We start from the raw sequence: 72,089 nt of genomic DNA, 5'->3' as shown, positions 1-72,089 counted from the left end.
CCACGTACAACTTTTTTCTCCAAGGCTTGATGGTCATTTAACTTGCTTCAATTATATGTTTAGATGGTGGATACTTGATTTTCTAACCCTTAACTCTTTCAATGTTTTTGTCAGGATAATGGAATTCAACAAGTGTGTGTATATATACCTTCTTTATTTTCATTCAAAATCATTCTTTAGGGTCAAAATTTTTGCTCTGACAAGAATTAGTAGGATCAAAATCGAAGCTTTGTGATCACTATTATATATTTTTTTTTATAGTTTACAGGTCGTAGATGAATGTCGGTTGACTTTAAAGAACTTCTTGTGGAAAAATTAGAATTAATTGTATTATTTTGATATCTTTATGATCTAATTGTTTTATTTTAATTTACAGATGCTAGATAAATGTGGGTCGGCTATAAATTTTTTTTAAGGTAAAGGTTAGCTTTAATTGTATTAACGTAATATCTCTATTAGTTTGTTATTTTGTGCTAATTTATAATTCGTAGATGAATCTTGATCGACTTTGAGAAATTTGTGTGTAAAATTTAAATTTAATTGTATTGTATTGTTTTGATATCACTTTTATCGTGTTATTTTGTTGCAGTTCATAGGTGATAGATAAATATTGGTTTGCTTTGAGGAATTTTTCTTATGTAAAGGTTAGGTTTAGTTGTATTATTTTGATATCTCTATCATCGTGGTAGATGAGTGTCGAATAACTTTGAAAAATTTTTTGTGTGTAAAGATTAGATTGAATTGTATTATTTTGATGTCACTATCATTGTATTATTTTGTTGCAATTTACAGATGGTAGATGAATGTCGGCCGACTTTTAAAAATATTTTTGGTAAAGATTAGGTTTAATAAATAAACTAGTATACTTACCCGCGCGATGCGCGAATTATTGTAAAGAGAAAAAAAGTAGAAAGATAATTGTAACAATCTTGAAATAACTGAATATTCCATCTACCATTTGTATGATCTTCTTAAATTATTTGACTAATTGGAATATATATCTGAAATTTGGAATACAGATTGTGGAATTAGTCCTATAGTTTGATTGGAATATATATTTGGAATACAAATTGTGCAATTACTCCTAATGATAGTGAAATTAGGAGTAATTGACAGATGATCTTCTTAAATCACTTGATTGATGGAATATATATTTGAAAATTGGAATACGATTGTGGATTTACTTCTATTGCTTGATTGTAAAATATATTTAGAAATTTGATTAAAATTAAAAAATAAAAATAAAAATAGAAAGGTTTCAATTGAGGGACACAATAAAGGAAGAGAATGCCACAGGGGTAGTGAGAATCTACTTTTTATAATATTGGGTGCTTTTTTCCACGTTAAAGGACGATGACGACAGGATATGATAATTGTTGTTGGGGCTATGCAGATAACGTTCTATATTTCTTTTTATTTTTTGTCCATATATAAAAAAAAATTTATAATTTTTTTTCGAGTTACTCCTATAGCTTGATTGGAAAATATATTTAGAATACAAATTGTGAATTTACTCCTAATGATAGTGGAATTAGGAATAATTGACGAAATTTTTATGTCGAATATGTTAAAGTTCTACATATCTATGAAATAATTCATATACTAATTAAATAGAAGTGAAACTTAATTATTTTTTACCACAATGAGAAATATATAAATAATTATATAGTGTTCATTAATAAGAGTCAATTCAATTTTTTTTATCACAATATGAAATATGAAATAATAGATAAAAATAAATAATAGTGTTCATTCAGTATTTTTTTACCACAATATGAAAATTTTAAAATATATATATAAAATAAATAATTAATCAGTAAAATAAATTTTCTTGCCAACAAAATAGATTTTTGTTGCCAAAGTACTCATTGGCTAGTTCTTAGTATGACACTTGGCATAATTTTATGCAAACTTCTTTGCTTTATTATATATATAGATATGAAAATTTAAAATTATATATATATAAAATAAATAATTAATTAGTAAAATAAATTTTGTTGCCAACAAGATAGATTTTTGTTGCCAAAGTACACATTGGTTAGTTCTTAATATGACACTTGACATAATTTTATGCAAACTTCTTTGCTTTATTATATATATAGATGTGAAATATATAAATAATTATATAGTGTTCATTAATAGGAGTCAATTCAAATTATTTTTTATCACAATATGAAATATGAAATGTGAAATAATAGAATAAAAATAAATAATAGTGTTCATTCAATATTTTTTACCACAATATGAAAATTTAAAAATAGATATATAAAATAAATGATTAATCAGTAAAATAAATTTTGTTGTCAACAAAATAGATTTTTGTTGCCAAAGTACTTATTGGCTAGTTCTTAATATGACACTTGGCATAATTTTATGCAAGCTTCTTTGCTTTATTATATATATAGATATGAAAATTTAAAAATATATGTATAAAATAAATAATTAATTAGTAAAATAAATTTTGTTGCCAACAAAATAGATTTTTGTTGCCAAAGTACTCATTTGCTAGTTCTTAATATGACACTTGAAATAATTTTATGCAAACTTCTTTGCTTTATTATATATATAGATTCTCCATCTTTATATACTCAAAAGATATTAAATTTAATTATTATATTTATTTTTATTATTTAAACAAATATCCTATTTAATTTAATGTGTGAACTCATTAAAGTGAGGTACACGTGCAAGACACGTACTCCTAAACTAGTAAAGTATAAATATTTCATAATTAAACTATTATAAAAGCGCCATATGTCGTATGTCGATTTGATGATTTGATGTTGGAAGGAAGCAACAAAACTAAGATTGGGGCAGCTAAATGAGATGGATGAATTTTTGTCTCGGTGCATATTAGAGAGCGAATCTGTATAAAGAAATAATGAAGAAGTACCACGATCGAAGAATCGAAAAGCGTGACTTTCAAGTAGGCAATTGAGTATTACTCTTCAACTCTATAATCAAGCTCTTCCCAAGAAAAGTCAAATCTAAGTGATCTGGCACGTTTAAGGTCACCCAAATCCACTCATCTGGAGTAGTTGAACTTGAAAATAGTGATGGAAGTGTCTTTAAAGTAAACGGGCAGCGAGTCAAGCAATACAACGATCCTATGGACTCAGTGAAATATTTACGTACAGTTAATCTTGATGAAGTCTGAGTAATCAAGAAAATTGAGTCGTTCCATGAAAATAAATCAGGCGCTAGTGGGAGGCTACCCACAAATTGTTGTTGTAACCATAGTTAGAGTTTATTTGTTATTTTCGTGCAATTTGATATGTTTGTGAAGTATGCAGGATTGAGAATGCAGAAAGAAAGGATTTTCTCCATTTGAAAAAGGGTGATCGGACATCTGACGGACCGTCAATAGAACCGTCAAGACCATAGGCAAGAAGTTGACATTTTGGATAAAGCTTGACGGTTAAGTTTACAGACCATCACTTGACTGACGGACTGTCAGGGACTCCAACCTGAAGCTAAAATTTGAGGGTTCTGGAATGGACTGACAGATAACTCGATAGACCGTTGCATTATTATTGGACCATCAGATAAACCGTCATAACAATGCATGCTTGAGATCATTCTGGCAAGTTATGACGGTTATCCTGACGGACCGTCGGAGTCTTGACAAACCGTCAGGTCAACCGTCATGCTAACCCTAGCTAACGAGGTTGATTTAAGTTTAAGGCCTATTAAATTATCCCTATCTAAGGAATATCTTCTCTCGCTTTGGGGTACCACACACCATAATAAGCGAAGGTGGATCATATTTTTACAACCGAGTGTTCTAGGCTACTTTGGAAAAATATGGCGTCAAGCCACATAAGGTAGCTACTCCATACCGGCCATAAACTAGTAGGCAAGTGGAGGTTTTAAAATGGGAGATTACAGCAATTTTATCCACGACAGTGAAGCGATCAAGAGTGATTGGTCTCGAAAGCTCGATGATGCCTTGTGGGCATATCGAACAACTATCAAGACACCTACTGGGATGTCGCTGTATCAGTTGGTTTACAGCAAAGAATGTCACCATTCGATTGAGCTGGAACACAAAGATTTATGGGCGCTCAAACGTTGAATCTTGATTGGAAAGAAGCAGCAGAACTAAGATTGGGGCAACTGAATGAGATAGATTAATTCAATCTTGGTGCATATAAGAGAGCAGATCTGTATAAAGAAAGAATGAAGAAGTACCACGATCGAAGAATCAAAAATCATGATTTTCAAGTAGGCGATAGAGTATTACTCTTCAACTCCAAAATCAAGCTCTTCCCAAGTAAACTCAAATCTAAGTGGTCTGGCCCATTTAAAGTCACCCAAATCTACTCATCTAGAGTAGTCAAAATTGAAAATAATGATGGAAGTGTCCTTAAAGTAAATGGGTAGCGAGTCAAGAAATACATCAATCCTATGGACTCGATAAAATATATAAGTACAGTTTATCTTGATGATGTCTGAGTAATCAATAAAACTGAGTCAAGCTGTGATAATAAATCAGGCTCTAGTGGGAGGCCACCCATAAAGTGTTGTTGTAACCATAGTTAGAGTTTATTTGTTGTTTTTGTGCAATTTGATATGTTTTTGAAGTGTGTAGGACTGAGAATACTGATAGAAAGGATTTTCACCAGTTTAAAAAGGGTGACAGAAAGTCTGACGGACTGTCAAGATCTTGACAAACCATCAGTAGAACCGTCAAGGCCTTAGGAAAAAAGTTGACATTTTAGTTAAGGATTGACGGTCAAGTTGATGGACCATTACCTCACCGACGGACCGTCAGGGACTCCATCAACCTGAATCTAAAATTCGGGGGTTCTGGAATAGACTAACAGATAACTCGATGGACCATCACATTATTGATGGACCATTAGATCAACCATCATAACAAGGCAGGCTTGAGATCATTCTGGTAAGTCGCGATAGTTATCCTGATGGACCATTGGAGTCCTGATGAACCGTCAGGTCAACCATCATGCTAACCCTAGCTGAAGTTTTGGGTCAGTTTAAGTTTAAGGCCTATTTAACATCCCTATCTGAGGAATATCTTCTCTCACTTTGGGGTTCCACGTACCATAATAAGCGACGGTGGATCACATTTTTGCAATTGAGTGTACTAAGTTGCTTTGGCAAAATATGGTGTGAAACAACATAAGGTGGCTACTCCATACCGTCCACAAACTAGTGGGCAAGTGGAGGTTTTGAAATATGAGATTAAAGCAATTTTAACCACGATAGTGAAGCGAGAAAAAGTGATTGGTGTCGAAAGCTCGATGATGCCTAGTGGGCATATCAAACAGCTTTCAAGACACCTATTAGGATGTCTCCATATCAGTTGGTTTATGAAAAAGCATGTCACCTTTTGATTGAGATGGAACATAAAGCTTTTTGGGTGCTCAAGCGGTTGAATCTAAATTGGAAGGAAGCAACAGAACTAAGATTGGGGCAGCTAAATGAGAAGGATAAATTTAGTTTTGGTGCATATGAGAGAGCGAATCTGTATAAAGAAAGAATGAGGAAGTACCACGATCGAAGAATTGAAAAGCGTGATTTTCAAGTAAGCAATTGAGTATTGCTCTTCAATTCTATAATCAAGCTCTTCCCAAGTAAACTCTAATCTAAGTGATCTGGCCCATTTAAGGTCACCCAAATCCACTCATCTAGAGTAGTTGAACTTGAAAATAATGATGGAAGTGTCTTTAAAGTAAACGGTCAGCGATTCAAGAAATACAATGGTCCAATGGACTCGGTGAAATATTTAAGTACAGTTTATCTTGATGAAGTCTGAGTAATCAAGAAAACTGAGTTATTTCATGAAAATAAATCAGGCGCTAGTAGGAGGCTACCCACAAAGTGTTGTTGTAACCATAGTTAGAGTTTATTTGTCTTTTTCGTGCAATTTGATATGTTTGTGAAGTATGTAGGACTGAGAATACAGAAAGAAAGGATTTTCTCCAGTTGAAATAGGGTGACGGGAAGTCTAACGAAACGTCAAGGTCTCGATGAACCATCAATAGAACCTTTAAGGCCATAGGCAAAAAGTTGACATTCTGGATAAGGCTTGACAGTCAAGTTGACGGACCGTCACCTGACCGATGGACCGTTAGAGACTTCATAACCTGAAGGTAAAATTTGAGGGTTCTGGAATGAATTAATGGATAAATCGATGGACTGTTGCATTATTGACGGACCATCAGATCAACGATCGCAGCAAGGCAGGCTTGAGATCTTTCTGGTAAGTTGTGACGGTTAGCCTGACAAACCGTCGGAGTCCTGATGGACCGTTAGGTCAACCATAATGCTAACTTTAGCTAACGAGTCGGGTCGGTTTAAGTTTAGGGCCTATTTAATTATCCCTATTTGAGGAAATTACCATGTACCATAATAAGTAATGGTGGATCACATTTTTACAATCGAGTATTCTGAGGTACTTTGGCAAAATATGGTGTGAAGCAACATAAGGTGGCTACTCCATACCGCCCACAAACTAGTCGGCAAGTGGAGGTTTTGAAATGGAAGATTAAAGTAATTTTAGCCAAGACAATGAAGAGAGCAGGAGTAATTGGTCTTGAAAACTTGATGATGCCTTGTGGGCATATTGAATAGCTTTCAAGACACCTATTGGGATGTCATCGTATCATCTGGTTTGTGGTAAAACATGTCACCTTTTGATTGGGATGGAATATAAAGCTTTGTGGCTGCTTAAGTGGTTGAATCTAGATTAGAAGGAAGTAACAAAACTAAGATTGGGGCAGCTGAATAGGATGGATGAATTTCATCTCGGTGCATCTGAGGGAGCGGATCTGTATGAAGAAAGAATGAAGAAGTACCAAGATCGAAGAATTGAAAAGCGTGATTTTCAAGTAGGCAATTAGGTATTACTCTTCAAATCCAGAATCAAGCGCTCCCCAGGTAAACTCAAATCTAAGTTGTTTGACCTATTTAAGGTCACCCAAATCTACTTATCTAGAGTAGTCGAACTTGAAAATAATAACAGAAGTGTCCTTAAAGTAAACGGGCAGTGAGTTAAGCAATACATTAGTCCTATGGAATTGGTGAAATATTTAAGTGCAATTTATCTTGATGAAATCTGAGTAATCAATAAAACTGAGTCGTGCCACGATAATAAATCAGGCGCTCGTGGGAAATAACCTAAAAAGTATTGTTGTGACCATAGTTAGAGTTTATTTGTTGTTTTTGTACAATTTGATATATTGTGAAGCGTGCAGGACTGAGAATGCAGAAAGAAAGAATTTTCTCCAGTTGAAAAAGGGTGACGAAAAGTCTGAAGGACCATCAAGATCTCGATGAATCATTAAGGCCATAGGAAAAAAGTTGACATTCTGGATAAGGCTTGACGGTCAAGTTGATGGATTGTCACTTGATCGATGGACCGTCACCTGACCGACGGACCGTTAGGGACTTCATCAATCTGAAGGTCAAATTTGAGGGTTCTGGAATGGATTGATGGATAACTTGATGGACCATTGCATTATCAATAGATCGTTGGATCAACCATCACAACAAGGCAGGCTTGAGATCATTCTGGTAAGTTACGACGGTTAGCCTGACGGACCATCGAGTCCTGTCGGACCGTAAGGTCAACCATCATGCTAACCCTAGCTGACAAATCAGTTCGATTTAAGTTTAAGGGCTGTTTAATTGTCGATATCTGATCTAAATAGTTTTAAAGATATAAAAACAAACGGTTTCATACGTTGCCACCTTTACAAATCCTAAAACTATTTAACTTCTTCTACATTTAAAGTACCTAGTATCATTTATCTCCACTTAGGACACTCCCTCCTCCTTTTCTCTCTTATTTAAATGACACCAACGCTCTTTTAATCACTTCAGAAAATAAGTTAAAAATCTCTGATAAAGGCTTTGGATTTTTTTTATTCCAAATTTGCAAGTCAGAATAATCCAGTTTGCTGCAACATCGAGGTATGATCACAACCTTACTCTTCTTTTTGAATTACTAAAATTGTCTTATGGAAGTTGTTGGTTACTTGAAGGAACTTCCATCTTATCTTTATTTTGTGTCAATTTGATTCGAAGTCGAACCCTGGTGTGCATTATTTTGGGTTAAGTCTAAGTAACCCTGTGATGCCCCAGAAATATTTTCCGGTAAGATCTCGGACAAAAATGTGTTGAATTTTGTTCTTTATCCTGATTAATAATTTTTCTATGTGGAATTTCTGGATATGCAACTTGTCATCGTGTAGAACATCAAATAAACTTTTCAACGATATATGGATCATCCAAAACGGACACTTGAACGATGAGTTATGATCATTCCGATCTAACCGTGAATACTGGTGAACAGTAAATGTGCGGGAAAAAAATACTGAGGCCAAGCACATTTTAAGGTCCACTTTAAATGATCATAACTCCTTGTACATAATAATATGGGTGAGATACTATATATCAACAGAAAGCTATGAAAGTCCTCTTTCCAATGAAATTGGTTTCATCCAATTTGGCCATCGGAACAAAAAGTTATGGTCGATCTACTTCAGCCTATCAAAACAGTCCACCAAAAGATAGATTTGACATTATTTGATTTTTTAAGGGTATTTTGGTCATTCCCACTCCAATCCTTCCAGGTAAACCATGGATTTAAGTCCATGAAGATCATTCAATAGCTCATTTTTCTCCAAAACTTCCTAAGGCTCAAACCCCAACTCTACTACTCCAAATTTCATCCTTCTATGTCTCTTGATTGAACCGTAGAAATTTCAAATTGATTTGGGATTCGAGTTGATCATGTTAAGGGCTTCGAGAAGCACCCTTTATTTTCGTGAATAAAGTTTCGGAGTCAGAAGTTCATATTCATCTTCCATTTTTAGGTATGTAAGGCTTTGAACAAGATTATCCTTTCGATTTTGTGCCCGGTACTTTTGTTGAATTACATTGACATGAGATTTTACATGTTTTACCATGAATTGGAAATATAGTTTTATATCTTATATTATTGTCCATGAGCTATGGGATTATGTCATCCGATATGTGTATGATGTTGAGATGGAATTATGTCCAAAAAGTATTTGATTATGAGAGTATGATGATTTAATTTGTTAAGCCTTGATTAGTACTATCATTCCACTATTTCCTTATTATAAATTTATAATTAATATTGGAAATTCTATATCCCTACTATGGGTTGATGTCTTAAGTACCTTTAAATGAGAGTTGGATGGCAAATTGAGAAATGTTGATATTGAAGTTGCAATGAGTCTTGATATTTTCCAGATGGTTTTGATGAGTTAAATTGTTGAAAATATTATGTATTGAGTCTTCATATCCTTGTCCAAATGCCGAGTCGATTATGGTTCAACGCATTGATACCTTGTTGATGTTGAGGAAGATTAAAATGTTTTGAGCTAAAATGTGTTGAGTTAGGAATCCACAAATTGATATGATTTGATAAATGAGAAAGATATTTGATTTGGTCTTTATGATAGACCCTTGTGATGTTGTGGTGGATTTCCTAAAGCGTTCTAAGCTTGTTGGGGAGTAGTACTTAGCACTGAGAGGGAAATTTGGTATTTCCCCAAACCTATGTGCCACCGTAGGGTTATTTGATGATGATATTATTGGCCAGAGAGCCCGATTATGATTATTGCAGTTTTAAGGTCGTACTCCCTGGCAAAGAGTATGACGCTCCCGCCAACGGGGGTTTCAAACGTGATGCTTCCGCCAATGGGCGTTTCAAATGTTGGTATTCCACGTAGCTCACGTGGGGTTGTCGGTTATAGGAAACTCCGCTATCCATAAGAGTCATGTTTATTAAAATATCGAGTCACTCCGAGTTTTGATGTGGTAAGTCGAGTTGCCTATGATGATCTATAATGATTTATGAGGTTTTCTCCTACATTTCCTATCTAAGATGATATGAGTTACATGATTCAATGTCACTCAAGCCAGGTGTGTCATTATGGTTCGTATGTACGTTTTTATGAAATTTATGATATTATTTATATTTTGCATGCGCGCCCCCACATACTCAGTACGTATCTTGTGCTGACCCACATATTTCTATATGGGCTACATTCTTACCATGATGTAGGTTCAGGTACTCAGCCGCGACAGTGATATTTGAGTGCCGCATCTACGTTCCTTCAGTGGTGAGTCCTCATGGTTCAAGGACCAAGTTGCGAGTTTTAGTGATGTTGTTTTGTGATCCCTTTGGTCTGTTGAGTCAGTTTGGGGTTTGTCCCAATAGCTCGTTGATTTTGCTGTATAGAGGCTATGTCAGACTAGTGTATTGTTTGGTTGGTTTGTGTATAGACATTCCATATATGTACAGTCTAATGATATTCCGTGCCATGTCCGATGTGATATGATATATACTTATATATATATCCTTAGCGTAGCGTGTATGTTGTTGTGTTGGAACCCTAGGGTAGTGTTTTGGCTTAAAGGGTTAGCTTGAGTCTACGTGTAGCCTTGGGCACCGTGTGGTGTCTCGGGATGATAGGGCATTAAAAACCCATGAATCAAAAGTGGAAAAATTGTTGCTTAAACTCTAAATTAAGGCCAAAATTATATGCATAATGAGTGACATCACACTAGGTGTTCGACAAAATGGCTAAGTGAAGTTTGAAAGTGAAAAGTAATGCTGACGGCCACTTTGACAGACTGTCGGGTCCCCGATGGACTACCGGGGAGACCATCGCAAAGTTGCTAAGATTAATGTTTACTTGGTAAGCCATGAAGGATAACTTGGTAAATCGTCAGCCTCCTAACGGACCGTCAGGTCGACCGTCGCAAGGTTACTTTATAAGGGAGTCACTGGATAAGGCTTAATGGACAGGGTCACAGACTTTCACAACCTCGATGGACTGTCAAACCAAAATTACAGTGGTTTCTTCTCTGATTTTGATCTAACTATTTCTTGATGTGTCACTCAAGAAATATGGAAAGAAAACTTTTGTTAACTAGAGGTGGTGGTAGAGCACAACGAGGAAGAGGTGAGCCAGTGCAGAGTGAGGAGGCACCTACTTTCTACACTTGGCAACACGATAGGGTACCCCATACACTCTTCCAGTCTGAAGAGGAAAGTGAGAGCAATACTAGTAGCACTAATTTGAGCCTCAACGAGAAAGGGGTCCATATATCTAACCCCGACCCAGCTGAGTCAGAAACTAATGAGGCCAGTGTGGTTAAGAGCAAATCAGATGAAAAATTGTGGGAGCAAAGGATAAGTTTCTTGATGGACTGGAACCGATGGCGAGTAGGCAAATAAAGAGGCCAATCTCCAAAAAATATCAAATAGTGATAACCGAGCTGCATGAATATCTAGATCTGGAGCGGCAATTCAATTAGTATGAGTTAGCCTGGATGATCAAGTCTCTCAGTTCATACCAACCGAATCTTATGAGGAAGTTTTTCACCAATTATTTGGCACTGGCAGAGAAAGATTATCCCAAGGGCTCAAGGATTTCAGATTTTTCCAATAGGGAATCAGTTCTGGTCAGAGAAGTTAAATCACCGACTGTGATTCCAGATCTGGAGTATCATCTGAGATTTGAATATACTCAAAGTCCTTGGTTGGGAGGGCTACTTACTAATGATGGCAACCCCTACTGGGCACTTAAACCACAAGTGCGCATTGCTAAATCCTTCCTTAGCTTCTGGGCCAAATTCTGGTGAGCTGTTGTTCGATTAAGGTTAATGCCGATAGGGGGTGATGCCAATTTGGACAGTCATAGGGTTAAGCTTGTGGCTAGTCTAATTACAGGGTTGAAGATTAATTTTGGCTAAATTATTGATGATAAAATATTTGTGAGGGCACACAAAGTATGGCACACAAAGTGGCAAGCGCTGTACCATTCATGTGTTTGATCATGAAGTTATACAGGCAGGACAATGTGCCTTTAATTCAAGAAGTTCACAATGAAGTTTGGGCTACTCATAGACAATACATTGAGACATTAAAAGATGACTCAAAGTTTGAGATGCGAGTGAACAAACCTCTGGCCTACCAGACACAAACAGTGCTAGCCCCCAATACTACTGAAATTCCCATAGGTATGCCATTGCCTATCACTACTTATGTGCCACCTAACTATGTGTCGCCTAGTACATTTGCAGGATCAGAATCTATACCACCAATGGGTGGGACTAAAGACTCTGCATCTGTCCCACCCTAGTATTTAGAGTATTGGTTAACATAGGAAAATTTTTCCAAGTCTGTTACGCTACAAAAAAGTTCAAGAAGCAGCTAGACACATGGGCTTCGCAATTTAAGCCTTTTATTGACCGTATTGTACTGAAGCAATTCGACTCTTTCAAAATATTCAAACCAGGATAGAGTATAAGGAGGAGCATATAAAAAATAGGCTGTATAAGATATCTATTCTAGATTTTGCTAAGTTCATGGTAGAATTCAAACAAACCCAGGCGGATATAGCAGAGCTAAAAAGCCAACAGATACATCAACCTTCATTTGATCCATATCTGGTTATCAATGATGAAAATGAAGGCATTATTGACTTAATGAGAAATCTGTTGCAAGACAAAAGCAAACAGGTAGATGAAATTATAGATAAAATTACGGTTAGAAAAGCTGCCAAAAAAAGAAGGTGAGAAACAATGACACCGAAAGAGAGAGAAGGGCGAGATATAAAGAAAGCTATAAAAAGATCGAGGAGAGATGAAGAGAAGAGACAGAAGAAGCTTGCATATAAAGCTGTAGGAGTTTTTACCAGTTCTGCCCCTGCTAGGGGGCCCATTTCAGACCTAACTCGAGTTGACTTCCCTTTGATTTTAGAGAAAGATATTATGAGTACCCCTACCACTATAGGGGTTAACGTTGCTGCAGGTGATGCCACAGGAGCCTCACCATATTTTACTGATGCCTCATCTGAGTAAGAGGCTTTACAAATATTCCCTTCCTCTGTACTTTACTTATATGCATTGAATACAATGCATTCCATTTCTCGTAGGGGTAGGTATGGTTGTACCATGGGGTTTTTTTGTTGCCTGTGTTCTTTTCCTCTCGTGTGCTATCTAGTAGAACTGGTATGTCTTGGCTTGTATTTTTTTCCCTAAGTTGTGATGTAAATATCTATTTATTGATGATTATTTATGAAGTGTCTTTTATTTTAGCATCTTTTTGTATATATGGATGATGAATGACTGTGGCATAAGACTATCAACATAATTATATGACTATTTCCTCTTATCATTTAGCATTTGTTGAAAAACCATTAGTGATTCTATAATTGGCATTAGGATGTAAAGTATGCATGACTAGGTGATGTAAATCCCAAGAGTTAGAAGAATAAGTGTAACTCATGTGCCTATATGTGCCAGTATTTGTTTTAGTTCTTGCATATTTATACACCTAGAACTTGCCCCATTCATTGATGTTGTTTTGTGGTTGATTTAATAAGAGATGATTGCAGGCTTCCTTGCACTTTCAGTCCACTTAGCTAAAATAACTGACCTACCAATTTTTTTTCCATGTTTGAAACCCTTTTTTTTTTAGCTTATGTTAGTTTTTCTTCATTCCCAATAACTCTAATTAACTCTCTTTAGGTTGATAATACCTAGCTTTAGCCTTGGTCTAATATTGGGCATTGTGCACCTTAACTTAGGAAAAACACCTAAGTTGAGGGTGGCTACTGTCAGGACGTTAGTAGTTTAACAAAAAATTAGTATAGAGCTAAAATGAAGCATTTGGCCCTGATCTATCTAAGATATTATGCACCTCAATTGACTGCATCAGCATAAGTTAAGGGTGACTGATGCTTATTCTAAAAAAAGAGAGAGGGTTATGGCAAAGTGTGAATGAATGATAGAGATTGTAAGTGAGCAAGAAAAATAGTAGCCTTGGTGAGTAGAATTCAAGGACAAAGAGAGTTAAGTCTTAATGTTTGGTCACTTCTCCCAAAAAATTGTCCTCACCTAGCCTCAAAACCTTATTACAAACCTGAAAGAGGCCTGTTTGATCTTTGCAAATCAACCATAAGGGAGCATTAGATGATAAGGGCAAGTCTATGGGTGTATATGTTTTTTTTTTACTTCATTGATGAGTGTGAGAGTCTTAATTTTTGTCCACAAGATATAATGAGTGGTGGACTTCATTGACTGTGAGGGAAACTTGAGTTACACCTAGTTTTACTGATCTCTGTAGGATATTATCTCCATGTTTTTGTGTGTGTGCTGAATTATAAACAGTGCCTATTGTAGATCCTGATATATTGAGCTCTTATAAGTAGAGATGAAAAGTGAATAGTTCTGTGAAATCTAGCGCAGTAGTTGATTACCTGTCATTGTATTGTTCATGTATGCAATTTGGTGCTGAGTTACTTGAGGATAAGCAATTGTCTTAAGTTGAGGGTGTTGATGTTCTGGATTTTGATGAAATATTTTACATCTTTTTCAAGAGATATTTATTCATTTTCAAGCTACTGATATTGTATTTAATAGTGGATTTTAGTGTTTTCAGGTCAAGGAGTTAGCTGAAGAAGAAACTTGGAAAAATAGTAGAAAAAGGCCATTTACGGTCGAACTGGTGGACTGTCAGCTATGTGATGGACCGCCAGGGTGACCTTCAGAGTTGAACAGAAAGGACCAAGTAAGTGATACCTATGACGGTCCAAGTGATGGATCATCATATCTCTGACTGACTGCCAACTAGGTCATCAGGCTTAAATAAAGAATGGCCTTTGAGAGGATCAAGTGATGGCTCATGAGATGAACCACCCGGCCAGCGATGGTCCACCAACCTTACCGTTACCACTAAAGCAGAAAGTAACCAATTGAGACCTTCAGTGATGGTCCACGTGATGGACTGTCAGCCTACCAACGGGCCATCAACATGATTATCAACCTTGATGCGACTTTAATGAGTTCAAATTTCAAATCCGCAGGACCTGGGAACATATAAACACCTATTTTAAGTTTTATTTAGGTATCTTTTATCTTATTTCCATCTAGAAAACCTTATTGTAACATAGTATTCTCTAAGACTCAAACTACGATTATGGATCTAGCTCTCTTTATTCATATTTTTCATTGAAGCTTCAAGAACAATTCTAGTAATTTTTGTAAGGAATTCTTTGAATTGATTTATGAAAAACACAATTATTTCTTTTTTTTCTTCTTCTTCTTCTTCTTCTTCTTTTTCTTCTTATCTTGAGATGTGTGGATAAACTCCCATAACAAGGGTTATGGGATCCTTGATGTGAATAGCTGATTGGGGTAGTGAAAATTCTTAATTCCCATATATAATTGAGGTTGTATAAACCCTTCTTCACATTAATGACCTTTCTTGGTTGCAAACTTTAAAGGTGAGCCCAAGAACATTATTTGTCTGAGAAAAAAAGTATATGTTGGGAAAAGAAGGAGTTTACATGAAATCTAAAGACTTTAACCTTTGGGTTATAGGTTGATGCCTCTACAAGGATTGACTCACATGAGGGACTAATTGAATAAATCAATGCACTCTTTAAGTTCAAAAGAATTAAAGGGTAAACAATCCATTTAGGTTGAGAAACAAATGGGTGAACTTTAAAATTCAATAACTCTTGCAATTGAAGTAGAAAATTTGGAATTTAAGATAATTCACAACCCCATCTATTTGAACATTTTGGTGAACTTAACTCTATTTTGTTTATTCTCATTGAATTAGTACTTGCATTAAAACTCGCTAGCTGGAATGCTATTTATTACAACTATTTAAATACTATTAATAATTCAAAACCTCCCATTTACCAGGAACCTTTGATTAACAGTCTGTTAACAAGCATAACACTTAGTTATCACAGTATGCCCTGTGGGATTTGACCCCAACCTAGTTGGGTTCTATATTTGACAGTGACCACTTACACTTTCTAATGAGAGTTGTAATTTGGGTGTATCAATGCCTAGTTCCAAGAAACTACACTTAAAATATGATACCAACTTATTATATGTCACATCTAAGCCCAAATTGACACTCTCTATGTAAACTCGTGACTATTATTAGTCCCTAAAATGAGAGGCAATAGCTTCAAGCAATGTTCATAGTCATATTCCTTGGAATTCTGAATTCCAGCCTTATGTTATACAACTCTTTTTATATGTACTTACGTTTCTTTGAATGCCAAATCCTGAGAATTCATGTTATGTTAGGATTGTTTTTATTTTGTTATGACTCTTTATTCGTGATTTATATGCTCGATATATGAAGTACTTCATGCCAATTGTATTTTTCTTGTGTCATATGTCCCATCATGAGTAGTGCAACACACATGAGTAATAATTGTGTAGTATTGCACCTATTCTTAAAGCTCGTACTCTAGTCCCTTAGTTACATTTCTTATATTTAGGATGTGGTAATGTCAATATACTAATATTTTAAGATAAGAAAGTAGATGTTCTTTATAGTGGAAATTATGGTTTTATAACTCGAGCTAAGGTTATAAGTGAGGGGAATTAGGATATGAGCTTTTGTTATATGAATTGGTTAGAAAGGGGATTTATAGTTGAAATCCTTACGAAATGACTAAAGACATTGGTTTTAGGTGTGGAAGACCATACAAGGGTGAGTAGTAATGATAGGCTTGAATGTTGTGATTGATAGATATGCAGAACTTTGTGCTATGGGGTTAGTACTCCTTAATTAATATTTGATGTTGTTTGATTATAGTGATAAGATATAGTAGTGTTCTTGGATGGATGTAAGAAATAGAGCTACGCATCTTAGGCTAGCATCTTTTAACTTCTAGTTAGGCTTTAACATGGAAGAACTATATAGTTAGACTTAGACTCTTGTAATTATGTGTTATGTGAGGGAATTATAAGTTTGAAGTGATGAGGTGTGGTATTCTTAATTGAAAGCATAGTTGAGAATTGTCACTAGATTTAAGGGCTATTCGGCGTATCGTTTAAGGTGGAGAATGGTTCCATCCTTATGCCTAGATAAATCTTATTTCATGTCACGTATTATAATAAATAGGACTATGATCACAAAGATTCATTCCTTACGTTGCTCTGGTCATGTTCCATAAAACTCAGGTCCAAGATAATGTCTATGTCAAGTCGCATTATCTTATGATTCGTCCTTACACGATTTTCTTGATGTTGTCACAAAGCTTATTTTGATGCTTATATATGTTTTGTTGAGATAAGTGTAACAATCAATTCTTTAGTATGGGAACATCCTTGGAGATTAACTGAGGTCATAGAAATCTTATAGCTCAAAGTTGAGTTGAGAACTATCCTACCAGACTTTCTTACTTGGGTCAACTTCCAATGGCCATTTATCCTATAATATAATGTGTTAGGTGGGCTACTACCTACCAAATTAATGGTCTTTGAGTCTATTCAACACCCATCGATCGTTTTCCAATCAAAATCCTTAGTAAAAGGTTGTGGTTATTTTAGTGAGAAATGATCCCAGGTGCGCATTGGGCATGCGGGGCAAAGTTGGTGAGTGGGAAATCATTGGAAGTACCCTACGTTGAGCTTCGTGGCATGGAGTCCCCCCCCCCCACAACATAAAAATACATGTTTTTCTTATTAATTAAAGGGAAAACTAGTCCTCTCAACCTATGTAACTTCTCCAATCTATTTTTAATCCCCAAAAATTATCCTAAACTATAAGAATCATTCTCAAATCCCTAATTAATTTTCTTCCCCAAAACTTCAAACTCCCAATTCTTAAGTTTTAAGAAGGGTCAAAGATTAAAGTCCCTCTCCATGTTTTCTAACCAAATTTGTCATCAAGGGTATGTGGGATGAATCTAAGTCAAGAAAATCTTCATATCAATTTCAACTAGGGTTCAAGATTCAAAGCTAAAGGTTCAAGCTTATCTCAACCTCCTTCCCTCAAAAAGGCATATTAAACACTCCCTATTTTAATTATTATCATAAAGCATAAATTTAACTATATATCTATGTATGTATGTATGTATATATATGTATATAGGGTTGAGGATTATATGATTAAAGCTTGATATATATAATTTTCCTTTCTTTAAAAATGGATGATAAAACTTTTATTTGGGGGTTTTGATACTAAATTGGCTATTAAAAAATAATAACTCTTTATGGTTTGAATTTTGAATGTTAAATGGATGAGTATTTAAGCCATGATTTTAAGTCTCGTGAAAGCTTTGAGTTTCATAAAAAAATAAATGTTTTTTCCGTTCTTTGTATCATTGAACGTATAGTATTTTGACAATATTTTGAAAGGGTTATGGAAATATCAAACATGATTATGTTATGATTTTAAAGGCGTGATTTAGTAGTCTTAAATATTTAATGATAATAAGGTTGGCATGATATAGGTGACTTACAAGTCTTGGTATGATGATACCAAAAATGTGAATGCCTTATCCGAAGACTCCATGATGAATGTTTATGAAGAATATTTTAATTTGATCATAAAGTGGATTATGTAGTTCACCAAGAACGTTTAAGTCCTGTGACCAATGCTAAAAACCTATGTTTTACAGACATAGGGGTGGTTCTATCCCTAAAGGGGATATCCTCATTCACATTTCCTCAATGAGGTTGGCATGATATGATTGTCAAATGATGTTCATCTCAATTCATGCAAAAAAACATGGATTGGAGCTCCACCGGTTGGGAAAAGATTGGGCCCATATAGCCCATGGGTTGCATAAGGTTGGTGAAACTACTTTGTCCATGGATAAATTTTAAGAATGATTATATTTTTATAGCTTAAGATCTCCATTTCATGATTTCTTCTTTTGATATTTTTATTAAGTATTGTATGACTCACTTTATAAACAAATTTTGTTCCCTCTTCTCTGGTTGCATGCCAGCACTTATCATACTGACCTTACCTAGATGCTATATTAATTCATAATGTAGGTACGAAAGCATTTTTCCTTTGTTCTATGTAACTCTAAGATTGTTACTCCCTCTCTCTCGGTATAACTTGTAACAAATGTTGAGCCCTCCATCTTTCATATAAAATTTGGTCTTTTCATCCATATTTTTATTTTTCTCTTACTTTATGCTTTTAGTTGGAGCCATGTTCTTTCTTAGAAGTTTTCATTCTTGATGTTAGAGGCTTTATAAACTAAGTTAGACATATATTTTATGTCCTATTTCAAGACTTGGATATTCTTATTATTTTGTACGCTGAACTTCATATTTTATGGGCTAAATTCCGCTCTTTATTTATGACAATTCTTATGATTTTATGCTAAGGGGTATTCTCGGGCCTTCATTGGTCAAGGATGCCCGTCACAGCCAGGCCTTAGGATTGGATCATGGCGGGATAGTTTTATTTTGGATTTGAGATAAAAATGTTACTTAAGATCAGTTCAGCTTCGTGTCACTTATGCTGTACTTCCTTTTTGTCTGCACCCGCTGACTTTTGGGAGCTTGTTAAGTTTAATTTCTTTCTTTGGTTTGTCTTTTGGGCTTATGGGGAACCAACTAGGTTGTAGTTAGTGCATTTCTTTCATTTTTGAGATGTTTATTTCCTACTTTGCCTTTATTTATTTCCTTTATCACACTTGCATTATATTTATGATTTTACTATATTAAGAACAGTTTGTCGATGATGCCTACTGAGTAATCATTACTTTGGTACTCAAACTTCACTTCTAAATCTCTTTCCTGATGCATATTTGAGTACGAGCCATCGATATTAATGTTGTCATCGAGCCTTGCTATTGATTCATAGATGGGGTGAGCTTTCTAGAGTCTGAGGTTGATTCTCCTCCAGCTATTCTACTTATAGTCTTTTACAGTTTGAGACTACTGTATATATATGTATATTTTGGATTCTATCTAGTACTCTAGTTTTTGGTTGTATTGACTTTAGTACAAACCTTACCAAGTCATTAGAGGGATTTATTTTGTTTATTTTATTCTCTTCCCCTCATGTACAGTATTCTATGTTAATATTTATATTTCTCTATTTCTTCTTACTTTGTTATAGTATCGATTTCATTCTTGGCCTTCCTTATTTTCCGCCCATTAGCCTATTACTTGTCGTTCTAGGCTATAACTTGGATTAAATACAACTGGGATAAAGTAGGTGCCATCATGACCTAAAAAATTGGGTCATTATAGCTGGTATTAGAGCCTAGGGTTCACTAGTACTATTGGTACAAGGGCTAATGTTTAGTATAGTCCGTAGATCGGCACAGAGACGTCTATATCCTTTCTTCGGGAGGCTACAAATCATTTTTAGGAAGATCTCATTCTTTTGATACACTTTTGTGTGTTGTGTCTATATTGGTTTTTATATTTTGTTTTGTTTCCCTCTTTTGCAGATGATTAGGAAACAGGGTATGATAATCAGGAGTCAAGACCCTCAGCCAATTACTAGAGCTTTAGTTAGAGGTAGAGTTTGACTCTAAGTTTGAGGGAAGGCTAAATCTACAATGTCATCTCAATATTAGGCTAGAGAGCCATCACTAAATCTATTATTGCTTCTAGTATTGAGATAGCTCAAGAGATTTTTCCACCTCAGAAACAGGTAGGCTAGGGGCTAATGCAGGCCCTATTCGGGTTTATATAATCTTTGATTATTTAAGATGAATTAGTTCAGTTATTAGGGTTAGTTGATGCTCTTCCGACAGATGGAGCTCAGCCAGTAACATGGGCTGGTGCTGAGAATAGGGGTGTTGCCTGCAGTTTCAACCTTAGAGTAGACGTTCCACAAGCACCGATAGTCCTACAACTTATAGAAGCCGAACCAATTATGTTTGTAGAGGGGTAGAAGATGTTGGGCTGATTTTTATTTTGTCTCCACGCATATTTGTTGGGATCCTAGGAGAGGATACGTATGAGTTCCTTATCTATTACGAGGACAAGTTATGTAATTTGGGGTTGGTTGAGTCGTGTGGAGTGGATTTTGTTACTTATCAGCTTGACACAACAACAAGGAGGTTGTGGGGAGGTTTTCTGGATTCCAGGCTAGCTGGATATTCATCTGTGACTTATACTCATTTCTCCAAGTCTTTTGTAGGAATGTATATGACTCACAGTATGTGCAAGTGCCTGAGAGATGAGTTTTATGCTTTGAGATAGGGTTCTATGTATGTATTTGATTATGAGGCTTGATTTCATGAGTTATCCAGATACACCACTATTATTTGCCGACAAAGTTTGAGTGGATTTGATATTTTGTTAAGGGTTTGAGACTATTATTTCACAGGGCTACTAAGAGTTTGGTGACTTCAAGGAAGTTCTTTCTAATATTGTTGAGCATGTTTATTATATTTAGGAAATAAATTGCAAGGCCCAAAGGGTAGTGATAAGAGATCCCATTATCATAGCAGTTAGAGTGGGTTCTACATCACCTTAGTTTAGAGACCAAGGATTTTAGGGTAGGTACTCCTAATATTATCCCTATCGACGCTAAGGTAAACCTAGTATGCTATTTAGGAAACACTTCATATATCTGATAAGGATGAGCTGGGTTCTTGTAGTTCTGGTGGTCAGAGCAGTGGTCAGCCATAGAGAGGTGCTATTTAGGGCTATCGAGATGAGGTGGTCATTTTGGATCAGCCAAACCTTTTATATAGAGTAGAGTGTCAGGGGAATATTATGATTGTTTGGTCAATTTGCTTGAGAGTGACCCAACATGCGATGATTGAGTTATTACTTCAAACTGCACAATCGATCAAATCAGTGTTGCCAATAGTTAGGAGTGGTGCTCAGGGTTGAAGGGGTGGACTCTAGAGTTTGAAGGGTGGTCCTCAAGAAGGTAGGGCAGGTAGTTGGGCAGGCACCCTGTACGATAGTGGATAACGTCATTTTATGATGTACCATGTAGTACAGAGGCCGAGGTTTTGAATGTTGTGATTATAGGTTCAACTTCCATACGCCATCAACCAACTTCTGCTTTATTTATTACCGGATCCATATTTTTATATGTTTTTTCTTACTATGCACTAAGGTTGGGTTTTTTTTTGGAGTCTTTATTTGTGCCATTGCACGTAGCTAGACCCATGGGTGATTCCTTACTAGGGGATAGGGTATATAGATCATATATGCTGACTATTTTGGAGTATAATACTCAGGTTGGTCTCATTGTGCTAGAAATGGTGGATTTTGACGTGATTCTGGGAATGGACTGGTTTCCCCTCTACCATGCAATCTTGAATTGCTTTGCAAAGACCGTTACCTTAGCCATACCTTACATACCTCCAATTGTGTGGTAGGGTTCTATTAGCTACATGTCTATGGGGATTATTTCTTATATGCAGGCTAAGATACCGATATCGAGGGATTGTAAGTCATTACTTCCTTGTGTTTGGGAGGATAGTGCAATGAGGTTTGGTTGAATTCGTCCCCATTATTCATGATTTTCTGTAACTCCCCACAATTGGGTCCCAGAACGTCACACGGTGCTTAAGGCTACTAGTATCCCTAAGCTAACCCTTTGAGCCTTCTACTTCATATATTATCTTACTTAGTGATAAAATGCATGAACTCAACACTGTGACATCATAAAATGAGAAATATGAATGAAATACTTGGTCTGGAAAGACTGCAACTCAAAGAAAATCTCAAAGTGCGGATAATCTGATTACTGGTCTGACAAATCTCTACTACTCCAAACTAGAGACCCATTGGGACAGGTCCCCAACTAACTCATACTAAACTGACAAAAATTAAACAACAACTAAATAAAACTGGAAGTCTGAGAATAACCGGTCCCCGAAATATGAGGACTCACCACAGCTGATATATAGATAGGAGTGCTCGAAATGATCACTCGTAAGGTTGAGACTGAGCAACTGAACCTACATTATGAGAATATATGGCACACAGACAAAATATGTAGGTCAGTACTTTGGGAATGTACTGAGCATATTGGGGAGTGTGCAATTAAAATAATCAATATCATAAGCTTTTATAGAAAACCTGCATGGTGTAAAACATATTCACATAGCTTGAAATAATTATATGCCACAAGACTCATAAATCATCATGCTTTTACTTAAAACTTCAAATTATCATGACACCTGAAATTATTAGGACCATAGCTTTCAAAACACTTATACTTTCAAAACTTTGTAACTTTAAGACTAAAACTCTTTGAAACTTCAAAGACTTTAGGACGTAGAGAACTTTAGGAACTTAGGGAGTTTCTCTTAACCGATATAAACTATGTGAGCCACATGGAGTACAACGTCTTACCCACGTTGGGGAGAGCTATTCTATCCTAGCCATCAGATAAAACCTTAACTTTGGTGATCACTATCTTAACCTACTTGGGGTATATCAAGAACCTATGGGGGCACATAGTTATGGGACATGAGACCTTGGAATCAAGCCCAACTCGGTGCTAAATACTACTCCCTTAATTAGCTCAAAACTTTAGAAAATCTACCTTAAAACAATTCAACAATATATATATATATATATATATATATATATATATATATATATATCAAAATGCATCCCCTTTACTTCAAACTCAAGAATATGGATTTCTATCTTAACTTACAATCAAAACTCACTTCTTGATATTCTTTAAAAAATTGCTAACATCTCATTCTCAAACTCATGATTTAACCATAAGGTTCAATTCACAACAATAGGACTTGAAATTCTCAAAACATGATATAGACGTTGAATTATGCAACTTAAACCATAAATTGACAATTTAAAACATTAATATGCATAATGATATTACAACTCAAAGCTTGGGTAAGACATAGTTTCATAAAACTCATAATATAATAACATGATGGGAATTCTCCATGAATTTATGAAATACTTTACGAAAATATGTAACTTTTGGACACAAGAATAAAAGGGTGTTCTTGTTCAAAACCACATACCTTAAACTTGGAGCTTTTAGATGACTTCAAAAATTTTGGAAGGCTATTCATGAACTATTGGGTGTCCCTCGTAGCTCTCTTAATGGGGAATTCAAATATGCAAGAATTATTGAATTCTCATGGTTGAATCTCTAGATAATTGGGCTTTTATGTTGAAACACTAACCTTGTGATTGAAGGTGTGCAGAGAATTTTGAGATGTTTAACTAAAGAGAAATAGAAGAAAATACGTTCTATGAGGGTTATAAGTCATGGGAAGTGCAGGAAAAAGATCAAAATACCCTTGCAAAAACGTCATTAAATTGCTGGAAAAAGAATATCTGACGACATTCGTGACAAGTTGTCAGACTTGTGACAAGTCGTCACAAAATGTCGTCACAAAAGGGTGGATTTTATGATTTTCGTCTTAAGGTTGATGACATTTTGTGACAAGCCGTCAAACTTGTGACAAGTCGTCACAAAATGTTAGATTTTGTGACCTTCTGCTTATGGTAACGACATTTGTGACAAGCCGTCAGGCTTGTTACAAGTCGTCACAAAAATGTCGACATGAAATTTCCAGGATGATACGCTGGAGTAAAACTGGCATAACTCGTTGCTCCGATAACGAATTTTGGCAAAATTTGTATCGTTGGAAAGCTAATTCAATTATTTGTATCGTTGGAAAGCTGATTCAATTATCTATCTTTTTGTGGGTCTTGAGCTTATAAATTCATAGTATAATAAGAGATATTCTCGTTTGAAGTTGATCATACCAATATCCATCTTAAGAATTCAATCGGCAAGGAATTTTTTGATTCATCTAATAGCTAGGACACTTTTGAGGCCTTAATACTCATCAAGCTAGATCATGTAGCTACCAAATCACTAACTTTATTTATAATGAGCTAGAAACAGGGTTCTAATATTAGTTGAAATTCTCGGGGTATTACAATATCTACCACTTGGAAACATTCATCCTCGAATATCATTAATTAAGCTAGGAATGCAAAGAAACTAAGGATGCACAGTTGGAATAGTTCTCTGAATTGAATATATGTCATTCTAAACTTTTAAGTATTTCTGAGAGTGCACAAATTTGCAACAAAATAGCTATATAGCTGAATCTTTGGTTAGATAGGGGCTGAATTAAGAAAAAGTAATACCTTTGGCTTGCTCTGAACTTGTGAAGAAGAGGTGTGGGTACTTGGATCGCGTATCTACTTCGGCTTCCCAAGTAGCACCCTCGACTGATTGGTTTCACCATAAAACTTTAACCAATGGAACTTTTTTGTTGACTTCGTAATCTAGGATCTCAACTAGAACCTCATTAAACGAAAGGTTATTCTGAACATCTAAGCTATTTGAAGAATCAACAACGATAGAATCACGAATATGCTTCCTAAGCATGGAAATATGGAAACTAGGATGAATAGATGATAAATCTGTAGGCAGCTCAACTTTATAGGTTTCGTTCCCAACACAGCTGAGAATTTTGTAAGGGCCAACATAACAGGGTCTAAGTTTCCCTTTCTTCCCAAATCTTTTCACCCCTTTCATAGGTGAAATTTTCAAATACACCAAATCATTAACTTCGAACTCAAGGTCTTTTCATCTCACATCCGCATATGACTTTTGACGACTCTGAGCTGTCTTTAACCTTTCTCTAATCAACTTCACCTTCTCCATCTTCTCAAATACAACATCAGTTCCAACCAAAGTAGCTTCACCCACTTTGAACCATTCTATGGGTGATCTACATCGCCTACTATATAATGCCTCGAATGGTGCCATCTTGATACTAGCATGGTAACTATTATTGTAAGAAAACTCTATCAACGATAAATTCTCATCCCAACTACCTTTGAAATAAAGGGCACACGCCCTCTACATGTCCTCCAAAGTTTGATAGTCCTCTCAGCCTGACCATCTGTCTGTGGATGAAAATCAGAACTCATATGAACTTGGGTACCAAGACCCTTCTGAAACGCTCTCCAGAACTAATAAGTGAACTGAGTACCTCTATCCAAAATGATAGACAAGGGAACTCCATGCAACCTGACCAACTCCCGAATATACAATCTAGCCTAGTCCTCAGCTGTATAAGATGTGTGCACATGAAAGAAATTCACTGACTTAGTCAACCTATCAACAACAACCCAAATGGAATCATGATGGCATTGGGAAAGAGGTAAGCCAACCACTAAATCTATATTTATCTCTTCCCACTTCCAAGTTAGGATACTAAACTCTTGCATTACACCACCAGGTCTTTGGTGCTCAACCTTAACCTGTTGATATGTTGCACACTTTGTCATAAAATCAGCTAATCCTTCTTCATACCACACCACCAATAGATTTCCACAAGTTGCGATACATCTTGGTAGTGCCGACATGAATAGAATACCGCGCACTATGTGCTTTTGCCATAATTCTCTACCTCAGATCATCAACATCAGGAACACATAATCTACCCTATAACCTCAACACCCCATCTCCCCCTTGAGAGAAAACCTCTACCTTTTGGTCCTTAACTGACTCCTTCAGTCTGACCAAGCTAGCATCCAAGTCTTGCTTCTCCTTCACTTCCATAACCAAAGAGGATTCGGAACTACTTTGCACCAAAATATTTCCTTCATTGGAATCAAGCAACTTAACACCCAGTCTAGCCAGACGATGCACATCATGAGCCAACTCTTTTTTACCTTCCTCTATATGAAAAATACTATCCATTGACATCCTATTAAGGGCATCTGTCACAACATTAGCCTTGCCCAGATGATATAAAATTCTCTTATCATAGTCTTTTAATAATTCTAACCACCTCCACTACCTAAGATTCAACTCCTTCTGAGTCAACACATACTGCAGGCTTTTGTGATCAGTAAAAACATCAACATGCACACCATATAAATAATGTCTCCAGATTTTCAGAGCAAACACTGCAGCAACCAACTCTAAGTCATAGGTTGGGTAATTCTTCTCATGAGGTTTCAACTATCTAGAAGCATAGGCTATAACTTTACCCCTCTGCATCAACACATAACGTAAACCAACTCTCAAAGCATCACAGTATACCACAAAACCATCTACACCATCAGGCAAAGTCAACACAGGGGCAGAAGTGAGTCGAGTCTTCAACTCCTGAAAACTCTTCTCATAGGAATCTGATCAGAGGAACATAACTTTTTTTTGGGTCAACCGAGTCATGTGAGATACAATGGAAGAGAACCCTTCAAAAAATAGCGGTAATAGCCAGCTAAACCTAAGAAACTTATAATATCAGACGAAGAGATAGGCCTAGACCTATTTCTTACAACCTCTATTTTTTGGGGATCAACTCTAATACCTTCAGCTGAAATAATATGACCTAGAAATGCTACGGACCTTATCCAAAACTCACAGTTACTAAATTTGGTGAACAACTTATGATCTCTAAGAGTTTGCAAGACGATTCTAAAATGGTTTGCATGATCACCCTCACTTCGGGAATACACAAGGATATCATCGATAAACACAATGACGAACATATCGAGATATAGCTTAAAAAATCAATTCATGAGGTCCATGAAAGCTACTGGGGCGTTAGTTAGCTAGAAAGACATGACAAGAAACTCAAAATGACCATAGCAGGTTCGAAAAGCTGTCTTTGGGATATCACACCCCCTTACTTTAAGTTGGTGATAGCCAGATCTAAGGTCTATATTGGAAAAATAACTCGCACCTTGCAACTGATCAAACAAATCATCTATTCTCAGAAGAGGGTACTGGTTCTTGACTATGACCTTATTAAGTTAATGATAGTCAATGAACATATGCAAAGAACCATCTTTCTTTTGCACAAAAAGGATAGGTGCATCCTAAGGAGATACACTAGGCCTTATAAAACCTTTGTCTGAGAGATCTTTAAGTTGTTCTTTCAAATCTTTAAGCTCTGCAGGTGCCATACAGTAAGGAGGAATAGAAATAGGCTGAGTGTCGGGAAGAAGATCGATCCCAAATTCTATGTCTCTATCGGGAGGTAACCCTAGGAGATCTTTCAAAAAAACATCATGAAACTCATTAACAATGTTGACTGAATGGATACTTGGGGTTTCAGACTTAGTGTCCTTAACTCTAACCAAGTGATAAAAGTAACCCTTATATATAAGCTTCTTGGCTTTGAGATTAGAAATAAACTGACTCTTGGGAGGTACTGAACTCCCTGACCACTCGAAAACTGGTTCATCATGAAACTAAAATTTAACTACACAAGTACGACAATCTATAGACGCATAGCAGGAGTAAAGCCAGTCCATACCCAAGATAACATCAAAATCAACCATCTCTAACTCTATCAAATCAGCAAGTGTGACTCTATAAAAGAATATAATAGGACAATTCTTGTATACTTGCTTATCAATAATAGACTCCCCTATTGGGGTAGAAACTAGAATATGCTCAGAAATACTTTTTGGACTCTTCTCAAACTTCATAGCAACAAGTGGGGTCACATAAGAAAAACTTGACCTGTGGTCCAATAACACATATACCTCAAAATGAAATACACGGAGCATACCAGTAACAACATCGGGAGAATCCTCCTACTCATGATGAATAAGTAGGGCATAGAACCTATTTTGGCGCTAACCTCCAGCAATACTAGAAGAAGCGCCCTGAGGAGGAGCTGGATGGGCTGCAGAAGCTAATGCACTAGTGGCATAGGTCTGGGCTCGGATATCTCTGCTTTCCTGCCTATCATGTGGGCACTCTCTAAGACTATAGCCTATATTTCCATACCCAAAACAACCATGCTATTTAGCCAAACAATCACCCAAATGGGTTCTACCACACTTGGCACAAGGAGGGAAGTTGGGCTTGTTGCTCACACTCTGCTGAGGCATGGACATAGAAGACCTGTTTCCCTGCTCTGGCCCACCTCTAAGTGCTGGGGCACTATTGGATGTGGGTGCTGGCATAGAAAAACAACTATAGAACTAAGGGCGGGTCCCTCCCTAGGATCTCGCCTAACCGTACTCGTGTTGTTCAGACCTGGCTCTCTTGTTACCTCTTGCTCTATCTCTTTCCCTTATCTTATCCTCCTCTATTTGCTATGCATAGATCATCAGCCTAGATAAATCCATGTCCTTGTTCAACATTGTAGTGCATCATTCTTTCAGTACTAAGCCCGACATATCTGTCACAAACTTTCTCATATTAGTTGGGGCATCAGAGATTAAGTCAGGAGCATATTTTGCTAGCTGATTGAACTTTAAGCAGTACTCCTTAACAGTCATGGAGCCCTATCTCAAGTTCATAAACTCTTCAATATTTTCCTTTTTTAACTCTAAAGTAAAGAACCTATCCAAGAATGCATCTTGGAACATCTTTAAAGTAATAGGAACGTTATCCTCCCCTCTATCCTTTCTCCAAAAAACAACCCATTCATACACAATGTCCTTCAACCTGTAAGATGCTAACTCCGTACACTCTTCTTTAGATATACGTATTACCTATGTGATCTTTCTTATATCCTCAAGATATAACTGTGGGTCTTCCCCTACCTTTGACCTATACAACTCTGGCGGACTCATCTACATAAAGTCACGAATTCTGACAGCAGCTAAGTCACCTCCCTGCTACTGAGGAGCTGTGGCCTGATTGGCCTGGATAGTGATAGCATCGGCCAGTGCCTGGAAGGCTGCCCTGAATTCGATGTGAGACATATTTCCATTCAGAGAATTAGTGGGCTGAGGTTGCTGATCGTTGTTATTTCTTCGCGCTCGGCTGGGAGGCATATTTTGAAATAAAAGAGCATGAATTAATAGAAGAGAGAGACAACTTGAGCACGATGGACTTGAGAGGAAGCAACAACTTGTTCCTAAAATATTTTGTAGCCTCTTGCTCATAGATGTGGCACGTTACCCACCGATAATCAAGACTCTACTTAACGCGGCTTGTCAGACTCCCTAGGAATCTCTAAACCTTAGGCTCTGATACCAAGTTTGAAATGCCCCGCAATCGGGTCTCGAAATGTCACACGATACTTAAGGCTACAAGTAGCCCCAAGCTAACCTTTTGAGACTTCTACTTTATATATTAGCTTACTTAGAGATAAAATGCATGAACTGAACACTGTGACATTATGAAATAAGAAATATGAATAAAATACTTGGTCTGAACAAACTACAACTCAAAGAAAATATCGAATTGCTGATAATCTGATGACTAGTCTGACAAACCTCTACTACTCCAAACTAGAGAGACATTGGGATAGGTCCCCAACTGACTCATACTTAACTGACAAGAATTAAACAGCTACTAAATAAAACTGGAAGTCCGAGAATAATCAGTCCCCGAAACATGAGGACTCACCACGGTTGATATGTAGATAGGAGTGCTTGAATGTATCACTGGTAAGGCTGAGACTAAGCAACTGAACCTACATTATGAGAATATATGTCACACAAACAAAATATGTGGGTTAGTACTTTGGGAATATACTGAGCATATAGGGGAGTGTGCAATTAAAATAATTAATATCATAAGCTTTTATAGAAAACCTGCATGGTGTAAAACATACTTACATAGATTGAAATAATTATATGCCACAAGACTCATAAATCATCATACTTTTACTTAAAACCTCAAATTATCATGAAACCTAAAATTATTAGGACCATAGCTTTCAAAAACACATACTTTCAAAACTTTGTAGCTTTAGGACTAAAACTCTTTGAAACTTGGAAGACTTTAGGACTTAGAGAACTTTAGGAACTTAGGGATTTTTTCTTAACCGACATAAACCATGTGAGCTACATGGAGTCCAATGTCTTACCCATATTGGGGTGAGTTGTTCTATCCTTGCCATCGGATAAAACCTTAACTGTAGTTATCACTATCTTAACCAACTTGGGATATAACAAAACTCACTTCTTGATATTCTTTAAAAAAATTGCGAACATCTTATTCTCAAACTCATGCTTTAACCATAAGGTTCAATTCACAACAATATGAATTGAAATTCTTAAAACATGATATAGACGTTGAATTATGCAACTTAAACCATAAGCTGACGACATTCGTGATAAGTCATCACAAAATATCATCACAAAAGGGTGGATTTTATGATTTTCGGCTTAAGGTTGATGACATTTATTGACAAGCCATCAGACTTGTGATAAGTCGTCACAAAATGTTGGATTTTGTAACCTTCTGCTTATGGTGACGACATTTGTGATAAGCCATCAAGCTTGTGACAAGTCATCACAAAATGTCATCATAAAATGTTGGATTTTGTGAATTTATTATTATGGTGTTGACATTTGTGACAAGCCATCAGGCTTGTGAAAATTCGTCATAAAAATCTCTACACAAAATTTCCAGGCTGATACACTGGAATAAAATAAGCATAACTCTTTGCTCCGATAACGGATTTTGGCGAAATTGGTATCGTTGGAAAGATAATTCAATTATCTATATTTTGGTGGGTCATGATCTCAGAAATTAATAGTATATCAAGATATATACTTGTTTGAAGTTGATCATACCAATATCCCTCTCAAGAATTCAATCAGCAAGGAATGTTTTGATTCGTCTAATAGCTAGGACACTTTAGAGGCACTAATACTCGTCAAGCTAGATAATGTAGCTGCCAAATCACTAAATTTATTTATAACGAGCTTAAAATAAGGTTCTACTATTGGTAGAAATTCTCGGGGTATTATATTTTCCTTATGTTTTTCCTAGTGACTTACTTGACCTTCCTCTCCAGCGAGACGTTGAGTTTGCCACTGACCTCAAGCTAGGAACCCAATTTATATCTATGGCCCCTTATTATACGGCTCCTATCAAGCTAAATGAGCTAAATCTTCAAATTTAGGATCTTTTGGGTAAGGGTTTTATAAGACAAAGCGTATCACTTTGGGGTGATCCAATTTTGTTAGTGAAGGAAAAAGATGTATTTATACGTATATGTATCAATTACAAGCAGTTAAATTAGGTAATGGTGAAGAATAAGTATCCTACGCTTCCTATCGACTATTTATTTTACCTGCGTGATGTGCCATGGAAACGTGACACATTTGAAGCTTAAAATGGTAAAATTATGATTGACTTAGGTTGTTTCATCGAATTTAATAGGTGTTTTATACATTTTCTAACGTACGTAGGTAGCAAATGGCATGGATTAAAAAATAGAAGAAAGTGCTCCCAATAAGTGAGATACTGGTTAGACTATGAGTCGTCCAGTCACCTTTTGACTCGTATCCCAAATTCGTAAAGAGAATAGTGTTTGAGTAAAAACTGAGGAACTAAATAATGGAACACTATGAGTAGTAAAGACTATGACTCAAACAACAAAATCATATGGTGACCAAAGTCTGAAGAATTGAAGATTAAGGCTTCGGTAGCTATGAGTGAAGACTATGAGACATAAATCTTAGTACGACTCATGGTTAGAAGTCATAAAGACCACAGACCTAAGTGACTTGAGGAAGAGGACCACTAAAGTGACTACAATTAGCAGCATATAACTCATAATGTGACTATACGAGTTGTATCCACTGAAAAGGTAAAGGGAGACAGTGGCAATGATTCATAAGGAGACATAATGACTCGTTTCCAGAAATGTGACCACTGCCAACCTAGTTTTCCTATTCCATTTTAATTAAGATTTCTTTGTTATTTTGAGACACTATAAATATCCTAAGGTTATGTATTTATTATGTTATGCACTTTTGATGATTTTTGGTTACTTTCATATACTTAGATCGTTGATTATTTTATCTTGGATTATTTTATGAACATGAGCGGCTAAATTCCTTAACTAGGGTTATGGGAACCCTGGTGGATTAACTATGTAAGGGAAGTGGGAGATTCAACTATTCTATTGTATCTACATGTATTGCAATCTTATTCATATTAATTGCTCCCAAGATACTGTAGAAGATTGGGTATTGCCTATATTTTAGAATGTCCTCACAAGGGAGTTTGAGATTGGGAAAATAAGGTTACAATAGTGATTTAAGGCTATCAATCCTCATCTAATCAACTCGAGACTTAAAAGGTGAGATCTATACTGAGATTATAGGAAAGGGAAAACAAGGAGACACCTTGAAACTCACAAGGTGAAGGAAAAGATATATCAACACGTTCACAAAATGGATGATAATATATAGCTTGTCAACTTTGCACGCAGAGCAGTGGGTTTGGTGGATCAAGCACGAGAAACTTATGGAGTTTAGAAGCAAGGGGTAAACAGTACTAGTATTCAGCTTCCATTGGTTACAAACTCAGGCATTCAAGTGTGTCTAGTGGTTAACGTTGATTTTCAAATTCCCCCATTACTTTTATGTACTGCTCGTGGATTTTGTCAAGTTTAAGAGATGGTTCTACGTATTCTCTAGAGGCTTAACTCTAACCTGAGTTAGGTTACTATATTGGACATCGACCATAATATACTTCTTTAGAGGTTAGTTTTGGGCGATATAAAATTTTAGTGTCGTTGTTAGGGAATTACAGTGTTGAATTATTGACTGCACTTGGTGAAGTTTGCGTGTTTTATTTTCTATTCTTAGTTGGGTATACGTCGGTGTATTCCTATCGTAAGGATTCAAGTTAATCCCTTACTCCCGATTAATCCAGAACCTGAATGGATTCTATAAAATCCAAGAAGAATGATAGAGCATGGCTGTGATGGTGTTTCAGCAGGAGTTTGGGATGATTCTCTTGCCATTCCTCCCCCTGATACAGATGACCAACATAATGTCACTAATATAAAAGTAAAGATGATATTAATAGAGGCAACGGGATAACAGATAAGAGCGACTAAGAAAGACAGGTTGGCTCAATAGGCAGAGCTAGTTGGATGAACACTAGTAGCTGGTCAACGTGCAGTTGTTGGTGGTGGTCAAGATAGAGCTCATAGTGGAAAATCTTAAGTGATCCCAACCTATTATTATAACCCGCCATATGATAAATATGAGGACATGGGTTATGTTGATCTAGCTAAGACAGGAGGCGTTGTTCCTCCTACTTTACCCCTAAATATTAAGTTCGATATCACCAGTATAATAATCTAGCTGCTAAATTTAAAGGGTGTATTTTCGGGATTGGAAATAAATAATGCGAACATGAATCTTACCAATTTTACTGGGTTATGTACTTTGTATACCATACCAGGGGTAGATTAGGAAGCTTTGAGATTGTGGTTGTTCCATTTTTGCTGATAAAATAAGCATCACTATGGCTGGGGAAACTTTCTAGGGGTTCAATCAAGGCATGAAATAAGCTGAGCAGATAGTTTTTGAATTGATTTTTTTCTCCATCTAGGATGCTACAGCTAAAAGATGAGATTTATAACTTTTCGCAATTGCCTGCAGAGTCTATGTATGAAGCATGATTTTAGTTTAAAAAAAGTTAAGTATGGTACAACATCACTGGATTCCAAGGTCTAATTTACTAGGGATATTCTATAGATCCCTGAATGTTAGCTCTAGGGTGATGGAAAATACTATATCTGGAGCTGCATTTCTACATCTTCATTGGGATAGGGCGCTGGAAATGCTAGATAAAAACTCTATCACTAACCAAGGATAACACACTCGGAGGGCTGATAGATGAGGTAGTAGTATGTTATTGTAGCTGCTAATGACTACAGAGCTGGTGATGGTATGGTAGTACAAAAAGTTGCATAGCTCAAAATTGATACTGCGCTACTTATAAGATAATTCACAGCAATGATGGTTGAAAAGGTGAATGTAGTTGGAGCACATAGATCCACTTCTAACGATTATGAGTCTAATGCTAATGAAGAAGCAATGTATTTGGACCCTGAAAAAGTGAGTTTTTGAGCCAAGGGGCAAGGAAACTATGGTTGAAACTATTATGGTGATTGGTACCGAGACAAGAGTAGAGAATGAGATGGTGATTGGAGGCGTAAAGAAGACTATAAAGAAAAGAGTAACTAATATGTTCCACCAAGTAGCCAAGATACAGAGTTTAAAATAAAACAAATATTATTGAAGTTAGTCAAAGGCCAAGAAAGTTAAGAGAGATGCTTTAAGGAGATTAAGGCGGACATATTTGGGCAGAATTAGAAACATGAGTGACATGCCACTATGATTAACTAATTGGAGTAGCAGTTTGGGTAAATGTCGACCACATTGAATTACAGCCAGGCTGACACTCTTCCTAGTAATATAGTACAAAATCTAAAAAATAATAGTCATTGGCATGCCATTACCCCTCGGAGTGGTAAAACCACTATGGATCCGCCCATGCCCACTGTGAGTGAGTCAACGAAGGTGGATGATCCTATTGATATTGAGGAAGCACCTTGAGTTGAAGCTAAAAAATTATGAGATGTTGAGATTAGTAAGAAGAAGGATAAATGAAAGGGTGTAAACATTCCACTTGTAGAGGCATTGGAGCAGATGCCAGGTTATGAAAATTAATGAAAGTTCTGGTCACTAGGAAAAGAACAGTGAGCTATGAGCCAGCTGACAATGTTCATCACTACAGTGCCATTGCCTCTAGATTGTTGGTAGAAAAAAAGAGGATCTTGGAGCCTACACTATTCTATGTACCTTTGGGTCCTTCAACTTCGCTCGGGCTTTGTATGATCTAGGATCCAATATTATTCTTATGCCACAGGTTTTTTTTAAGCAGTTAGTGTTGGGAGCACCTAAACCAATATTGATGAGATTATTGATGGCTGTTCGGACTGTGAAAGACCCAGTTGGTATTCCTTGTGATGTGTTGGTAAAGGTAGCGTCCTTCATCTCCCTAGCCGATTTCACAATACTTTATTACGCGGTGGACTTCCAAGACATTATCATCTTAAGCAGACCCTTCCTTGCTACGGGTAGGGAAAGAGTTGATATGGAGTTGGGGTAAATAATGTTCTGATGCAATGATGAATAAGTTACTTTCAATGTATGTCAGTCAATGCGATTGTCGGATGATAGGAGAGTTGTATCTGTAATAGACACCATTGATGATGAGGTTGATGCAGTGGCTGTTCTAATTAATGAGAGGCTAGGTGTTGAAGCATTAACAAAGGTTATTATGAATCTTAATAGAGATAGAATTATGGAGTACGACAAGATGGTAGGCGCTCAGTATGGGATAGGTTCTTACACTTATTCTCCAAAGAAAAATAAAACCACTCTTCCCGCTCATTCGTCAATTAATGAGCCATCAATTCTAGAGTTGAAGGACTTTCTATCTCACCTGCGCTATATATTTTTGGGGGCCAGTAACATATTTTCGACAATCATTACAGCTGACTTGATTGAGACAGAGGTAGAGGTATTGCTGTCAGTGTTTCATAGATTTAAGAAATCTATAAGGTAGATAATTGCAAATATTGTGGGTATTCCACCTTGCATTTGTCCTCTAAAAATCCATCTTAAATAGGACTAGGTCTCTAGTATTGAGAATCTGCATTGACTAAATGGGTTGTTGGATACTGGTATTGTTTATCCTATTACTGATGGCAAATTAGTTAGTCCTGTTTAGTGCATCCCATAAAACTGGTGGAATTACTGTTGTGCAAAATGAAAAAAATGAGCTCGTTCCAATGAGATCAATCACAGGTGGGAGAGTGTGCATAGACAATAGGAATCTAAACACATGGACCCAAAAGGACAACTTCCCAATGCCCTTCATAGACCAGATGTTAGATAGACTATTGGGAAGGGGCTGGTATTATTTTCTTGATGACTATTTGGGTTACAATCAGATCATGATCGCTCCTAAAGATCAGGAGAAGACAACCTTTACCTACTCCATATAGGACCTTTGCTTTCAAGATAATGCCATTTAGGTTGTGCAATACTCTAGCTACATTCAAAAGATGTATGATGTCAATATTATCTGACATGGTAGAATACACAATTGAGGTATTTATGGATAATTTTTCTGTGTTTGGTGATTCTTTTAAAGACAGTCTGATTCACTTACCAAATGATCTACGTTGACGTTAATAATGGAACTTGGGACTCAACTGGAAAAGTGCCTTTTTATGGTGAAAGAAGGATTTGTGCTTGGGCATAAGATCTCAAATGAGGCATATAGGTTTATAAGGGAAAAACTTAAGTAATTAAAAAGCTTTCACTAACAGTCTCAATCAAGGGAATTCAGAGTATTTTAGGCCATGTTGGGTTTTACAGGAGATTCATCAAGGATTTCTCAAAAATTGCAAATCCTCTTTGCAAGATATTTGAGAAAGAGGAGAAGTTTGATTTTGATGAGGCATGTCTAAAAGCGTTTGAGTGCTTGAAGGAATGGTTAGTGTCAGCCCCATCATAGTGTCTTCGGACTGGTCTTTGCCATTTGAGATCATGTATGATGTGAGCGATGTGGCCCTAGGTGCTATCCTGGTCCAAAGGTAAGAAAAGATTTTGCACGCTATTTACTATGCCAGTAAGGCATTAAACCCCGTCCGGAAGAATTATATTGTTACAAAACAAGAGTTATTAGCAGTGGTTTTTACCTTTGAGAAATTTTGGCCTTATCTGATTGGCACCAAGTTTGTTTTTTCATACAGACCATGCAGCTCTGAGATACTTGATGGCAAATAAATACGCAAAGCCTAGACTAATCCATTTGTTTTCTTGCTGCAATAGTTCAAGTATGAGGTGAAAGACCGAAAGTGTATAAAAAATTAAGTTACCGATCATTTTTTTGGACATAAGGATGAAGCAATGCAAAAACTAGGGAATGGGCTTGAAATCGATAATACTTTTCTAGACGAGAAAATTTTGGCAACATCACATGAACTAATTCCCTGGTTTGATGACTTTGCAAATTCCCTAGCAAATGATCTCGTCCCAGAAGATTTGTCATTCCAGCAAAGAAAGAGGTTTATGCATGAGCTAAGGAAGTTTTTCTGGATTGATCCTTATCTATTCAAAATTTATGCGGATAGAATCATTCGTAGATGTATCCCTAAAGTAAAGATGATGAGCATTCTTGAGGCTTGTCATACTTCACTAGTCGGGGGTCACCATGGTAGAACCTGCATAGCACACAAGATCCTGCAGTATGGGTACTATTAGCCGACAATCCACAAAGATGTTGATGACTTTTTTGTAGCCTATGACCAATGACTAAAGTCAGGGAAATATTTCAAGATGCTATGAACTCCCTATAACCTCTATTTTAAAGCTGAAGCTATTTGATGTGTGGGGTGTGGACTTTATGGGGATATTTGTGAGATCCTATGGTATGAGGTATATCCTATTATGGGGGACTATGTGTTGAATAGGTTAAAGCAGTAGTGCTCCCCAATAATAAAGGAAGAAGTGTCACCGCATTCCTTAAAAGCACATATTTTCTTAATTTGGGACTCTGCGTGATATTATAAGTGATAGTGCATTGCATTTCTGCAATCACCTATTCAAAAGTCTGCTTGAGAAACATGGAGTAAAGCATAAAGTAGAAACACCTTACTACCCTTAGACAAGCAAGTCGGTTGATGTTTTGAACAAAGAGATAAAGTCCATATTAGCGAAAATAGTGAATGCCAATAGGACTGATTGGTCTAGAAAGTTGGATGATGTGTTATGGGCTTACCGAACAACTTAGAAAACTCCCATTGGTGCCTCCCCATACCTTCTTGTGTATGTTAAGGCATGCCACTTGCCTGTTGAACTTGAGCACAAGGCACTATGGGCATTGAAGAAGCTTACTTTTGAGTGGAAAGATGCAACAAACATAAGAATGAGAAAAGTTAATGAGTAGGATGAATTTCAACTCTGGGATTATGAAAGTTTTGCACTATACAAGGAGAACATGAGTTGCATCATGATCAAAAAATTGAGAAAGGAGTAATTGAGCTACGTGACCTAGTATTATTGTATAATACAAGACTTTACTTATTTCCAGGCAAGTTAAAGTCTAGGTGGTAAGGACCGTTAACTGTAGTGAGGGTGTTACCATATGGTACTGTAGAACTAAAGCGTGATGATGAAGCCTCGTTCAAAGTGAATGGCAAAGAGTGAAGCATTACATGTGAAGCACTGAAGAAATTAAAGTGGTTGTTGATTTGGACCTTGGTGAAGTCTGAGTAACCAAACCTATTGCGTTATGCCACGACATTAAGTCAAGCGCTACTGTAATGCCCTGAGTTTGTACCCCGGATGCTACACGGTGCTTACGACCCCGAAGGACCACAAGTTAACCCATGACTAATATCTATTGTGAGCATTGAATAATATACCGTAATAAATATGGAAAATAGGCTGAAATGCCGTAAGGTTCAAAATCTGTAAATATTGATAAAGTGTATCAACTGAAATAATAATCTGTAAAATTGAACACTGTCTAAAAACTAGTCTCAAAAGCCTCTAACTGAACTATCTGAATGCGGAGTTGATAGACTATGCTGACACACTGAACATGCATCACTGAGACATGACTACGTGACTGGACTACTGACAAACTGAGTTCTTATACTGAACATGCATATCTGATGCATGGCATACATGAATGAACTGATTAATGAATGCATGGCTGAATATGTAACGGTAAGGAATACCAAGTTTATAATTGTAACTGAACATGGAACTGAGTAAAGCTAAGGAAAACTATTACCTTAAGCTGAATCTGAGTTTTCGGAGAAGAGGTGAGGATACTTGGTCCGCATATCTTCTTCTGATTCCTAAGTAGCTCCCTCAACGGACTAATTCTGCCAAAGAACTTTAACTAAGGGAACTTCTTTATTCCTCAATCTGCAAATCTGATAATCTAGGATCTGTACTGGAACCTCTTCGAAAGAAAGATCATTCTAAATATTTACATCCTCTAAAGGAACTATGATTGCTGGGTCACCAATACATTTCTTTAGCAAGGAGACATAGAGTACTGGATATTCTGAAGCTAGATCTAAAGGCAACTTGAGCTCATAAGCTACATTTATAAAACAACTGAAAATTCTGTAATGATCGATATATCGGGGACCGAGCTTACCATTCTTGCTAAACCTCTTTACTCCTTTCATGGGAGAGATTTTCAAGTACATAAAATCACTGATCTCCAAGTCAAGATCCTTTCTCCTCACATCTGTATATGATTTCTATCAGCTTTGGGTAGCCCTAAGCCTCTCTATAATCAATTGAACTTTCTCTAAGGTGTTAAATACTATATTGAGCCCTACTACTGTGGCCTTACCAACTTCAAACCAACCAATTGGAGATCTACATTTCCTACTATAGAGAGCCTCAAATGGATCCATCTGAATACTAGAATGATAGCTGTTATTGTATGCAAATTCGATCAAAGGCAAGTGGTCATCCCAACTACCCTTAAAATTGACAACACAGGCTCTTAGCATATCTTCTTGAGTCTGAATGGTCCTTTTTACTTGACCATCTATATGAGAGTAGAAGGTTATACTGAGGCAAACTCGGAGACCATGATCCTTTTGGAATGATTTCCAAAAATGAGAGGTGAACTGGGTACCTCTATCTGAGATAATGGATACTGGAACTCCGTGTAACTTGACCAACTCTCTGATATAGAGTTTGGCATAGTCCTCAACTGAATAGGAAGTATTAACTGGCAATAAATAAGCTGATTTGGTCATCCTATCTATGATAACCCATATAGAATCATGCTGATGACGAGTACGAGGCAAACCCATCACAAAGTCTATGTTCACTTCTTCCTATTTCCATGTGGGAATACTAAACTCCTGCATGGACCCACGAGGCTTTTTGTGCTCAATCTTAACTTGCTGACATGTAGAGAACTTAGCTACAAACTCTACAATATCTCTCTTTATCCTACTCCACCAATAGATCTCCCATAAGTTGCGGTTCATCTTTGTGTCCCCTGGATGAATAGAGTAACGTGTACCATGTGCTTCTGCAATAATTCGTTGCCTCAAGTCATGTACACCTGGCACACATATCGGACCCTGGCAATGCAATACACCATCTCCCCCTTGGGAGAAAACCTCTATGTTCTGATCTCTGACTGACTCTTTCAACTTAATAAGAATGGGATCTCTATCCTACATTTCCTTCACCTCAGAAACTAGAGAGAAGTTGGAACTGCTCTGAACCCACACACTACCTTCATATGAATCGACTAAGCGAATACCTTGTCGGGAAAGTTGATGAACTTCCCGAGCTAACTTCTTCTTACTATCCTCAACATGATCAGCGCTACCCATAGATAATCTACTGAGAGCATTAGGCACTATATTGGCCTTGCTCGGATGATACAAAACACTTATGTCATAATCCTTTAATAATTCTAACCACCTTCTCTGACGCAAATTCAAATATTTCTGATAAAACACATACTATAGGCTCTTATAATATGTGAACACATCAACATGCACCCCATACAAATAGTGCCTCCAAATCTGTAAGGAAAACACAACAATTGCTAACTTAAGATCATGGGTAGGGTAATTATTTTCATGGGGTTTAAATTGTATGGAGGCATAGGCTATGACCTTACCTCTCTGCATCTGGACATAACCCAAACCTACTCTGGATGCATCACAGTACACATTAAAACCATCTGAACCATCTGGTAGAGTCAAAACTAGGGCTTAGGTAAGTCGAGTCTTCAACTCCTAAAAACTCATCTCGTAAGAATATGACCACTAAAATTGGACTTTCTTCTGAGTCAATCTAGACATGAGGGATGCAATATACAAAAACCATTTAATAAACCAACGATAATAGCTAGCTAAACCCAAGAAACTCATGATATCTGACGGAGAAATGGGCCTAGGCCAGTTTCTCACCGCTTCGGTCTTTTGAGGATCAACTCCAATGCCATCATAAAAAATAATATGACCAAGGAATGCTACTGACCTTAGCCAAAATTTACACTTACTAAATTTGGCGAACAACTGATGAGTGTTGAGAGTCTGAAGTATGATTCTGAGGTGATCTGTGTGATCATTATCGCTATGGGAATAGACAAGAATGTCATCGATGGAGACTATAATGAACATATCCAAGTGCTGCTTGAACACTCGGTTCATCAAGTCCATGAAGGTTGTTAGGGCATTGGTAAAACCAAAGGACATAAAAAGAAACTCAAAGTGACCATACCGAGTTCGAAATTTTTTTTTATAATATCACATTCTCTGACCCTAAGCTAATGATAGCCTGATCTGAGGTATATCTTAGAAAAGTAACTAGCACCCTAAAGTTGGTCGAATAAGTCATCGATTCTAGAAAGTGGGTACTTATTCTTGACTGTGACTTTTTTCAATTGATGGTAATTTATACATATTCTGAGAGTATCGTCTTTCTTGTGCATGAATAAGACTGGTGCACCCCATGGGGAAATGCTAGGTCTGATGAATCCTTTGTCTAGAAGGTCTTTTAACTACTTTTTTAACTCTTTGAGTTCTGCTGGGGCTATTCTATATGGCAGAATAGATGTGGGATGAGTATCTGGAAGAAGGTCGATTCCAAAGTCAATTTCCCTAATAAGAGGAACTCCAGGAAGATCTTTAGGAAACACATCTGAGAATTCATTTACTACAGGAACTGACTCAATAGTTGGAGTTTCTGAGTTTGAGTTTTTGACTCACACAAGATGATAGATACATTCCTTGGATATCATTTTTCTCGCTCTAAGATATGAAATCAACGGACCGTTAAGCGTTGTAGTTCTACCCCTCCATTCAAGGATTGGTTAATTTGGAAACTAAAAATGAATGATTCTGTCTCTACAGTCAATTGAGGTGTACTATGAATGGAGCCAATCCATGCTGAGAATGACATCAAAATTTGTCATCTCTAATTCTATTAAGTCTAAAAAAGTAACTTTCTGAGATATCATAACTAAATAGCTGTTGTATACCCATCGTACTATGATAGATTTTTCCACTGCGGTAGAAACTGAGAAAGGCTCTACAAGGATTTCTGGACTAACTTTGAAGTTAACGGCTATATAAGGAGTTACGAAGGATAAAGAAGCTCCTAGATCTATCAAGGCATAAATATATAAATGGAAGACCTGTAACATACCAGTGACCACATTAGGAGAATTTTCTTGATCTTGCCTAGACTGAAGTGCATAGAGCCTATTTGGGCATTGCCCACTGCTGGCACTAGAAGTGGTGCACTGCTGATTTGGGCGATCGAAATGAGCTGAAGGACAGTTACACTGACCTTAAGAACCTGACTGAGGACAATCTCTAACTCTGTGGACTAGCTTTGCACATCCAAAAGAAATATCACAGCTAGCTCTGCAGACACCCTGATGGTTCTTGCCACAAGTCTGACAAAAAGGATGTATTTGAGCACTGTTGATACTACCTTGAGACTTAGAGCCTGGCACGCTATCTTTGCAACCTTTTCTAAACTTAGGAAGTGGAGCACTGGCTAAGGATGGAGCTATAATAGAAGACTTTAGACAAAACTAGAAATAGTTACTGCCCTCTAACTTAGGCTGATTGAAATTAAAGATATATGTTCTAGCTCTTTTGTTCTGCCTCTCTCTCTTTTTGATCTTAGCCTCTTCTATCATCTGAGCATGGACCAAGAGTCTGTATATGTCCTACTCCTTAATCGACATCACTGTTCTGTACTCCTTACCCACACTATCTGACACCCCAGATAAGAACTGGCTCATTCTAGACGTATTGTCTGCTACCACATGGGGATCATACCTGGCTAAATGAGTAAACTTGAGGAAATACTCTTTCATGGTCATACTACCTTTCTTGAGGTTGATGAACTCTAACACTTTGGCCTCTCTCAGCTCTAAGGGAAATAATCTATCTAATAAGGCAGTAGCGAACTCTTCCCACTCTATGGACTCTGCATCTGTGCCCCGGTCTACCTTCCACTGCTTAAAATACGTATGGGATATATCTTGTAGCTAATAAGAGGCTAACTCAGCACTCTCACTAGAATTCACTCCCATGATGTTTGTGACTTTCTGAACCTGATCAAAGAACTCTTGTGGATCCTCTTTTGACTTAGATCCTGAGAATAGGGGAGAATTTATTTGAGTGAAGTCCTAAATCCTAGCTGCAATAGTATTGGCTATTGGGTTGGCTGGAATAGCAAATAGTTGTTCATTCTTAGCTACTCCAGAATTGACTAGAGTAGTGAATGCAGCGCTAAATTATGTATGGGAAACATGTTAGTCCAGGGGATTTGCCTGAATGGGCTGAGGTGTTGACTGGTTTTTGGTTCTTCTTTCATTAGTCCTTTTAAGAGGCATATTCTATAAATGAGAGGGAAAAACAAATTAGAACGAGAGTTTAACTTAATCTCATGCTCACTCGCACGACATGAATACTAAAAGAAGGGAAACTATTTCCTAAAACATCTTATAGCCTCCTGTCCATAAGTGTGGCACACTACACACCCATGCACAAGACTCTATGTGATGTGGCTTTCAGACTTCCTTGGACACTGTTGAACGTTAGGCTCTGATACTAAGTTTTAATGCCTCAATTCTGTACCCCAGATGCTACACGATGCTTACGACCCCAAAGGACCACAAGCTAACTCATGACTGATATTTACTGTGAGAACTGAATAATATACTATAATAAATGCAAAAAATAGGCTGAAATGTAATAAGGTTCAAAATCTGTAAATATTGATAAAGTGTATCAACTAAAATAACAATTTGTAAAACTAAACACTATCTAAAAACTAGTCTGAAAAGCCTCTAACTGAACAATCTGAATGCAGAGTTGATGGGACAATCCCCCAACTAACTCCATTTACTAAAATACTATATCTGCTGAGAAACTAAAATAATAAAAATATCCTCAATAGATGAGGGCTCACTACTAACTCTGACAATGCTGGCTGAATTTGAATCTATCTATGCGTGGTCGGGATCCTGAGTGTTCGAACCTATGATATGATACATCATAGCATAAAAAAAGAGTATGTGTTAGTACGTGGAATGTACTGGTATGGTAGATGGGTTAAGGCTGAATACAAGGGTTCATATGCATGAACAATAATTGACTGAATGATATAGAGTAACTGAACATGAGAGTACATGGACAACTAAAACTACTGTAAATACTTAGTATGCAATACTATTCATATACGTATATACTATAACTAAGCTTTTCTGAAGCTGAGTACTGAGTTCTGATAACTGAGTAACTGATATCTAAAGTTACTAATACTGATTGACTGTATTTGATAGTTCAACTACTGTAGAACTAAATTGAGTTCTATTTTGAAGTCTGAGACTGAAACTGTGGGTGGTAATCATCTAACTGATATGCCCGAAATAAGATAAGATAACTGAGTTGGGGTCCAATTTGTAACCCCAATTAGAAGGGTGTCAATACCATGCCATGGGTAAGGACAAGCTGAGAGTTACCCTTATTTGGTAGGTACACTAATGAGAACAGTGGAAACCTCATCTGTCAGGTTAAAACACCTCATCCACCCTCATCTTGCAGGTTTGATATCTCAACCTATGCTGGCTATGTAGTTCTGGAATGCAAGGATTGCTTCTAATCACGCCCTCTACTGGAAAGTAAGCCCCCATACTTGGGTTCACTTGGTGTTGAATCCTACTCTAATTGAAAGACACTGAACTAAGTATACTGAATTGGACTAAACTAATTCTGATCTTACTGAGTTTTCCTGAGTTTGATAAACTGACTGAGTTCTGTAATTGACAAGAGTACTACTGATCGTTACATGACTGAGGTTCTGTAACTGATACTGGCTCTAAGCACACAACTAAATTATCAGGTATTAAATACCCCCAGGACTTGATAGCATAAAAAATAAAGCATAATATACTCTTGAAAATCATAATCATTCATAGAGACATTTTCTCAAACACTTGTAGGGTATAAGCTTATACCTATACTAGAATGCCATGATTTCATTAATTCATTCACATGGACATTTTATCAAGCACCTATAGAGCACAAATTAATACATATAATCATGGTTAACACATAAGCATGGAGATTACAATGCCCTAACTTGCAAATTCATGGATTATGACATGGGAATTTCACAATTCAATATACATGCTATTCAAACTTCATGGAATCTACAATTAATTATGAATACTCATTTAATATCAAGAACACTAATGTAATCAAATTTCAAGCATGTAAAATCATGAATCGTAGATCTTGAAGTTTTAAAAGTGAATTCGTGGACTCTATGGGTGAAAAGGCCCATAGATGAACACCTAACATACCTTAGAATGTTAATTCTTGAAGGTTCTTGGAGAAATTCTTGAGCTTTTTTCTCAAATTTTGAAACAAGGGCTCTTGTTTTTGAGAGAAAATGATGTACTTTGGGGAAAAGTTGAGTGAATAATGATATATTTTGGTAATCTAGGGATTAATTTCGGGTTTATGGCTCATCTGGGTCATGGGAAAAGTCTAAGTTGACCTTAATATTTAAAATCACACAACTAGAAAGCCGACTAAGGCTTCACCGCGATGTGGTGAATGGGTCATTGCTATATCCACCGTGATGCAGTGGAATCGCGGTAACTCTCTGGATCGTGACAGTTTTTATTTTCGGGTTCACCGCGATGCGGCCTAATCTCGGTGAGCCACTATTTTTACATAAACTGCCTAACTCTTCGCTCGAGTATCGAATTTGGTAAATTTTATATTGTTGGAAAGATGAATTAATTTCCTATGCATTGGGAGGCTCTAAACTGAAAAATACTGAGTATTTCATAAATTTAATATAGGATAACTCACAAACTTAGAACTAAGTTAAGCTCAAGGAATATGAGGCATTACAACTGCATGGGAGGAAACCCATGGGTCTGGTTGACAAAATCTGATTATCCAACCTAGCCACATCATTCAATGATATTAAATTAAGTGTTGGTGAGAGGTAACCCATGTTTTATACTTAGTTAATTAAAGGGTAACTTATGTGTGCAATATGAAGGACTGGAGATTGCAGGATTAATCCAGATAATTTTTTGGTACCCGGCCATATAGGGTTCCTTACGAGTCATAACCAAACACTACGACTCATGAGCAAGAATCATAAGGACCTGAAACTTAGACCACTCTTAGGTAATTGGTCTCTGGAGTCATTACGACTCTCAGACTGAGTCGTACTCACTGACTACGACTAGTCACCTTGAGTCATAATGACTGGAGACCCAGATAAGGTTCCAATCTTTACAAAGGGATTCTATGACCTATAGGTTGTGGTTACAAGTCATACTCAAGACTCGTAACTAGGTCCGACCTTTCAGACCTCACGGGTTGACCCGATCCAAATCGTGAATTTAAGCCACTTAACATAAAAAAGGGGCTCTAATCGAGCACCCAATTATTCAAATCGCTAACTCCCTCTATTTTCTTGGGCCAACACAAATAAATAACACCCAATATTCATCCCTAAAAGCAAATTCAACCAAGTCAAAACCTCCCAAAAGTTCAAAATTCTCAAAGAGTAGGGCACAAGGTCATTTGAATTTAGGAAATTTGAGTCTTAAGTAACAAGTAAGTTCTTTGTGCTTAAAAATTGAATCTATTAAGTTTGTGCTTTAAACATGTATGAGTACTTGGATTTCTTGAATAAAAGTGTAGGCTCAAAAGTAATCGAACCCTATTATTAAGAATTTTGCTACATATTATGATAATGGGAGTAAAAATAGACTTTGTGCTTTTAAACAGTTCTTAGGGATGGATGTAAGGAGTGTTGATTTATGATTGAATATTATGTGTTGTGAAATGATTTAGTATCGAAACTAGCTAGTCTAAATTTCCATGTTACAGAGGCTACGGGCCTCATTACGACTCAGAGGATAACCTAACGAGTCATTATGTAACTCATAATCACTTGTAACATGGCTGTTTAGAAAAGTGTGTATGGGTGGGGGGTTTGGTAACATTACGACACACCTAAATGAGTCCTATTCGATCCTTATGACTCATAGACAAGAGTCATAATGACTAGAGAGACCTATGCATAATATGATATATTTCTGGTCAAGTTACGAGTATTGGAAATGAGTCATAAGCTAATGATATCTCTCATTAGGAGGACTCGTAACCTGACCAACAAACATGAATATGTCTTTTGTCTACCTTATGACATGTCTAAACAAGTCATACACAATGGTTACGACTCAGAACCTCTAGTCGTAATGAGTCCAGTAAAGACATATTGACACCAACTTGTCTTGTTTTCCTTTTCTTTTATTAAAAGTCACTAATGAATGTTATGTCAATAGGAAAATGGCACCGAAAGTTGATGCAACAAAGAAACAGGCCTCAACAATGAACACTCTAAGGAAACAACCCCACAAAATACTCAACATCTCAGAAATAAAAATACTAGTAATGAGTAAAGCAATTTAGTCAAAGAATATCCAATGTCAGGGTAGGTAAAACCAAGGGAAAAACTACCTCAGGGGAAGAAATGAGCTATCATAGAGAAGGACACACCTCCTAAAACCATATCGAGGATGAAGAATCCCAGTACCTCACCACCACATTCACCTTCATCCTCTAATAATTATGGTGATGATAATAATAAAAAAGAAAATATTGACAATGCTAATGAGAAAGAATCAAGCTCTTACAATAAAGAAGCCAAGAGCGACAATGAGGAGAATGTTACTTTTATCGATATCCAGCCACCATTATCTCAGCCTCAATATATATAGAGCCTGCTCCGATGCCTAATATTGAAAGGTAAGGGTACCCTAGAATGGAGGCCACATACAACTCAGGGTTAGCAATAAACCCATCCACCAAAAAGCCTCAAAGAGGAATATATCTTGAGCGAAGGTTGACAACTACAGGCATATCTAAAATGCCTAAATTTGAGTCCTGGTTTTGATAGTACCACTTCCAATGAATGTCCATAATTCTTGGGAAATTCAGTCTCGCATTAGTACTGGAGTTCTATCCAGTATACCATAGGTGACATTCCTAATAAAACCTGGCCGTCTAATCCCAAACCTTCGAATGCAACTGGTACCTCTAGTACCCTACTCTATCTCCTACAGTGGCATAGAGACCATCAATATCTAGGTCTATTCTCGCTGACTATATGATAGTAATGTAGTCCTTTATAACCGACATTATAAAAAGGTTGAGCACAGTGGAGATAAAGTTATGACTAATAAAGAAGGGAGTACAACCTTTGGTTGATAAGAGGATATAAGAAGAAAGAAAAATAATTCAGAGGAGATTGAATAGTTTTGTGAAATAGATTGTTTGCTAGCTTGAGAGTATCTGAATCAAAGGGTGTAAGGGATAAGATAGCTGAGGTGCGGAAGTTAGTCGATGAATTACATGAGCGGCCAGTTTACTCCATCCAGATCATTGTAGAGATTCCACTAGAAGAAAAAGTCAAAAATATCTGAGGTGTTGATAATTCGATCCCCGTAGGTAATGCTAAAGTTGAAGGAGAAGGAAGGAAGGAAGTATAACAAGAAAAGAAATAGACAAAGCATAGAAAAACAAAATATTTAGGCAAAAGAAAATAGCAAGTGAGTGGAATGAGAAGGACTGGGAAGTAAGGGTCTGCAAGATAGTGGTGGGAGCTGGTGGTTTGAGACCCGCTAAGATTGGTGAGAGGGTCAATGATTCAGTCCCACCGCCTGATCCACCATTGAGTGCACCGGCCACAATTGGTGCTACTATTTCTAAGGATGTTTCAATCATTGTTGGGACCACTACTGATAAGGGTAGGGCCCAATTTGAGGGACCCCATGCTGATGATGCTTAGTCCGGTTCCTATTCCACCCAGTTATGTCTTATCCCCTTGTTTTACATTGCGAGATACACTAAGGACAGTGCATAGGTATTTATATGGGAGTTGGGGTGTACCGCATAGCTGTCGCAGGTTGTTGTTGCCATATTTCTTTTGTTGTCGGCTGTAGTTTGAATGCAGAACCGACATGTTTTTTGTGTTTTTAGTTTTTATTTTGGTGGAATTTTTTTGTTTTGTGATGCTTAACTATGGAAGGAATTTGTACCTGAGGCAATGAATATGTTTTGAATAATGTTATGTGCTGAAATAATTTTTCTAAAGTATGCCCCTCCTAAAATTTTGATAACTGTGTGATATGTGCATCTTAGGGACTAGTGAGAATTTGATAATGGAATAAAATTAGGGATGCAACAACTGTGGCAAAAAATTACATAACTGGATAAGTAGTAACTAGCAATGTGACCATGTACGATATGTGAGAGGCGTTACTTAGTTCTCAATGTATACGGAATCTAGAACTAGCCTGGTTGCTTTTGCCTTGGTTCTAGTGTGGTTCATTAGGTAATGATCATAGGCCATTTTTTTAGTTGTCCACTTTAGCCTAAATTTCCCAAACTAAATGATATATGAGTCCATTAATCCTAATCTTTTGAGCCTTAATAAACTTATATTTTTTGTTTACACCAATTCACTTTCCTGTTTAAACTACAATGAACTTATTTTGGTCTTGGTCCTTCTTGGAAACTGTGCATCTCAACTCAGTCAAATCTTCTAAGTTAAGGGTGGCTATCATAGGGGTGCGTATTATAGAGCAGGTATGAAGAAAGTGTGTAAATAGAAAATTAAACAAGGTTTGGTGTGGTAGAAAAATAAAAGTGAGAAAACTAGAAAATTAGAAAAAGATAAAGAAAAAGAAAATTTCAAGTGAAGAAGAAATCACACCCAACCCAAAAAAGTAAAAAAAGAATAACAGGGGAGAAATAAGGGCAGAATGAAAGAAAAGTTTTAAAATTAGTGGATCCCAAAGTAATCGTAGTGTCAATAAGGCCTAGTCACTAAAAAATTCCCAAAATATAATTTACTGAAACACCTTAAGTCTAGAACCCTTGAAAAATTTCCGTGGTTTCAGACTTACTACGCTTGGTATGACTCAAAGGTACCAATCGTACCCTTGAATATGGCTTGTGGGATGGCTTGGAGGTTCACTCGTACACTAGGCAGTGTGTTTGGGGTAGCTACTTCCCAAGATATGACTCATCTTGGTATGAGTCATATAGGAACATACGAGTGGTGGAAGGAAAGTTGTATGGTGCTTATTTGAGTTGTCTTGTGGAGTTTTCCCCATGGTATAGTTGGTAAGAAAGATTTAGTATACCACTTATACCATTAGGTACGAGTTAGGGAGGTGTGAGTCATATAGGAAAAGTTGGGGTACCACTCGTACCCTAGGATACAGTTATGCTTTCATATGCATTAATGGAGGTTTTGGATAATTAGTTACATGGGAAGGGTTATTTGGTAATGTACCTTGGTTCTTGAAATACTATGCCCCCAATGTGTTTGATAAAATGCCTTTAACAATGTTTTCACTATACTATTAGTTTTTCAATGAAACTTATGCATGGTTTATTTGTAATGGAATCCTAAATAATATGAATGGTTTAAATGGTTTTAAATGGATTAGAAAGGCCTTGGTGGCCAAGGATTTGGTTAATTGGAAATCATGAAGAGAACATAGAATCCCTTAAGTCTATATATGATTAGCTATGGACAAAACTTGCAAGTATAGTTGGTATAACAATACCATTACTAATGGCCTTGGTTAATAAATAGTTAATGGATTGGTTAGTTGCTTCATAATGGTTTTAATTAGGCAATAATGGCGGGGTGTGTAGAAAAGCTACAGAAGTTAGAGGTCCTGAGGGGACCAAAACTGGAAACTCATATTTGCTGATGTGAGGTTCGGTATTGGTAACTGTGTGCATGATTGTAACGGCCCGAGAGTACAACTTGAGTGCCACATAGTTCTTACAGTCCCGAGGGACCACAAGCTAACTGGTACTTGCTATGAGCACTGAGTAAAACTGATATCAAAGATTATGTGTGGAATTTAACTGAGTAATGCCATAAGGTTTTAAGTAATAAATCTGATAAAATCTATAAAAAAAACTGATAATACTGAAAAGATGTCTGACAATAACTACTGAAATCTGAAAAACTGACTAATTATCTGTACTAGTCTGAAATGCCTCTATTGACTGACTGAGGAGCTGACAGGACAAACCCCTAACTAACTTCGACTGAATATAAATGACTGAAACTGATAAAGGAATTTGAGCTAAATAAATCATGTCCTCGAAATATGAGGACTCACCACTGCTACAGCTAATAATCTGGAAAGTCTATCTGCAATTCAGGAGCAGAGCATCCGAACCTATGATATGATACATCATAGCGTAGGAAAATAGTATACAATCAGTACTTTGAATGTACTGGTATGCTAAATCCGGTAGGTTGATATGTATGGTTTCATGTGCATGAATAATAACTAACTGAATATACATACATATATATATATATATAACATGAAGTACTGAATAGAGTGAATGAAATCTATAGATACTGAGGATACATGAAATCTGTAAATACTGAGGAAGCATGAAATCTATGAGTACTGAGGATACATAAAATCTGTAAGTACTAAGGATGCATGAAATTTGTAATTACTAAGGATGCATAAAATCCGTAAGTACTAAGATACTTAAAATATGTAAGTACTGAGGATGCATGACCAAACATATAACATGTTGTAAATATAATATATAAATATTGAAATACTAAAATCTAATAATTAAATCACTGATATCTGTATGCTATGGTCAAGCAACTGAAACTTATTTACTGAACTAATTACTAGACTCAGACTGTGAGAGGTATCATCTAACCGACATGCCCCAATCTGAGTTAATCTGGGTCCAACCTGTAACCCCAGTTAGAAGGGTGCTAGTACTGTGCCACGGGTAATAACGCTAGTTATGTAGATCCACTATACTGATGTACTATCCCAAAGGACTAATGGTGTCAAGCGTAAACTAACGGGTGACCCTTGCGAGGTAGTCAAGCCTAATTTGATGGTGACTCCTCATATCTTACACTGGCTACGTAGTTAAGGAGTACAGGGACTACTACTAATGACTCTGCCTATCTGACGGGGAAGTCACCATCCCTGCACTCACTCGGTTCTAAATCCTACTCCTAACTAAATTAACTTGGAATGCGGAATTGTTCTAAGTTTAACTGATATTTGATGACTAACTGAAATGATAATGCTCATAACATATTCTAAAACTATTTTGAAGATAATGAGACTAGGTAAACAACTAAGTTTTTGGGTATTCATAACCCCCAGGACTCAATAGCAAAAATAGTAAAATAGTACTTAAGCTTGGAGGGCATAACATGGAAACATTTATTAAAACTCCATTCTTGTAGGTATTTCATCAAACACTTGAAATGGATGGTTTAAGCTAAACATGCGAATAGCATAAAACTTGGAGTAATAGCCTAATTTCAACAACACTTATCATGATTTAATTCAGAAAATAGCAATATTAAAACATGTGGGGTTTGACAATAACAACAATTTCATGTAAGCATGGTATGAAATCAAGATTCATGGAGATTGATGGTTTAAATCACAATTTAAAATCATAATAACTTGAAAAGATAATAACTTTGTATTTAAATTGGATACTTGGACTCCATGGGTGAAAGAAACCTATGGTTGAACACTTAACATACATGGGTTGATGAATTCATGAGGGTTGATGGTGAATTCTTGAGATTTGATCTTGAATTTTGAAGGCCATGGTTTTTTATTTGAGAGAGAATACTCTTGATTTGAGAGTAATTGAATAAAATAATGACTAAGTAGGCTTTTAGGGCATTAATTTCGTGTTTGGGACTGATTAGGGTCATGGGAAAAGACCTAACTGCCCCTAAAATAATTAAAAAATTTCACCACTGGAATCCCATTTTTGGGATTTACTAAGACGCAGTACTATTGCGGTGAGCCACTGGAACTTGGTTGAAACTGCATTCCACGGACAAGTGTGAAAATGCCCTTTGATGCGATGCAGTGGTAATTGCGATACCTCACTGGAAATTGATAACTGTAAAATAGAACATCGGCGTGACGCTACACTTATCATGATGGCACACGGGAAAAGAACAAACGTCATTTTTGGGTTCACCGCGATGCCGTGCTGCTCGTATTGAGTTGTTGCTTTCACTAAAAGTCCCATAACTTCTCATCCAAGTATTGGTTTTGGGAAAAATTGGTATAGTTGGAAAGTTAATTCAATTTGCTATCAGTTGGTTGGTCTTGACCTAGAAAATTCTGAGTAGAGCAAAAGATATGCTCGTTTGAAGTTGACTAAAGCAATATTCTTGTCAAAATTTCAATCGATAAGGATTATTTTGGTTTGTTTAATAGCTAAGAGTTATTTGAGGCCTAAATATACCTCAAACTAACTAATAAGACTAGAAAGGAGCTATAAGGTACTATGCATGATCTTGAAACAAGACGCTAACATTGGTTTGAATTTTTGGGGTATTACAATGATGTAATACTTTATTTTTGGGAGATGTACTAGTCATCCCAGGTTTTCTTCCCTGGTCATACGGCTATATGTACTGGGGCTCTTTCAGCAAAGGGAGCTAACCCATATAACGCATGGGTGGTTTAGGATGATAAAGAAACATTTCCCAGATAAATGTTTTAATGGAATACTAAACCCGATTTCCTATCCCATCATGGTTATATATATATGTATGGTTGTATGCATTATGGATAGTTTTACTTGGTTTCATAAATGGTATTATTCTATTCTTATCCTGAGTGAATGTTAGTGTTCACCCACTAACCCACCTTCGGACAACTGTATACCCACGCTATGCAGGAACCATCCATTCTACTTCTCCTACTTAGTGATTAGATTTGGGAACAATCAATGTTGGATTGAAGTGGTGAGCTTCATAGTTCAGAAGGCATCTATTTCATGTAATGGGTTTCTTTACATAGTTCTCATCTTTCATAGACTTGGATTTTTGGATATGTTCGGGGGCATGTCCCAAATAGGTACTTTTTTGTTGGTCTAGAGGCTATTTATGGACAACTGTGGACTTGGGTATGGTATGGATTTGTTATGTTTCATATATATATATATATACACACACATGCATTATATTATTATAATTAGTTTTGTTTGTGGGTTTTGGCATTAGTTTGGTTGGTCATTAGGTGGTTGGACTTGGTTGGGTTGGTCTCGGATATAGAATCCACATGGTTGGATACACTATCTTGTTATATGTTTAGACTTCAGGTGACTTAAGTTATGCATTTAATGGTTTGGCTGGGTAATAGCGGCAGTTCTCGATCCTAGTTAGGCTTGGGATTGCCCATTACGATAAGGCCCTGGTTTGGGTCGTGTAAATTTAGTATCATAGCTTTAGGTTTTGGTATCAAGGGCTATCTATAAAGCCATGTCGAGTAGAGTCTTGCTTATGGGTGTGTCTTGCACCACACTCATAATCAGAAGGCTACGAGACATTTACGAATGTTTCACTTTCTTGGTTATTCTACTTTTGAGCTTTGGATTCTAAGTTCTTAAACTCTTCTTTGAATCTTTCTTAGTTCACTCTTCGGATCATGTCTTCTCAATGATCTAAAGTTCATAAAAACTTGCTTTTCCCAATCGAGGACAGCATGGATGGATCTAGTCCAACTCATGAGGCACAGACCCACCCAAGGTTTACAGCTACTGGTTTTCCCCGTGGGGTGCCAGCAGTCTCTACTAGCCTTATCTTAAAAGGTAATACATATACTCGGTTACCTCAAAGAGAGGTTACGAATATTGAGTTTCGTCATCCTAATATTCAATTGACCCAAATAGTGACAACTCTATCACGCCAGTCCTGTCCTATTAGTTTAGAGGGAATAAGGTAAGGTTCGTAAATGGTCAAGGTAAGAGGGTCTTATTTTTTTGAACAAACGGGGAGGCCAGCGGTATGAAGGCAAATAGTCCAAAAAGAATGAGGTTGGTGAGTCCTAACTCCTATTCTATGTCTTGTGTTACCAACCTGAATCAATTAGGAGGCAAATGTTTTCATATTGGTCACACCATGGTTGTTGCGAGGGAGTATAGAATTAGTATTTTTATTATGGTTTGTGGGGTCTCATATGATGGGGATGTCCCATAAAGTTTGTCGCTTAGGAAAATAGAGTATTGGCTACCACTTCTGACCCTAGCAGTGGTAGTGATTAGCTAAAAATATTTTTATTATTCCTTGAGAGTTTGAGGCACCTTTTGATGTTGATGCTGGTATGTTGAAAACTTTTTTCCTTGTGGTGTATATGGTTTACTTAGTTTGGGGTTCCCTCTCTTTAGTGACTTTTTTTCTGGTTGTCTTTATCAGACTTAAGATTACTTTAGATTCTTTTCCTCTCCTATTTCTATCCCTTTAAGTGACTCTGGGATTGCCAAAAGAGTCTATGGGGTCTGTGTGGTATCTTTTTGTAATAAATGAGTCATGGTGGATTTGTTTGACTCGGATGTGGTGGATTTCAAAGTCATTCAAAAATGGATTAGTTGCACTCGTGCTATATGTCATTAGGTTTTTGGATTCGTAAAAAGATTGCCTTTAGGCTCCCTAGTAAGTTGGTTATGAAATGGGAGAATGGTTTTATTCGGGTTCCTAGTTTTTAAGAAGAATTTTATATCTCTGAACTTGGAGATTGGTCTCTAAAAGGTGTCCTTATTAGTCAGTCCGAGTTAAAGATCCTAACTTGGAAGGTCCTTCTTTGGTTTGCTTTCAGTGGTGGATAAATTTCCTGAGGTCTTCTTGATGACCTTCATCCTGTCTTTCTAATTGGGAGGTTGGTTTAAGATTGGTCTTGTTTTGGAGGGGTTAAAGGATATTAATGGAGCAATTTAGTGATCTCTTAGACAAAAAGTTCTCTTTGTCTTACTATTTCTCCATAAGGTGTTTTGTTCTTACATGCATAAGGGGAATGGTTTCCCTAGAAATGGATAGGTTGTTGGTTGGTGGATAAAGAATTTAGAGTGTCCTTCTTGTTGAGAGGATCGTATATGTACATTTCATTCTATATAGGGTATTTTGATAGTATTGAATGGTGGTTGGTAGATCCTAGGCTTAAACCTAGATGCTTGATCTTGGTAACGAGAGTATATCTGCTCGGGAACAGCAATGCAGGAATTATGGGTAGGGTGGGGTGGGGGTGGGGGTAATTTGGTACATCAGGGGCCTAGTCATTGGATAGGTTAGATCATGGAGATTGCACGTATCTTTGTTCCTATAGTTTTATTTCATTGTTGGCATAAAATTGATTATTAAATTCATGGTTTTGAATGGGGGTTTTGATACAATTGAAGGCTTTGATATGATTACCCAGTTAATTGATTTTTTATGGATTGTGATGCATTATTCATGCTTTTCTTATGTTTATGGGCATTGTGGGATGCATGAGAATATTAAATGGATTTAGGGGTACTATGGATCCCGTAATTAATTAGTTTTGGTCTTGGAAATCATATGCCATCAACCTATTTGTGAAATTGCCGTTGAATATAATTTTGTCATATGGTTTGACTATTCTTAAATCTTTGCATTGCATAAATGATTAAAGGAACATGAATTGGTTTTGGTTGGATTCAAATGATTTTAAAAAAGACTTGGTTGCTATGTTTTGATTTTGAATGGTTTTGGATTAATTGGAAACCTTGGAGTCAATTTGGCCTTGTGGTTTTTGCATATCTATGTTAGTCCCTAGGTAGAATTGGGATAAAGGTTGGTGGTTAATCCTAAATTTCCTTCTTGCGGTGGACTTCAAGAAAAGTTTGGGTTGCATATTCCAATGATGCTCTCTCTCTCTCTCGATTAAGAGATTACTCTATTAGTATTGCCCACATTCTTATAGCACTTATGAATAAGGTTCACATTTTCCATTTGCCTTGTTCCCTGGATATGAGCCTTGCCCTTGTGCTAAGTTACTCATGTTATGTGAGGTTGTGTTTCTTTTGGTGCCCAGTCTTAAGGACTCCTCTTATGGTATGGTTTGGTTGGGATGTTTCTTCATTATGGTCTAGGTAGTTATTGTGAAGTACTTCATGCCTATAGTGTTGTGTCTTGTCTCTGGGATCTTACCTTGGGAGGTATGGATAACTCTTGTAATTAGGTTTCTTAAATGACTTTTCTTATGTTAGGATAGTAGGTTTGGGACGTATAGTGATGTGTTGAAATGAGGAATGTAGAAGCCCCTAAGTGGGGGAGAGTCTATGGGAACTACTAACCGTTAAGGTTTTTTAAAGTGAGGTAAGGTTGTTATCATGAGAAATGGTTAGGACAGGAATAGGTGGTGGAAAATCCTTGGGGAAATGATAGAGATTGCAAGATCTTTTAATAGATAGATCATACTGCAGGTATATGAGTGATAGGCTTGAATGTTGTGGTTGGTAGATATACCAATAAGTTATGTTAGGTACCTGAGAGGTCTGGTAAGTCATGGTTTTATGAATTATTTTTATGGCTTAGTAGTAATTGTATGATTTTAGGTGTTCAATTATAGGTTGGGGTTTTGTTTATGAAGCGGAGTAGTGTTTGGGGATAGATATAAGGAGTAGAGCCCGGTAGCTTAAGTTAACTCCTTTTAGATTTGGATAGGCTTGAATATGGAAGTGGGGTACAGTTAGACTTAAGCTCTCATAGTGATGTGTCTTGATAAATTTTGAGTTGAATTGGACTTGCTCTCTAGAATGAGTCCTTTCATTCGGTAATCCATGTTGCGTGGGGGTGTGGGTGGTCCTTGGTTAGTTGGTCCCTTTAGGTGGTATTGGTATTTGAATTCCTTGTTCTTTAAGGGGGTCCTGATGAGGATCATAGAATGGTAAGTTCACTAGTTGTGAACAAAAGGTGTGGCATTGGTAAAGGTTCCATGGTGGAACTAAAAGTTTGAGAAAGTCATTTGGAATGCGGAAGGGGACATGGAGTCCAAGTGTCCCCGTTGGTTCTTTGTTCCAAAAATTCATGCGTAAGGTGTGTGCTCTTCAACATGTCTTTTTATTTTCTAACTTGATTAAAGGTGAGGAATGGTTCCTCTTGCATCTTTGTTTTCTAACTTAGTTAGAGGTCAGAATGGGGTTGTTGAGGTGTAAATCGTGTTTGGCATATGTGATAATCTTCTCATCTTGGTTTACGTCCTTGACTTCTATTTTTGGTTGAGGGAAAATTTAATGGGTGTTAGTGTGATATCTCAAGCTTGATTATCAATATATAAGAAAATTATCACATAGTCACTGTTTACCACTTAGTAAAAACACATTTATCTACTTCAACAGAAGAAAAATCGTCTTTCATTAAGACTTGATTAAATTTCTCATACACTATTTAGGAGCTTGTTTACGGCCATAAAGATATTTATTTAATTTTTAAATTTTATTTTTTATCTGAAAATAATACATCCTTCAGGTTGAACCATACAAATTTCTTCTTCTATGTCACCATTTAAAAAACTTATTTTTACATACATTTGATGGATAAAAAGCTTATGAATAGATGCTAAGATAAGTAAAATTCGAATAGAAGAAATTCTAGTTACTGATGCAAATGTATCAAAATAATTAATATTTCACTTTTGAGCAAATTTTTCAGCTACTAAACAAGCTTTATATCTATCTATAGATCCATAAGGATTAAATTTTATTTTAAAAATTCATTTACAATTAATAGGCTTTGCACCAGGAGGTAAATTAGTTTAAATTCATGTTTTATTTTTTTATGATAAAATTAATTTTAATTTTTATTGCCTCTTTTCAAAATTTAGAATTATAAAAAGATATAATTTAAAAATAATTTGATGGTCCACTATCAACAAGAAAACTTTGAAATTATTTTCACAAGTAAAATATTTTTTCTAGACTTTTTACTCCTTCCTCAATATTAAACGTATACTCATTTTCTCTTTCAACATTTGCATGAAAATTTTTACTGCACATAAAAAAAACACTCAAAGAATTCAACATTCTTTACCTCAATAATAGTATTGAAATCAAGCATATTACTTTTCAAAATAAGAAATTTGTAAGCAACACTATGTTCAAAATATTCAATAAACATGCAATCAACAATTTTCGAACCTATTTTTCCTTTTTTAGATTCAGGTAAAAGAACTTTAGCAAGGCACCCCTATACTTTTAAATAATTAAAATTTGACTTATAACTTTTCCACAATTCATAAGAGGTTCTATCAGTTCTTTTATGTGAAACTATATTTTGTATGTGATATGCAGATAAGATAGCTTCAACCCACAGATTATCCGGTGCATTAGAGCTTATTAATATGAACTTCATCATTTCTTTTAAGGTTCTATTTTTTTTCTTTCAACTACTCTATTAGATTGAGGTGAATAAGGTGGAGTTAATTCATAAATAATTTTTACTTTTTTTACAAAAAAATATTTAAAAATACATATTTTCCACCTCTACCAAATAAATTCTCTTGATTTTTCTACCTAGCTAATTTTTAACTTCAATTTTATAAAAAATAAAATCATTAAATGCATCATCTTTATTTCTAAGTAAATACAACTTAGTAAATCTAGAAAAATCAATAATAAAAGTCACATAATATCTGTTTCCACTCTAGTCATAGTTTGTTTTAAATCACTTAAATCTGTGTGAATTAAAGACAATAATTCAGTTTTCCTATTAACTAAAAAACACGACATTCTAGTAATTTTATCTTCAACACATATTTCACACTTGTTAAAATTATTTGAGTCTAAACCAATTATTAAATCAAGCAATTGCATATTATTTATATATGAGAAATTAATATGTCCTAATCTATCATGCCATGAAGAAATAGACTCAATCATATAAAAAAAAGAAGATGTTTTTTCCTCAATGACATTAAAAACACTGAGTACAAGAAGTCCCTGATTACAATAGCCTTTTCCCACAATACATTATTTTTTGTCAAGATCATCTTATTAGATTGATCAAATGATACCTTCACTCCAGCTTTTTTTAGCAAAGCTACAGAAAATCAGGTTTGTCCGCATTGTAGGAACATATAGCATATCCACGAGGGATAATATTTTTTTCGAATTTAATTTTAGGAGACTTTATCCTTACCAAGACTTTAGTAGTTCTTGAATCTCCAAGGTTGACCACTTCATTGTCATCCTCTATTGGTGTAAAGGAGATAAATACTTCTCAATTTACGTAGATGTGTTGAATATTCTCAAACTCTACCATCTATTGTTTTTCATGTGTTACAATATTCACTTGAAAAATGACAACTGCAATAATGTCATCCATTTTAGCTAAGTTAGCTTTAGGGCTATATTATAATTTATTCTTCTTCTGCAGTGTGAAACATGATGACCTAGTCTTCCAGTGTGTTACTACCTTAATTCCATAGGCATCAATATAGACGCGAGTGGCTAACACAACGGTAGACCTAAAAAATCTAACCAAGTCCTCCTCTACTGCAAAAAAAGCCAATATTTTTTAAAAGAGACTTTGAAGACTTATATAATAAACTTAAGAATAATAATAAAAATTGGCTAGATACCTTAAAAACTTGGGCCACCATGGGTTTATTGGGCCACTCCAATGGGATAATATTTTCCGATTCTATTTATGGAACAAATGGATAACAAGAAATCATAATAACTACAAACAGACAACACCAACATTCCTATTGAATTGCCTTTTATGATGGCTATGGAATATCACCCGTTAACAAAAAAATATAAGGCTAAAACAATGCCTACCTACCACCAGGGGTGGACTTTTAATATTCGATTCGGTATTTTTATGATTCAAACTTGATAAATCGATAATCGGTAAATGAAAGTAGATACCAAAGATCATATCATTAAACTTTAATTTAGTAATTTGGTAATCGGTAAATTAAACTTTGATTCGATAAAAAATTTGATAATACCACATTAAAGTTGCAGTTGGTAGAATCTAGGCCATCGATAGCAATTTAGAATAGAATCAGTAGTTCTTGAGGCCAATATATTGAAGTATCATTGTCACGACCCGAATCAGGGTTTGGCCAAGATGGGTATCTCAAGTCCGTCGGGGATCGGAGATCACCCCCTTGAACCTAACCAACCACCATAATATCACCCCTGTCGGATGAATTTCAAATATATAACAAGATAAATTCAAAAAATAAAAGATACTTCTACAATTAATAACCAACAATCGACCAATATCACCCAAATCTATAGTAATCCAACAAACCCTTCTAAATAAAGTATCAAAACTAAATACCAATAAGGTGTTAGGACATGCCCCCAACTATAGCCAAAACACATCTAAACAATTTGACCTAGGAGACCAAAACATGAAATGTAGACTTCTAATATATGAAAGCTCACCCCTTCAATGTCAACTCACAAATTGAACTCGGATCTGAATCACTGAGCATGAGAAGTAGAAGTATGGCCAATTCCTACATCACGTGGCGATAAAGCATTTGAAGATGGTTAGCGGGGTGAACGCTAGCATGATACTCAGAGATAAAGATAACATAATACCATGATCACAATTTAGCATTATTCAAAATCCAATTCATATAACCAAATGCACATACATATATATTATATAACATAATGAGATAGGGAACAAGGATTAACATAAACGTTTGAAAATCTTAACCTGGGCAATGTAGTTTAACAATCATAATAATAGTACCCATGGTTTGTATGGGCCCAAGTTCTCGCCTCCTGGTCAGGACCTAGTGCATATAGTTGTACGAACCAAAGAAAGATCATACATATATACATAGGGGACACAAATTCTCCAATCATATACTAAGGTGGCGTAAGAACCCGATTATGAAATGTGATATGGGGGATGCGAACCCTCCAATCTTAATGATAACAATAAGGTGGACTCAAACCACTTGATCTTATCAAGGGGACTCGAACCCTTAAGCCATAATAACCCCCGCACCGGCTAGTACAGTTTCCAGTATTGGTCCCCTCAGGACCTGTACTTTCCACAGTTAGCTACACAACCCTCTTTTAAGCATAATCAAAATGTTTAACACATATTCCCATTTTCATTAAACCAATTATACACCAAAGCATCCCATTGGTATCATCATACCAACCTCGCTTGTAAGCTAATATCATCATGCCATGTTATCTACTCAACTAATTAGGACTCGAACTCGTAGGTCAAAAGATATTCAAATAATCAATCATTCGGGACTTAGACCCATTTAATCAACCGAACCCACAAGGTTCCAATTCCACCATTAATACATGGCCACCAAAGGCTTTCAAGGAAAACATGAATAATTCATTATCATTTTTATGCCAATGAATTATTACAAGTGGGTAAACCAAACTAAGTGATAAAAACTATTCATTGACAACTTCACAAACATGTTAAGGGTATAAAATTTGCAAAACCATAATCAAGGTAAAATTATCAAATTGAGGGTTAACCATAACCCCTTAGTTTAATCACCATTCTCATGCACCCGTAAGTTCAAGATTATATTTAAAACATGATTAATCATATATAAACCATGGGAAAACATTTTTCAACAACAAGAATTCAAACCCTCGGCCCTTGTTATAAAACCAATATGAATATCTCATGAATACTACTTTAAAACATGTGCTTTTAACAAATTAATAATGAGGGAAGAGTAACATATCTTGAATACCATGAAATTTAGAGGAGATAGCACCTTTAGAACCTTAAATAATCACTTTCTTTGAAACCTTTGCCTTGACTTAAAGGGAGAGTTTGAGAGAAAATTTGGGAGTGTTTGATTGGGAATAATGTGATAATGAAATCCCAAAGATGGTTTTAAGGAGTGAGGGTCAAAAGGGTTAAATTAGGAAATATCCAAAATGCCCTCAACTTAAAAACTAAAAAAGTGTCGCCCTTGGCTACGAGTCACCCATCGACTCATAACCATACCTTACGACTCGTCACCACGAGTCATAACCAAAACAGTCTCCAGGACCTCCACCTACTATTGTCCTTATGACTCAGTCAACCAACTCATCATGTGACCCTACAACTCGTAAGGTCCAAGTCGTAGTCAAAGCAGTACCCAATTGGGTTAACACTAGATGCATTACGAAATATCCTCCTTATAACTCGTTAGAAGTCCATACAACTCGTTAAGTCTAGTCAATATCAAAGCAGTGACTTTGGCAAATCCTTCTGGGCTTATTACGACTTGGTTCTATGACCTATAAAGATATATTATGACTCGTCAGGTAGGTCGTTGCCAGGGCAGAAAACTCAGAACTCAAAAACTTTTCAAGGGCCAAAATTTGGGGTGTTTCAATCATAAAGCTATTACTGTTTGGCTTACAACTTTAAACATGAAATTGAGTTATGATTTCAGTATCTATTGAAATTGATTTATGATTTCAGTTGGCATTTCTTGGAGCTATATACGGACATAAATGATAGAAAATCTCATTTTTTATTATACTTAAGATATATTTTATCATTTGTGTTTCTGGTATCAAGATAGTTAATTTAAGTGGTACAAAAGAAGGGCATTTGACATGCTTGTAGTGATCCTATTTAGTGATAATAGTAGCGACAACAGTAAATTAACAAGGTTCATGTGGATCTTTTGCTTCACATTTCATGCAAAAATCTTACAAAGGCAGAGGGAGAAATAATTTTTTCATGTGAACATGAAAACTGTGAACAAAGCATAGTATCCTTAATATTAGCAAAGAGACAATTCTGGAAAAACCTCTACATACTTGGTAATAAAATCACATAGAAGGTACTAGTTTCAAAATCTATAATCTCTATAAATTTGTATAAACTTGGCAGAAAACAATACAAAAAATGGAATTTTTCAAAACTCAATCAAATCGCTCGACAGAGTTATTTAAATGAAATCTTGATGAATTTAGAAAAACACAAGATGTTGATCTGTAATGCACTCATAGTAAGTACTCCACTAGGGAATGAAATCATTGACAAGTAAAATTTCATTGTCATTCCTTATGGCATTGTGGGATATTGTTAACTATTGTGGCTTCATTATTTGGAGCACTGTCTCATTCAGAGATATGATAATTGTCAAGCAATAATTTAAAACATAGAAAAGCTATATCATTGAAGTTTAAGGTGATAGAATGTTTAATGTACCTTCGACATACTACCCTCATCACTATCCCCAAAAATATAACAACTTACCTAGCAACAACAATAGTTACATATTAGGGATCATTGAAACTAAACCACTCTCTATTTTTTCTAGCTGTCAAGCATGCTTAAGACCTTTAGTGAAACCAGTAGCTGTTTTTAAATTAGAGCTAGAAACATCTATTACTGCAAAAATAATTGTTGAATACAAAGATGATAAAACGATACAAGTGAGAGTAGATGTAAAAGAGGAGGACACAGGAATAACGTATGAAAAAGTTTTAAAAAATTTAGCAAAAGTAGCGCAACCTATTCCAGGCTTTCGTAGGGATAGAGGGGAAACATCTAAGGTTCCTAGGGAGTTTCTAGTTTCTACCGCAGATACTTGGTGAAGACTTAGTTACCGATTCTGTAATATGAGAAATTATTAAATCTACTATTAGTGATTATGTTAAGAAGGAGAATTTAAAAGTGAAGGGTAATTGTAACACCTCACATTTTTGGGCTAGAATTTAGATCCGTTATTCCTATATTTATAAACCTGAACCCAATGAATCTATGTTAATATAAGTGTGATGATAAATTATATAGTGTGGAAACATCTTTGGGGATGAGTTGGGATCATATAAACCTCCTAACTCAAAGATGAGTTGAGAACTTTTCTATCGATTGAGTTTTAGTGAATGTTTCAACTTGGTTCAACTTACAATGACTATTAGTCTCAAGATATAATGAGTTAGGTTTCTTAATATATACCAAATGAAAGATCTTTGAGTCTTTTTTTGAACACCTCCAATTTTACCTTAATCCGATATCAGAGTATAAATTTATGCTCATTTTACTTGGGAGTGTCTGTCTATTGAAAAGTGATGACTAAGTTGACGAGCTGTCAGCTAGGTAACAAGCTGTCAACTCAAGTCATCAGCCTTAACCATTATATGGTAAAATCCAGCTAGATATTGACGATTAGGGTGATGAATTGTCAACCTAAGTCATCAACTGAAGAATTTCTATGACTTTTTTTTTATTTCTTTAGGGATATTTTGGTCTTTTCCTCACCAAAACACTCCTCGGCCACGACTTAAAAACATAAAATTTCCTATTATTTTCAATTATATAATTCAAAACACTATTGTCTCCTCTCTAAATCCCAAATCAAGAACAAGCTAGAATATCAAGGGATTAATCATCCAAGCTCCAATCTCTGGGTTCCGTTCCAATTTCTTTGGTGTTTTAGGTATGTTTCTCTTCCCTAAATTAATTTTCTATAAAAACATGTATTTAATTATTATCCATTTGGTTAAATTTTTGGTTTTTGAATATGGGTTGAGAGATTTGGAATAGCTAATACTTGAATTAATTTTTTATGGTTTCGAATTGATTTTCTATGCTTTATTCTCATGGTTTTTAACTATATAAATACATGGGTATGAGAATTGAAATAGGAAAAATCGATTTCCCCTATATTTTATGGTTTAATGGTTTGGAATTGGGCTTAACCTCAATCCAACTTGTGAAATTGGTTTGAAACATGAGTATATGCATAATTTAACTCACTTTTGGAACCTTACTTTGCATAAAAGGTTAATGGAACATAAAACGGTTTTGGAAGGCCTTGGTGGCCATGGATTTATTTCAAATTGGAAACTTTGGAGTCAATTTGGCTAATTGATTTTGGAATGGCATAATGGATTTGGCTTGCAATCTTAAAATTTATTTGGTATGACGATACCAACGGTAAATGCCTAATTGAAAGACTCTTTGGTTAAGGGATGGGAATTTATGTAAATTTTTTAATTTAGGCTTAAAGGGGGTTGCATAGATCACCATAGAAGGTGGAGGATCCGGGGAGACTGATACTGGAAACCACATTTTCCGACGTGGGGGTCTTCATGACCATGAACATAGTTCACACTTTATATATTTTTGAAACAGCTGGGGTCGTGGATTCCCTGGTCCTTTCTTAAATTTTCTTTATTCGTGCGGCTAACACGCTAGGGCTCTTTCAGTAGGGAAATCTAAACCCATATAGCCCGTGGGTGCGTTAGGATGGTTAGAGCTACATAGTACAAGTTAATACTTTTAAATCTCATGCATAAACCTTGCTCCCTATCCCGACATTTTATGTACATGTATATGAATGCATGCATATGTTTTTGGACTGATTTGTACATGGCATTATTTTATCCCTATTCCGAGTTACATTCTAGTGCTCATCCCACTAATTATCCCCAAATGTTATATCATTTTGTGATGTAGGGTTCTAGTGGTTTTTTAATTAACTTGTGTAGAGTTAGGTGGTTCTAGTTCGTCTGTTGGTCATATTTGAAGTGGTAAGCTTCCATTCTTCGGAAGGCCTATATTTTGATTGTCCTATTATTCTTTATGTCTTAGACTATCCTCTTGGATTCCTTTTTGGATATATTCGGGGGCATGTCCCAACTTATTTTGGATATTTAATTTTAGAGGCTTGTGTGGACAAATGGGGCTGGTTGTTTGCTTTGGACTCTTAGTGTCCCTTTTGGTTATCTTATCTTTTATATTACTGTCTGGCTATCTTCCGCTGTTAGTATATTATATACTGGATGTTAGGATAAGAGGGTTGTCTCTGGTCCATGGTGGGCTTGAGATACCAGTCATATAATGCTCTGGGAATACCCCCTGGATGCCACACAGTACTTAAGACAACGAATAGTTCCAAGCTAACCTATAATAGCTATTCAGCTTGAAACTCTCATGAAAAGTAAACTTACATGTGTAGAAACTGAAGGTAAAAAATCCATATCGTAATGTAAATCTTTAACTTCGGTAACCTTAAACAAGTTTCTTGAACTTAAAACATAAACAGTCTGACAAGCCTCTACTTCTAACTAGAAAAACCATTACGACAGACCCCAGCTGACTCAAACATAAGTGGAAATCAAAGATCTAATTAACTTTCGACCATAAACTTAAGTCTAATAAACTGGGTCCTCGGACTATGAGGACTCACCAATATTCGAGAATCATGGAATAATGCCCGTGATCAATGGTTATGCTGGAAATGAGCATCAAAACTTACATTATAAGACAATGTAGCATATAGACATATATATGGGTTAGTACTTCTAGAATGTACTAAGTTTGTAGGGGTGATTGCATAATTAAAACAGGAGTTGTATATACATGAAAACTTTAAAGTAATGCATTCAAAGGGTAAGTGACTCACCTTGGACTTGAGTAAAATAAAGACTGCAATATTATAAAACTTGGATAATAAAGCACATGAATAAGTTTACTGAGTAGCAACATTCAGTTTCTAAAATATTTACTTTTATTTCTTTCTTATGGGAGATTCTTCTAACCAACATAAACTATGTGAGTTACCATGGAGTACAACATCTTACTGACATTGGGGAAAGTTGTTATACCCTTGCCATTGGAATAGAACCTTAACTTAAGTGATCACTATACTTAATCCATATTAGGAAAAAGCTTAACCTACGGTGGCTTGTAGTTTCTATAAATTTAGGATATGCTCATATGCATTCCCTTCTCATTTCTTAATACTACTCAAGTTTATATATATGCTCTTATACTTAAGAAATCCAACTTTTAAAAACATAAGGGTTTATAGTCTGAAAACCAGTTATGTTTTTCTTTACTTTAAATCATCATCAATATGAGCACTTGTGTATTTTATGTCTTATCTTTAGATCAAAATATCAAGCTTTTCTTTAAATCATGTTGTAGAACATATCAATTGATCTTAAGAGCATAAACTTCTTGTAAACTTAGTACTTGTACTATGGACTTGGAGTTCATGCTTTATTTCATAGAAATTCATAACAAACATTATACACAATAATAACCTTGAAATTTTTCAACAACATCCCAATCAAGATAATGAATTTCAAATCACATTATAAATCTTACAAGTCAAGACTTGAATATATGTAAACCTTGATTCACTTAAAGCTTTCTATCACATGGTAATGTCATACTTCAAGAATATGGTTATTTGGGTATAAACCCTAATTCAAAACAAGTAAATTCATTCTATAAACTATACTTTTTGGGCACAAAGATGAAAGAATAAACTTTTTCACAAACCCCACATACCTGTAATTATTCGACTTCTGAAACGAGCTTGAACTTTGAGACTTGAAAGATGACTTACTGAGAGAAGACCTAATCTTGATGATCTTAAAGATGGGAGGAAGAAAAGTGTTGTTAATTAATTGAAAGTGGTGGAAAATAAGTCTCTTTTTTATGCTATAAGTCATTGGTTGGTAGTTAATAGAGGGGAAAAGACCAAATGCCCTTTAACTGAACACTACAAAGTTGATCGCCAGTATTCACGATTCAACCATACGACTCGTATAGTGAATGTACAAGTTAGCCTTATGACTCATAAGCTTGGCAGGATCAAAGACTTTATACACTAGTCAATATACAAGTCTAACCTACGACTAGTAACCTTTCAATACGACTTGTAGTCCCTCACTCTTAACTTAGATAGAAGCTTAGAGAACCTTGGTTGGTGCCCTTACGATTCAACTTCATACGACTCGTACCATGTCTTGATGGCTTCTAGGATCATCTGGTAGCTATAATAGACTTCAACTATTTCACACTGCCATAGGTACGACTGCAACATACGACTTGTATGTTGTTTATATAGCTTAAGAAGATAAGTCGTATATTGTACAGTAGCTTTTAAACACAAAGTATTACAATATCTCCCCCTTGAAAGCATTCAAATATGATTCGTCTAGGATAGTAACCTTGTTTAGTTGTCTATAATATATATACATTCTGAGAGTGCCCTCTTTCTTGCATAAAAAAAGGACTGGAGCACCCCATGGAGAAACACTGGTCTGATAAAACCTTTATCTAAGAGGTCCTTAAGTTGCTCCTTTAACTATTTATATTTAGCCAAATCCAAGCGATATTGAAGGATAGAAATGGGTTAAGTATGAGGAAGAAGATCAATATCATACTCTATTTCTCTTTTTGGGGGTGCCCCTGGCAGATCTTTGGAGAAAACCTCTAGAACCTCATTGACTACACTAACTGATTGAACTATCAGGCCTCAGACTTGGTATCTTTGACTCAAACTAATAATAGATGCACCCTTTTGTTATTAACTTTCTGGCATTAAGTTAAGAGATGAAGTGAGCTTTAGGAGACACGGAACTACCCTACTACTCAAAATTATCTCACTAGGAAATTAAAACTTTACCATATGGGTGCAATAATCTATTAATACATAGCATGTATGGAGCCAATCCATGCCTAGAATTACATCAAAATCTACTATATCTAACTCTATTAATTCTGCTAGTATGATCTTATGAAGGATGGTAATATGACACTTGCAGTAGACTCACCCAACAACAACCGATTCACCTACTGGGTTGAAACTGAGGAGGACTTAGAGATATTTTCAGGACCTATCCCAAAATTTATAGTAATCAATGGAGTCACATAAGAGAGATTTGATCTCGGGTATAACAACACATACACATTAAGGTAAAAGACATAAAGTATAACAGTGTCAACATCTGGAGAACTCTCCTATTCCTGACAGGATGGTAAAGCATAAAATTGATTTTGGTGTTGACCGCCACTAGTACTGGATGATGCACCCTATGGAGAAACTAGGCGGCCTGGCTGAGATATTGTATTAGTAGCCTGAGTCTGAGTATAAGCATATCTACATACCTAATTAGCATACAGACACTCTTTAATCCTGTGGCCCAATATGCCATAACCATAGCAACCTCTTTTGCCCATCAAACACTCACCAGGATGGGTCCTATAATACTTTGCACATTTCAGGTAATTGGGCCTCCCAACTATACTTTTCTAAGACATGGAATTTGAAGTCCTACCCCACTTCTTTTGCTTGGTCCTAGGTGCAAGAAAACTGGCTGAAGATAAAGCACGCACTGTTAAATACCCATGAAACTGTGAATGGCTTCCTCCTCCAGACCTTGGCTGACTATACTCAAACTATCCAGTCCTATCTCTTTTGTTTCCCTTCTTCCTTTATTTAAAATTTTTTGCTCAATCTATTGCGTATGAGTCATCAACCATGCAATATCCATATCCCCAATCAACATAAAAATCCTACACTCCTTAACTACTAAATCAGGTACCCAGTAACAAACCAACTCATACGAGCTCTAGAGTCAGATAAAAACTCTAGGGCATATTTTCTAACTGAGTGAACTAAAGGTAGTACTCCTTCACTGACATAGATCCCAACCTCAGGTTCATGAACTCTTTCACTTTATCCTCCCTCATGTCACGAGGAAAGAACCTTTCTAGAAAAGTATTTTAAAACACCTACCAACTCGTAGAAGCTACATTCTCACCCCTACCATCCTTCCATATAGTGACCCAATCATAAGCAACATCTTTCAGCCTATAGGATGCCAGATCTAAACTCTCCTCTTCAGTAACATCCATGATCTAAGTAATCTTTCTTACCTCATCAATAAAGAATAAAGAATATTCATCCATCTTTGACCTGAGAAACTTAGGTGAATTCAGCGTCATAAAGTCCCGAACTCTGGCTGGAGCTAAGTTACCATTTTTCTAAAGTGGGATGGCTGGTTGTTGGTTTTAATTAACATTAGCATTCACATCTTAAGACAATGCTTGAAAGGCAGCCCAAAATTCAGCATGAGACATATTTTCATTCAGAAGGTCGGTGTGCAGGGATGGTTGATCACTATTTCTGCATGCATCGGCTTGGTAAGGAGGCATATTTGGTCACATAAAAGCATGAGTTAAGGCAGATAGAGACAACTTTAAGCAAGATGGATCATGAATGAAATAATGATTCCTAACTTATTTCATAGACTTCTGATCATTAATATGGTGCGCTTCACATTTATGATTAAGACTCTACGTAATGCAGCTTGTGTGACTCCCTAGGACTCTTCAAACCTTTGGCTTTGATACCAAGTTTTTAACGCCCCAAGAATACCCCCTAGATGCCACATAATGCTTAAGACTATGAATAATCCCAATCTAAACCATATTATCTATTCAACTTGAAACTCTCTTAAAGAGTGAATTAATATGTGTATAAACTAAAGTTAACAAATATACATCATAATGTAAATCTTTAACTTTGGAAACATTAAGCAAGCTTCTTGAACTTAAAACATACATAGTCTGGCAAGTCTCCACTACTAACTAGAAAGCCACTAGGACAGACCCCAAGCTGACTCAAACATAAGTGGAAATCAAAGATCTAAAATAACTTTCAACCATAAACATGAGTCTAATAAATTGGGTCCTCAGACTATGAGGACTCACCAACAGTCAGGATGTAGGAGATGATGCCCGTGATCAATTGTGTTATTGGAAACGAGCACCATAACCTATATTATAAGTAATATAGCACATAGAGATATATATAGGTTAGTACTTCTTGAATC

Source organism: Capsicum annuum, chromosome 2, assembly GCF_002878395.1.
Source record: "Capsicum annuum cultivar UCD-10X-F1 chromosome 2, UCD10Xv1.1, whole genome shotgun sequence".
NCBI classification, from domain to species: Eukaryota; Viridiplantae; Streptophyta; class Magnoliopsida; order Solanales; family Solanaceae; genus Capsicum; species Capsicum annuum.
Note: the sequence above shows the minus strand (reverse complement) of the source record.